We start from the raw sequence: 72,089 nt of genomic DNA, 5'->3' as shown, positions 1-72,089 counted from the left end.
CTGGTCCAAGTATACATTGGCAAGGCAGTATTACTCTTTCATCATCACAGTCTTAAATTCATTCATTATAAATGAATCCAAAGGATTTACTCATCACTGAGGAAATGCTGCCAACTTGATATGACCTCAGTTCTGCTCTGTTCTTTCAGGCCTTTCAAAAGCAATTGGTACATAAGGAATATGTGCAATAGAGCATCCAAGGTTCAGGCTGAACCCTTTGTAACAATACAGTTTTCCTTGATGTATTGCTGCCAAAATGTCAACTCTAACTGCAATCAAGCAAAGGCATCTGTCACTTGAATATTTTTTCCTTTGCAATAGATTACTACTAATATATAGAGGAGTAATAAGGTATTTATTTTACAGTATTAGTATTGGTATTTAGGAATTGATATGTAAAAAATGAACGAACGAAGTGACAACTGCCTAAAATGTATGGCATTGTAAAGTTTTTCCCCACAATTATAATTAGACACTTCTCTCGCTGCACTGTTATGCCGCGTTCACGTTATGTCAGATGGATGGGAAGGATCAGATAGATTCACATGTTAAGGAATTTTGAGCATTCACTCCGTCTGGCAACTCAGGAAAGTTGTATGACAGCTGAGTTGTTAGTATGAGGGTTTACAATACTGTGCATTGACAAAATTACATTGTATCCATAAATTTTGGTTTTATTATGTTTAACGCTTCCATGTTTGTTGTCATTTCCCAGTTGTAATTACGACTTGGCAGTTGATGTGAAGGCTATTTATAAGTCGGAAATTCGTAATTATGGCTACTCTGATATGACATGAACGTGATATTATCTCCTATTAGTGGAGAGGTAAGTTTAGGAGTGTAGAGTATATAGTATCTAAACAGTAGTTTATACAGTGTCTAACCAGTATTCTGTTCACTCAGTGAACAGACAAACAGTCACTCTAGTGCTTTATATAAATGAAAACTGGAAAAAACCATTGATTGATCGGATTGCTTGTGTGAAACTGTCCATTGCATGATGAACCATGATGACAGAACCATAGTATACCCATGCTTGTATTAACAGCATTGCACATTATACTTGACTAATTCTTGTTTTATTTGATGTATACAGTTACAGTTTTATTGACTTTTCTCAACAACAAATTGAATTTACAGACAAGAAATAACTTATGTTGGCTGCCGTCTGTATTAAACTTGACATTGACATTTCTAGAGATTGACATCAATCTCAGCTTTACACTGAAAAAAGTAAAACAACATTCAGTTTTTTTCATGCCTTGCTTCAGTGGTTGATCTCCATTATGATAGACAATAGGAATAAGGCCTACAGCGCAGGAATAGGCCCTATGGCAGAGCTGCTGGGTGATAGATAAAGTAGGGCAGGGGTAATGATGAGGCATCATCGATGTAAATGATACTCAGGGAGGCCTGGCAAGAGGTGTGGGGTGGGGGGCTGGGAGCAGGTGAAAGAGAGAAAAAGAGAGATGTGGGCAGCTGAGAGAGACACCAGCACTCATGAGAGATGGGAGCAGGTGAGAGGGAGGCTGGGAGGAGAGGTGGATGGATGGAGGGAGGGAGAGAGGGAATAGGGATGATGAAGAGGGAGAGGAGAGAGAAACAGAGGTGTTGGGGGTGGTGATGTATGTAGGCCTGTCAGAGAGTGGTCGGGGAAGATGCAGTGTGCTCCTTACACTGGGGAAGCAACACCCCCACCCACTCAACCACACACACACTCACACACACATCACATTTGGCTTCCATCCCACAACCACCCACCACCTCTCCCTAGGTTGGCCTGGATGTAGAGGCTGACTAATAACCTAAAGGTTGTTGGGTTGATCCCCGCCACAGACATGGGGTGTTTTCTGGCTGTGAGCTGGCAGCTGGAGGATGGTGGTATTACTTCTAAAGTTCTCACCAGCGATGCCCTTGAATAAGACACCAGATCCCATGCTGCACTGCAGGTGGCCTCTAGCATCTCTGATGAAATGCAAATGTATAGAGAGAGGCTGTACAGAAGGGGGGGGAATGTGCAGAAAGACTCAGTTACCTGGTTTGCAGTAAATTAGTAATGCAAATTTAAACTGCACCAATCTGACTGGAGAGTCATTGGTACAAAGGCTTGTTGACTGCAAGCATCATTCATATACACATATTTTACATTCTACATACATTGGTTTGGTAAGCGGTTCCTTGGAGTGCTGGAATCTTGGTCAGTCACACTGAAATTCTGCTGCCTCTTATCTCCTGATTGGATAAAGTGGGAACAGTATACCAGAAAATGTATTTTCTGTTTACTGCAGAGGGACTGGGATCCCCATGTTACTGACCAAACACTCTATATCAGTGATGGCTGTTGGAATGTAGAGCTATTTAACAGTTATTTTAACAAAAAAAATATCACTTACAGCACCAGGTTTGATTTGGTTCAGGCATAAACAATGATTTAATGATGGTTATAGGAAGAAGAAGGTTGTTCATCCACCCAAACACTCTGACTTCTTTCTTCTGGAGACTTTGTGGATCTATAATAACATCACACTACTTCCTCCTTTGCTCCTGACAGACAAGAATCATAATTCCTACAGCTGCTGGGGGGCTTCACTTGAATGTAAACATATTTTGGTTTTGATCATTTACTGAAACAACTGATTTCTTTGGAGGACAGTAGTCCAGAGCATGTTACTGTAACATAAAATATCTTTCATATTGAACTACTGAGAAACATGGATGAAATCTTGAAACAGAGATTTTTTTTTGCATTTGTTGTAATAGTGAAGTCATGAAAAATGTCATTTTCACTTACACCTGGAGAACTCTCAGAGAATGAATATGTGATTGGTGCATTCAGTATGGGTTTTATTTTATGTGCATGTGTGGAGAAAAAAAGTAATAGCATGTCTTTTCAAATTTCAAGTTTCAATACTTTAGTGCCATTTCAACACAGTTGATATGAATTTGGTTTGGTGAGCTCACACAGAACAAGAACAACAAGAACCCCACTCACATACAATGAACACCTTAGGACATAAAAGTAATAGTAACAATTATTAATAATTAAAACAACACTCCCATGGGGAAGCTATCAGTACCACAACCAGCTATGGTGTAGACCCTTGTATACATACCCTTACAGTGTGTCATAGACAAGAATAAACAGGCAGTATATTAATGATTTAAGAGTTAAGAGCACACTAAAAAAATCACCTTGTCTCATATGTCTTTTGACTGCACTGCTTTACATCTTAGTCTCCACTTTTTCAACAAAAAGATTTCCTCCCACGTGACTGTTGAGCCACTAAGTTGAAACACTAAGTCTAGAAACATTTGATGCTGTTGATATTTTTTATGTTGAAAAATCTTCTGCTATTAAACTATTGTTGCTGTACTAGTAATATAAATGCTAAGTCAAGTTTTCAAAAATATGTATGGCAATCAGGAAAGTACAACATGAAACAGAAAAATTGACCCAGAAACCAAAGTTATATCTAAAACTTTTTAAAGTTTTAATGGGTTAGGTTAGATTTTTCTCTTAACGACAATTTCGGTTTTAACTTTAAAACCATCATTCTGGTCATTCATTTAAAACTGCAAGAATGCTTATGTCTTTTTTTGGAGTAACTCTACTTTTGTAAGTCTTAAATATCAGTGAATCCACGGTTTTTTTAGTGCATAGAGTACATGGGTCTGCTGTCCATCCTCAATTATTTTTCTTTAAAGGATAGTTTATGAAATCCTTTAGCATTTTTAGAATGTGTGTGTATATACATCTATATGTATGTATGTCCTCAGTACAGTTCGTGTACAGTACATATGCCAGGCATATGACAGTGTGTATAGCAGAAGTAGGTGTTGAGATTAGAAATGTGTGTTTCTGTGTGTGTGTGTGTGTGTGTGTGTGTGTGTGTGTGTGTGTTGGTGTTTCGAGTCGCAGAGTAGAGTAATCCATTCTCTCCACAGTGGTATGGAGAGACACTGTTGTCATGGCGCGTTTCACGCACACACAAACACAGAGACACACTCAAGTACACAAACAGTTGTCATGCTGCGTTACATGGAGCCGTGATCACATTATCCAGCGCTGGACCCTACACACTCATTCACTTATACAGCATTCTCTGTTGATTTCCCTCACACACACACGCATCCACACACAGACAATATAGGAACCAATGGCTCACCTGATGGGCTGGCTGAGATGGAGGGAAGAGAGCAGCACCCACCCACACACACACACACACACACAAACACACAGTAACACATACACGCACAGTGGTCCTGCTGACAAGCTCTTCCACGCCAGATTAATCTGGTTTACAGTCTTATCTGAGCAGAGATAGCACCTCCGCAGGCACACACACACACACACACAGACACACACACACACAAATATAATATCACAAACCACATTTGGACCGGGAGAAGCAATGAACTGTAGACATGCAAACACACTCACACACAGTTACACACTCAGAGGTTTGGTCACAAGAATACAATTGCCTGTTTACCTGCAGGTGGGCCGGTCAGGAGAAAACAGCCAAACAAAACAAACAATAAAAAAAAGAGAGTGAAACAAGAAAAACAACGGCTGAAAAGAGAGAAAGAACTTGAGGGCTGTGAGCAGGTAGGGGGCAGCAGGACAAAGTTTGGATTCGACAAACATCACATTAGTCACAGCGAGGAATCTCCATTCACTCCCCCGCCCTGAAAGAAATATAACCAAAAGAATATTGAGGCAGTAATCCTCCAAACTTCAATGTCCTTTCTGCCTCACAAAGGTCAACTTTCAGTTTGAAACATTCCTGTGCATCTTTCAATTCCTTCCATCATATTGTTGTTCCTTTCACGTCTCCACTGTCTGGCTTGTGGGATTCACAAATGCCAGCTCATTCTGCTTTGCATCCCTAAAAATGTTGATTATGACTGTATTACACATAAAACGATCTATATCGTGTGTCTTTAGCACATTAAGTCAAGTCTTGTTTGCTAGTGAGGAGTGATGCTGTCACTGGTGCTAGAAAAAGAAAAATACTGAGAAATATTTAGCATTTAGTATGATGATGATTTCTCAACCAGTGTTTATCTGCTGTGAAAAGTAAAAAGCTCAAAACAATACATAAGTTCATAGTCAACTGTGTATTGTATTGTATTATAAATATCAGGACAATAAAGATGTAAAAAAAAATAAACATTTCCAGCATTTAGTCTGCCTCTTATGGCAACCCTCCCCTTCACCTTCTCCTCTGCCTCCATCCTTCCTCGCCTCACTTCCACAGAGGAGACTTATTGATTTGGCGTCTCCTTTCCATGCTCAAGATGAAATAATTAGTGAATGTGGAGGAGAGAAAGAGAGAGGGGGAGATGACGGTGGAGAGCAGGAAAAGGAAAAGAAGAAAGAGAATAAATAAAATAAATATATAAATATATAAATAAATAAATAAATAAAGAAAGAAAGAAAGAAAGAAAGAAAGAAAGAAAGAATGAAACAGGAAAGAGGAAAAGAGGACACAGAAATAAAGATTTCTCTGCAGGGAGAGAATCGAGGAGCTAGTAGGATTAAGATGATTTCATTAACTATCCTCTGCGACTTCCCCCTTAAACCCCCAGATTATACACACACACACACACACACACACACACACACACACACACACACACACACACACACACACACACACACACACACACACCCTTTGCTCCCAGTTAAGTTCTTCATTAGTTGTCTGCGCTGACACCAACACATTGAGGGCAAATGTGTGTCAGCCCACTACCAAAAAAATACATGTGAGACACCATTTATTTAACTAAGAACACTTAGTTACATTTCTCACAATGATAGTTAAATGAAAGTGTATATTAATTCTGCAATTCATGTTGTTTTACATTCTTCTGGATTACCTGCCTTTCTACAATATTTCTGTGCTTTATACTTTATGTAATCTTCAGTATTATCTTGCTTTGTGTTACAATGTTTAAAGACACTGATGAAGTATTTACATCCAAATAGATCTGGTTCTTTTTTATGAAGCACATAATAGAAGCTAAACTGCAGGTTGACATGAAACTGTGCTGAAAAATGAAATAATTAAATGTAACTTTTTATTATAGTGTTTATAGACATGAAATTAAAGAGAGAAATATACATTAAATATATACATAAAAGAGGCAAGAGGTCTGGCCTGGCGGCCCAGTGAGTTAAAGCGCTGTGGTAGTTCCCAGCACACACACACATACTCACGCAAATATCATGAACATATTGAAAATGTGAAACAGTAGACATATTTTGTTTTTTAGTGAATTATGGGACTTCACTAAGAAAAAAAATAGATGTGAATGTATTTCGAGTGTTTGAATACATGTTCATCACACACATACACACACAGGCCATAGCACTGTCAGAGGGATGAACCATTTTTCAGCCCTTTCCCTATTTTTTTATTTCATTTTTCTTTCTTCTTCTACTTCTGTTCTTCTTGTACCCTCTTTGCTCTTTCCAGGTCATTTTCTTCTTCTGTTCCTATTATTACTGTAATCTCTCTTCCTCTTTCCCTTACTTGCAGCCTGTAACAGGCATGGAAACAGCCATAAAGGAAAGGAATATATATATATATATATATATATATATATATATATATATATATATATATTACAGTAGTGTGAATGCACAACAACAACAGTGTTGTGTATTATTACAGTGACTGCAGGAAACTAAACTCCGCTGCTCACTCCTCACAGGGAAAACTGAATGAGTGTCAATTCCAATTTCTCACCAATTTCTCTCTTTGCCTCAGTCAAAAACAACGATTTGAGCAAAGCTGAGTTGATAAAAATAAACAGGAACAAACAAAATAAGACACGTCATCATCAGTGCTGTCTCTGCCTTTCTTTCTATACATCAATCATTCCCTCTGTCTTTCTCTTTACCCTTCTCTTTTTTTCTTTTCTACATTTTGCCTACTTTTTCCCCCTCCCATCCTGTCTTCTCTTTCTACTACTGCCTCCTGCGCTCTCACTTGTTTACCCTCTCCCTCGCTTTGTAATGGACAGCTGTCGTCTCTGTGAGTGTCCATATGTGTGTGTGTGTGTGTGTGTGTATGCTGTCTGTCTGTACTGAATGCTGTGAGTGGCCTCTACTGGCTGACTGAAGGGAATTAAAATGATTCATAGAGAAACTGAACACAGCGCTGCGTAATCACACGCATTCACGCACACATAAAGCAAAAGAGGTGCATTGCATGGAAGACTAAAATTTAAAATGCAAAATACCCTCTTTGCATGAGACATTATGCAGCTTGCAGCATAGAACAGAAGGCCACAAAGTTATCTTATTGTATATATCTCCAGTTGTATATACTGTATACAGTTTACCGAAACTGTGTGTGTATGTGTGAGAGAGAAGCTTTGCCGGGGACAGTACAGGGCACAGTAGGCCATAGATTTATTGCTTTCAGGGGAGTAGAAGGCTGCAGGCCCCAGGGGTCTGTCCTCACATCAATATAACAATGACACACATCGACCCAACAACGGCCTGCTTGCTTCATCACTAGGACAAAGTAGCATCAATAGTTACAAAGAGAGTGCCAGAATCTTGGTTAAGAATAGAATAGAATAGAATAGAATAGAATAGAATAGAATAGAATAGAATAGAATAGAATAGATTAGAAATAGAAATAGAATAGAATAAAGTCTACAGAGATAAGAGACAGTAAGTTATACTCATACAGCTTTATTTAATAGGGTATCATTAAGAAATACTGTATATATAGATGTTTTTTTTTGCTCTAAACCGCCACAAAACTCACATGAAACGTGTAGTACAGCAACCAGAAAAAAATATAGTATAATATATAATGTTCAGTTTTTCTTGAGACTCCTTTAGCTGTTTGTGTGTTGACTCGTCTCCTTAGAACATTTCGAGGCTGTACCTTTTGCTGGTGTTGTACTGAAATGCATTTAAAGGTCTTTGTTATATTTAGCCTTTTTAGAAAGAAAGAAAATAAACAATATTCTCACGTTTTGGAAATTATTTGCAATATGACACAATACACACAACAACACAAACTAAAAACCACTGAAGACCACAGACTTTAATCAACACCACTCTGACAAACTGAATATGAAGCTCACAAAGGTCCATTTTCTTATGGGATTACTGTATTGTATTGCATTAAAATGTTCATAGAAGGGTTTATATTTTTCAAGTCACTAGTGCATTGCAGTTGGCAGTGTTAATACTGTATATCTTAAATATTTATCTCATATATTATAATGCTTGAAATGTGAATGTTGTGCTTGTGAATTTTTTTATTATTTGTCTTTACATACTAATATAAAAGTAAACCTTCACTGTAATGTTGTTGCATCTCTTACACCTTTCAGTCTAATAGCACACACACACACACACACACACACACACACACACACACACACACACACACACACACACACACACACACACACACACACACACACACACCCATACAGTCACATACCAACAGCACAGCTGGCTCAGTGATAAATAGACTTATTCTGGGAAAATCAACATTGGTCAACATTGTAATCACCACCTTTGCTCTTTATAGAATTTCTAGAGGACTGCATGATAAATCTAAAATGGGGACATTTGCACTGTGTGTGTGTGTGTGTGTGTGTGTGTGTGTGTGTGTGTGTGGTGGGTGGATAATGTGTAACACGCATTTCATGATGTGGTTGTGTGCTTGTGTCTGTTTGCTAATAAAACCATAACGATCCAGGCCTTTATGCACTTAGCATGTGTTTTATTATAATCGCCATGGCGACATTGTCGTTGCATGACGATGAGGTGTCAACATGCCTGCACACACGCATACAAAACCCACCCACAGACCACATCAACCCATTATTGTAGCCACTCTGTAGGCCTATAGAAACATAAACATTATCACCACCAAAAAACAGTAAATGTACAGCAAGTATATTTCTCTTTCGTACATACAGACATCACATTTTCGTCTGCTTTGTTTTATAATCAAAACCGGAGTTTTCACTGCTGTTTTTATCCCAATGGATAATAAAAGCAGAAAAGGCCTCAATTCCTACATTATCAAAGGCAACCACAAACGGAGGTTAAAAGGTCAGGACCAAGTTCTCGTAGAAGAGACGCAGTTCACATATCAAATAACAATAAATACATTTATTTTCTACTTTTTGCCTTTTTATTCTGACTATTGAATTTTTACTGAACATTTAAATAATACAGCAGTTGAAATATTACATAATCTTAATTTAGCAAGAAGCTGTTTATTTTGATTCCATCCTAGAGAACAAGTCGTAAAATAAGAGGACACAGAAAAAGGGAAGAAAAGTCAGAAAAACAGGGAACAGAAAAACACAAATAAAAATAGAGGAGAAAGACAGAGATGAGGGGAAACAAATGAGGAAGAGGAAGGAGAGAGACAATATGCTGTAACATTGAGTGGAGAGAGTTTGTTGCCATTGAGTGATGAAAAGTCCATATGTTACCGAGCCATCATAAATTATGTCCCACAACGTATGGGAGAGGGGGCACAGGGTTTGGTGTGTATGCGTGTGTGTGTCATCCAGAAATAGGACACCCACTCAGCTAGTCAGACAGCTAGCCAAGGAAACAAATAGCTCTCCTCTCTACCAGGACAGACCTGCTGCACCTATACCTGCCACGCCTAATGCTGCCTACGCACTCACACACACTCACACTGTGGAAACACACACAGTGACACACGCATGTCTGTATGCACTGGCTTCAACTCACATGCTCTCACTCCAGGAAACACATACGTCAGGGTGATAATTTTAGTTTTCATACAACAACAGAACAGTGGATGGAGCATGAAAGAGAGAGAGAGGGTTAATTCTGGATATAAGAACACACAAACGTGTAGTTATTATTTTTTAAAGCCAAACATAAAAAGAAAAGGACAGAGAAGAAGGAAGGCGTGAGTAAAGAGAGAGACAGAAAGAACCAGAGAGAGAAAAGTGAGGCCTGTGTCCTAAAGTGGACAAAAAGGAAAAGAAGCAGTGCTTTGACTTTTTTTTGAATCCTTGTGGGTGTAAATAACATTTAGCAACTATCAGTTTGCCCATCAGCAAGGCACTGACCATGCTCAGAGGCTGACAGAAGAAGACTGCTTGTACATTTACTAGTTATGAATGTATATAACGCAACCAAATTACAGTCAGCTTTTTAATTTCTAAAACGTCATTGTATATGATAATGGATAGAGGATTAGAGAAACCGGATTTTCCCAGTTAGATTTCTAGAGACAGCTGGATTCTCGGCCATGTGTGCATGTAACAGGGACTTCAGACAGAGAAGGTATCGCTGTGACAGCGGGATGAAAGGGAAGATCTTTACATCATTACCAATAAATCTTTGTATTCAAAATAATTGAATTCAAAGTATAACTTAACATGAAACTACCTCAATGTAGCATAGCATACATACAAATATAAGTTTCCACAGCAGAACATTTGACAATTTGCAAACTTCAGACACATTTCTGCTGTGAAGAAAATCTGTACTCTCCCTCTCTACAGACCCTGTCCTCCTACTGTACCAAAACACACCTTAACAGGAAACAGTATCTAGACTTAAAATGAGTATATAATCATCCAAAATAAGGTCTGGGGTAGGGGAGGAATCTGGTCTGATGCATTCATATTTTAGATTTACAGTAACCAAGTTACTAAAGTGCATGTACTGTAAACATGCCTGTTTTCCTGCGTACCTGCATGACTTTCTCAGATCGAGAGGATAAAATGGAAAAATGTATATAGAAAGCAAACAATCTTACTACAGTAGCCTATAGATCACCTACAGCCTGCAAAGTAGACTTTTTGAAGATGCATGGCTTCTCCGGTGTGCTGTAATCTACTCTGATCCAGCAGGACACAGCCAGAGGTGGCGTGTGATCTTGCCTCAGTGTATGATCCCAGACCACAGAATGCAGTGCTGCTACCTGAGTGTCTGTGTCCCTGTTCTGTTTGTGTGTTTACTAATAAATCATCCCATTACACATCATAAGTAGGCCATCATAATTAATTGGCCAGTCGAGAGAAGCTCTGACAACAAGCCCCCAGCGGTGAGCACGCACACACACACACACACACACACACATACTGTACCGTACGTAGAAGCTTACACACAAGCCAGCAATCACTTGTATTATGCAAAAGTATGCATACATAACAGCAAGAAAGTGTGCATAGTTATGCATATGGGCGAGCAGGCAATCACAAATGTGTACTCGAACGTCAATGCTAACAGAGAGTTACTGCTATGCTATATTTGTAGGTAAAAACTTGAAGCACAATTTGCATTGATTCACATTTACAAGCTTACATTAATCACCTTGGATTATCCTTCATTTGAGACAAGAAACATTTTTTTTTCTTCACATAAATACACAACATATGGGACATTATTTTAGCGTGATTATGTAAAGGAAAAAAGATGCAAAGTCAAGAGACTGAGAGTTTTTTTTTTTTTTTTTTTTTTACAGTTTTCTTACCTCCTTCCTATCTCCTCTCTGCCTCTCCACAGTCTGCCATCCACCTTTGTCACCTATTGTTGTTACCACACCAAAGCAAGTTGCATGAAGAGCAATAATGCTTCACATCCTTGCAGTCTATGAGAAGGTCAGGAGGTATTCAGATACATGGAAACACTGGAGGAGATTGAACAATGTCCTTACACACATAATAGAGCTCACAGCAGGGGAGCCGGGATGGCCTCGTCAATGTGTGTGTGTGTGTGTGTCTGTGGGTATGTGACTACCGTGTGTGCATCACTGGTTGAGAGTGTCTATGCATGTGCATATATGCACACAGCTGCTTTGTTTCTTAATGTCCGCGTGCATGCTGATATGTACTAGCATGTGACCAGGACAGCGTCCTATATAGCATTAGTGAAAGAGATAGGGAGTGGAAGCGCGTGAGAGTGTCAGTGCTAAAAGGAAAAGTGGGAAAGGTGACCCTGGATGAAAGAATGAATGACCTCTGATACCCATCTTTAGATCAGAGGAGAAAAAGACACCTGATTGGGCTTTGAATAATTTAAAGGGACATTCCACACAGGCTTGTAACCCCACCTTCTAACACCAAGCTAAAATAAACAAATTTTACTCTTGACTTCAGATGAATGGCTGATTCAAACCATTTGTTGCTTGTGGATTTTCCAACTTTTATTATTTTTTAAGTTATTTATTATTTAATTTGGTTTTTCATACATGAAGGAGTTTTTTTTTTATCTGAACTATAACATATTCAACAGGGTAATCTGTTTTTTTAATCACATCCTTTTTTGGCAGACCTGAAGGTCAAAGGCAGAGGGATGTGTGACAGTGTGAAAAACATAATCTTATGTGCTTGTGTGTTAGAAAAGTAAAGTCTAACTACTGTCACCTTCTCTGGATCATCATAAAAATATAACACCAACACCAAAACTGTAAGAACCACCGAAGCATCTTGGGTATGCAATATAGGAGCCTGAGATTATGTGTGAAGCAATAAAATACAGTGTACGTTCTAGCTGCACTGCCAATTAAAAAATAATTTAACATCTCAGCAGAAACTTTTGAACCAGAAGAAAAGTACCTGTAAAGACATGCAACCAAATCCAACACCAAATTGTGCATGTTTTTTTCTTCTGTGAGCTAACAGAATCAATTCCTGCACAGCAAATACTGACATTACTGATGACTAAATGGCATCCCATTGATGTGCTTCATTTAACATGTCGGCCAGAAGAGTAGCTAAAGACATGCAAAACAAAATGCTAAGTCAACAAAATCAGTAGACCATTCATCAAATTGAACTTACTCACTTACTCGTATAGAAAATGTTGCTCAAGGAGGCAGTATGTGCTTCAAAAACAAGGTAATTAATAACTGCACAGACTTAAAATGTTACAATGCCGCTCAAAAAAAGGAAGTGAACAGAATTTTAGCAACACAATAAAAGAAAAGATATAGATCCATTTGGAAATATTGTTGTGCAGGATAATTAGGTTAATTTCGGGTGTAAACACTACATGTTCAAATACTTAATGAAGAACCAGTGAGAGCCTTACATCAAATTGTTCTGTATGTGAGGTATTTGTGATGGAAAGATGTTTTGTCCCTTAACAGAAATGCAGTGTTGAAACTCACAGTGATTCCTCAGAAGCTCCACACACCTAAACAGATTTATTACCCTAATTTGTTGAACTCTGCACTCATGTATTGTATGTGAGAGGGATAGAGAGAGAGAGAGGGAGGCCAAGGTCAGGTTTAACAGGGTCAAGTTCAGTCCGTCTCTCTGCTGCATTGCATTATGCAGTCAGGTGACTGAATTAGCATGACAACCCGATTTAGTCAACCTCTTTTTCCCAATTCATCACTATAATACATACACACACACACATGCACGCACACACACACACAAGCACACATATGTCATTACAATCAGATCCACAATCGTAATTGTAGATAGATAGATAGACAGATAGACAGATAGATAGATAGATAGATAGATAGATAGATAGATAGATAGATAGATAGATGTTCTGTTGGTTGGCAGCTGCCGAAGTTCATAGTCCAGAGAGACAAAAGAGAGAGACAGAAAGACAGCGAGGGGGTATGAGATATCCTTCTCATTGATCAGAAATTCAATTTAAAGTCTATGAACAGAAATAAATGAGCTATCCTACCAGAAGCCTGTATGTCTTGATGTACTGTACATACATAAGCAGTACATACTTGCACACACATGTATACACACATACATGTACGCACAAACACACAGAAGTCCATACACGATCATAAACATACATATGTCTGAACAAAGAGACCAGCTGGGTGCTACTCAGAAGAGACAACAAAACATCAAATAAAAAGCATCAGTCAGAGTATTCAAATGCCACACACACACACACACACACACACACACAATCCTTTCAATAGGTCGACTCTGCTAGATGTTGCGATATCAGTATCTGTTCTGTAACAGTAAGTGCAATAATCTTGACTTTTTTTTAAATTCAGTGATTTTTACAAAAGCGTTATTTACATAAAAGAAAAATCCCACAAAGCAATTGGCAATGTAAGTCCATTTTTTGGGCCCACTTTCTTGTTTGGTGTATATTCTTATCTTGAAAATGGAATATATGAAATTCCTTTTTTATTTTTATTTTTATTTTAAGTGTTTACACTTTTTTGCTGTTTTTTCAAAAAATTTGTCAATACAACTCAACAAACCTGGGGGTGAGTAATCTGCTTAGATGGTGTGTGCACAGGTGCAGCGGCCCCTCTGGCTCCTGCTAATGGTGCTAGTTTTTGTATTAATGTTTATTGTAATGTCAGGTAAGATACCTGTCTGACTTACGACTGTAAGACCCTTCTAGACATGGGTTCATGGAACAGCAACAAAACCACCAACAAAATCAACAACCCACTACTATTGACAGCGCTGGCGGAGGAGCTACGTAGCCTTGAGTTACTACACAGACAAGGTCTCACCACCACGGTGCCGCCTGACACAGCTGCCCAGGAGAGGGGGCATTGCAAGTGTTGCGAGAGAAGGCGGAAGTCTGCTCTAGGCTAAAAGCTAGCCGACCAGCGCTCCTGTCGGTCCTATTAGCTAACATTCACTCTCTGGACAACAAACTGGACTACCCAAGACTCTAACTAACCACCCAGTCTGAAATGAGGGATTGCTGCGTGCTTATTTTTATGGAAATGTGGCTGCATGACAACATCCCTGACACAGCCATCCAGCTACAGGGACTTACACTGAAATTTGGTGGAAATTCACCACCATTACTGTGGTGGCAGTGTACATTCCCCCCAGCGCTAATGCTAACAAGGCACTGCACGAGCTGCGTAGCGCCATCAGTGAGCAACAAACAGCCCACCTTGATGTTTTTTTCATTCTAGACAGGGGACTTCAACCCTGCTAACCTAAAGACTGTAGTACCCAAGTTCTACCAACATGTGAACTTTGCCACAAATGTTAAATGTCAGATTGTTGGTTTTGGAAAGTTAAAAAAACTGTTGGACACAAATTCTGATGTGAGAAAGGTGTGAGGGGAGGGGGTTTCCGAAGCTGTTCAACAAGCGCTTATGCTTTAATTTACCAGCTCCTTAAGACTGTTCAACTGATGGACGAATGTGGTGGCACAATAGGACAGTAAACACAAATAATAAAAGATGTAGAATTTTGCAACAGGAAGAGACATCAGGGCAAAAGAAAATGAGTCAGTACTGGATGTGACAATGTAGTAGTGACATAACAAACAAAGCAAGATGCATGACTGGCTGGTTTCAAGTCATCTCGTCAGACTATTCATCATATACTGTTTAGCCTTTACACTCAGCTTAAAAATTGACTGGTAACATGTGTAAAGAGCTGGAGCATGACTGAGCTTAAAGACCATGGATTACAAAAGTTAATGTCTACATTGAGCTGAATGGGAGCCACAATGTTGTGCACGTCTCCTGGATATGAGATACTGAGTGAGACAAATCCTTTCTTTTCATCCAACTGCCAGGCAAACTTCATGCAAACTTTTAAAATGTTACAATTAATGTTACAATTAAACACAAACACAATCTCCATCAGTTAGTGTGATGAAATTGTGTCCTTAAAGGCGTCCAAAATATATATGATTTGCAAAAATATCTACATAGCCAGAGATCAGCAAACACAGAGCATAACAGAGATGCATAGAAGGCATCTACAACTACAGAAACATAAACATGGGAATAGACAGTGATCATCCAGCAAGGCAGAGAGAGAGATAGAGAGAAAAAAGGCTAAGTCTAAATTAAGATGTTGGATGCTGGCTTTCCAATAGGACCTTGACACAGCGGTTGACCTACTCATGACAGGATCCCAGTGCCGCGGATTTGGAATTCTATTAGTATTACCAGCTATAGGGGAGGAGGAAAAATGTCATGCAGTCATCAGGAAGAGGCCAATCCATAGCTTCTATCCATCAGCCAATTACTGGTGCTAAAGTGGAATTAGATAGGTATTGACAATGAGAGGAGGTGGAGGGAGATTAGGGAGAGAGATGGAAAGACTAGAGGATGGAGGAGGGAGAAGAGGAGAAGAGAAAAGGAGGTGGGAGAAGAGGGAGAGTTTCCTCCCAAGAAAAACGACAGAATTGGTCGTTTCAGCAAATGCCCCAAAGTGACATACCTTTACGTTCAAGTGACAAAGCCTTCTTGTGGCTGTAGTAATTATGACGGGGGAAATGGAGGAAATCAGGTGACGTTGTTATACAGCCACAAAAGTCCATCCAGAGAGGAGATCGGGGTGGATGGATGGGACAAGAAAACATTGGACTTAAACATGAAAGACCGCTCTTTGTTTCTCGTTTCCAATAAGTTTCTCGTTTCAACGATGGTCCCCTAACCTCATGCTTATTATTAAACCTATGATGACAACTTACGAGTAGATGAGTACTTTATTTAGCTGAGTTTAGTTTTTGTGGCTAAACCTAACCGAACCTTAATTATAGTGTTGTCACATCATGATATGTATTCATTTTTCAACAATGACTTGTAACCGTTTTTGAAAGTACAGACAAATGATTTCGTCCTGCCGATAGCTGCCAATAGGTGCAACAGATCAGAGAACGCTTCTATGTTGCATCTGGATTGCATGGACCATTCGATTTGGAGGACTTGTTGAGAAGAGGAGAGAAGAAGAAAGACATGGGAAATGAGAGAAGTTGAGTAATGGCAGAAAAAGGAGAGAAAATGGAGTAGTAGAAGAGAAGAGAACTGAAAGAAAGAAACAGGAGGGAGGGACAACCTCTCACTCTAAATTGAATTGATGTAGGGTGGCAAGAGGAAAGAAAAGTTGGAGAAAAGCTGAATTGGTGTTTACCATGTGAAATGATGGTTACAGACCTTATAATTATTATTTTTGCAATGTGAAAGATATTTAAGTAAAATCATTTTTGAGGAATTTTTTCATGGATTCACTCATACAGTGACACATAACATCATGGATTCAACTTATTCATGAAATTCATGAAAAGTTTGCTTCATTATTCCTTTACATACTACAAAAAATGAAAATAAAGAAAGAATATAGCTCAAATACCAATGATTGTTTGTTTTCACCTTGAGCTTCATCAATTGTTGGGTGGAATCTTTTTTTGCAACAACATAATTCCAGCACAGACAACAGGGAGTCGATAACCATCACACCTGAAACAGCAGCAAAAACTGCCTCCTGAGTTAAACTGAGGAAGGTTGTGACGGCAGAGAAAAAAAAGAGGAAGACAGTGAAGAAAATATAAAAAAGAGAGGGAGGATGAGAGAGGCATAGAAAAGAGTAAAAGAAGAAAAAAGAGGTAGGAGAAAGAAAGAGAGAGAATATAAACTCAGAGCTATGTAATGAATTTATGCCTGGCTGGCAGATCTTTATAAGTTATTGGAAAAATAGCCGGGGCGGCGTATTGACACAGCTGGGCCTGAGATCAATACATTGAGAATGGGCAATACATTTTAATTTAAAACTGTTCAAACTTTAGCAGCAAATCCATGCGGCTCAGCGCAGCCTCTTGCCCCATCTGAGCACACACATACTTACACATACTCTCACACACATGTGTATGCACACACACATTCACACACTCACAAAGGGTTTGGTTGAGAAAGATAGCAACCCAATCTGCTTGATCACAGTACAAACACACACACGCACACACATTTTTAACAAGATGGTGATGGGAACATCCCATTGGATTATAATCATTTTCTTCAACTCCTCTTCTGATCTTCAACTCAAACTTTAACACTCATGGCAACATATCTAAATTTGAGTGTAATTTTAACTAACTCTAAATTGAAATATCCCATGTTGCACACAAATCTGGAGATGCTATTCAGGACTAAAATGTGAGCCTCCCTATCTTTAGAAATTTTAAACAAGTTCACAGACTTGGATGTATGATTGTGATCCATAATAAAGGATGGTGCAATGACAAACAAGTATAGTATAAATAGTAGGCGCATTGGTGAAGAAAATACTGATAGGGTTATATCTCAATTTGAATATCTTGACACAGTTACTTGGAGCAGAAATACATTGTTTTCATAGCTTTTGTTTGTAGAAAAGTAAGACAATCCCATTGAAAATGTCACAGAAAAAAATAAAGATGACATTTAGACCAGAAGAAAGATCAATCACTACATTAGAGAGTGATAAACTCTTATCATGTGGTCTGCAAAAGTTCTGAGTAAAAATAAAAGTCAAACCAGGTCTGCAGTCATCATGCTCACTACTTGTTGACTGCACTGGCCTTCTCCAAGGAAGGTTCATCCAAAAATGTCAGATTAGTTGTCAACTTGTTGTGTGTCGTGTTCTCGTGTCTGTTTGTGTCAGTGTGAACACGTAAGCATGTTTTCTGGTTTGGGTGCATGTGTCTGTGTTTGACCGTGTCCCTGTGTTTACCAAGTGCAAATATTTGCATGTATTATGAGTTATTTTTAGATAGACCAATAGCATCTGTAATTAAAGGACCAGTTTTACCGTGGGATGAGTAGGAGGGCACTTTCAACATCTGTTTTCATTCTGCTCAATTAGCATAATTAATTAACGTTAATCAATCCAAACAAATTATTTTTTAACACCTAGAATAAATCACAGCACATCTCTTCATTCCTCTGCACTGACTGATCCAGTGCTCCGCAAAGTGTTCATTGATCACCCAGCAAATGAGACAATGCTGGGCGATGAGGCTTATTGTATTGTATTCCTATTGTATTCTGCTGTCTGAATTCTTACATCGTCCATCATTACCCTGCCACACACAGACAGACTGTGATTAGAACTTGGTAAAATAAATAAAGATGAAATGTAGAAATAGCTGGACAGTGAGCAAGGAGACAAAACTTTAGTTATTTAGCATTTTTCATTCCAGGGAAATACAATGTGCTTCAGAGAAAAGCAAAGAACATTAAAACCATAATGAACATAGACAAGTAGACAAAGTGTGCTAACCAATTATCAATTAAATCAGCTAATCAATTAAAACTAAAATTTGAAATGATAGTAACATTGTAATGCATCAAATGAGATCTGGAGTATTTCAGCACATAGGTTTTGCTTTAGATACTAAAAGAAGCTTCAGTATAACTTAAGATTTTTGGAGCAACCAGATGACCAACACTAGAAGACTTTCATTATTATTATTACCAATATTAGTATCAACCTGTGCTCACCTGATTAGTGGGGGTATTTTAATTGAAATCATCTACATCTAAAGTAAAAAAAAAATCATACTGCTATAATAACTTCAACAAATATACCATTAAATAACATTAGATTCATCATACTGACAACAGTTTATAATCAGATGGAAATCATTAATGGATATTTTCTTTCTGAGTGGTAGAGCATGTTTTTGGAAAATTACAAAGTCACTAGACTCTTTTGGGGGTATTAATTTACATATTTCTGTTTAGTCAGCCATCAAAAACTAAACAAAATGTAGAACATATATAGTTACGATAAGCTTATCACAAACATGGACCATGCCAAGGGTTCTTGAAGTCACCTGAAAAGATCTGACATACTTCAATTGAGTGCTAAAGATGGTTAATCGGGTTGAGTTACAGGGGACATATTATGCATATTTCCAGGTCAGTATTTTTAATCTGGGGCTCTACTGGAATATTTTTGCATGATTGACAGTTCAAAAAACTCCTGATTTAACTCAAACTGACCATTTATGCAGCCCCTCAGTTTGGCCTCTGTCTAAAACAGGCCATTTTAACTGCTGTCTCTTTAAGGCCCCTCTCCCGAGGAGCCCACTCTGATCTGATTGGCCAGCTCTCAGAAGCTGCCCCACGAGAGACTTCCGCTGGTTCTGAGGGCTACCTCAACAAACCATTAAACAAACAATAGTAGTAGGAATTCACTACTTTTTCTCATTCTTTACTCAAAATCCTCAAATACATCAGTCAACACATCAGCATCTTTGAGCCGAAATCCGATGTGACTCATGGAGAAACCTTAGCAACAACCTAAGCAACAAAGGCTGTGGAACGGATGGCTGTTTATGGGCATGTGTGGCAAGCTGATGTTAACTTGTCGGCATGGTAGAAAAAAGCGATGCAAACAAAGTGTTCAGAGCAGGTTGAAGCCCTGACTTTTGACTTGCAGGGAACGTTTCTACATACGTTAACCCTTAAGTTTTGGAACTTTGACCATGTTTAACATAAATATCCGCCATCATAACAGTAGATAAATACTAGAAAATCTCAAAAAGCATGATATGTCCCCTTTAAGTACAACTCATTTTCCAGCAAGATATCACAACTTAGAATGTGCTCACTGCTTACTAAAGAGTGGAGAAAGGGTTAAAATTGTGGGATCTTAGTTCCCTTGTATTTAAACCATTATCTGATTGAAAAGAAATTGCGAAACCTATTTATATTTTTTTTATGTCATTTCTGGGCAATATTTAGGAGCACTGATACAGTGAATATGAAGCAGGAAAAAGAGGCTCAACGGTGCACTCACACACACAAGCAGCAACCACACTCATACCTGTAAACACAGCTGTGTACTGTATGTACCCTGAAGGTTTTATGGAAAGACAAAGGCAGTTGCGAAGGGACTACAGATGCCTACACACACACACATACATCCACCTAATATTGTTATATCGCTGTCAGGTTTTCAGTGGTGTGGGTTAATCAGAGAGGCAAGGGGAAGGGTGCTATCTACTCACCACACTGCCACATTTATCGATTCCATTTACACACACACACACACACACACACACACACACACACACACACACACACACACACACACACACACACACACACACACACAAATTGACACCCATTTTCACCACAAGAACAGGCACCCATAACACCCCTTTAACTATTCTATTGGCCCCAAATAGATTTTCCCATTTTACGCTGTAGAGGCAGGGGAAATACTGGAGCAGAACTGAAAGTGATATAAATGTATCAAAAAACAGATGAACAAACATTGGGGGGAAGATTTATTACTGGGGATTTTAATAAAAATTGGAGGCGGATGAATTGATTTTGGTTTAAGGGAGGGTGTTATAAGGAACAATTTATCGGGATGGCCCAGGTAAGATGCATTATTTTCCGATTGTTATCTGGCTGCACTGTTTAAGGGGCTGATTTGTGTTGTGTATTGCATTTTATGGGTAAGAAGGAAAGGGGAACTTTCGATGATTTAGATGGGATGTATTCATCAAAAGCAGCTGGTGTGAACCATAGATCGCCAAGCAAAGGAGGTACAGGTGACAGCTCATTCTGCTAAAGAATGTTTTGGAGCTGCACATCACCGCTTCTCAATTCCCCTTTCTTCTTCGCATTCTTTCTCCACCTCCCTCTTTCTTTCTCTCTTCATCATCTATGCATTTTTCCTCTTCCCTTCCTTTCTTGCTGTCTTTCTATATCCATGCCTCTTCTCCACAGTTCGGTGCACACTTGGTTTTAATTTTATGAGGCTGAGAGTAGCTTTTAACCATCCATGTGGCAAATAAACGGGGGATTAGGAGTATTTAGTGTTTTTCCTCCTCACTAAAAGCCTCCCCAATTCCTTGGTGCTCAGTGACCTTTGTTGCTGCCTCTGACATGTGAAGAGACAAGCCCATCATCATCATCATCATCATCAAGTTTACACATTCACTCTGCTATCAGTTGGTATGGTAACGCCTGTAAATGATGCAGTGTTTGCCTTTGTGCCAACTACTTGGTTTCTGCTCTGTCTATAGCTCATGGTTTAGCTGTCTTTGTTTTGGTCTCTTGGGGTGTTTCAGTTATTGTTTTTGTCTCCATTACTGCCACTGTCTATTTAAAGCGACAGCTTCAACTTTCTTTGTGTCTGTATTGTCATTTCATTTGATTTACTTTGCATCCCTTTTTCAGTTCTGGTTACATTCCTACTGTCTTTGCCTTTCTTTACAATGTATGTTTGAGTCACATTTTTCAGTCACATTTAATCCTTTACAATTGCATTCATTTACTTTACTTTACCTTGACTACTATGGTATTAAAGTCACACTTTTCTTGTGTTTATTTCATACAAATTTACTTATAATAAATACATTAAGATCAAATGTTTTGACAAGCATGGTAAGACAATGAAGACAATGTTATTAAGATAATGAATCTGTTTATTGGACACCTCTAAATCCTCTAATCCACAACAAAAGACACAAGCCGTGGCATACAGGCACGCACACATGCACACACACACACACACACACACAAACACACACACACACACACGTAATGAAAGGCTATTTGGCCAGGCCAGTCACCTGTGGCCAGAGCTGATTTCTGTTGATCTGAAAGTTAGATTGGTTCTGTGATGAATGAGGCTTGTGTATGTGAGTGAGCAGGGTGAGTGTGTGGACTATATGAACTCTATTACAGTAATCAGATTACATTGTGTTCACTTTTACATTTTTCGAGTTAATAATATATAGAGATTGCAATTGACTGTAAAAGTTGTGGGTACTGGTTGCTTTTGGTGTTATATAACTTATGAAATTAAATGTAAAATTAAGTAATGTTGATGGAAAACGGGTTTCTTATTATTTCAGTACCTATTTTACCAGCAAAACACAACAGAAATAACTATAATATGTAATGATTTTGTTATTTTATTTAGAGAAATCCAGTAGACTGCCTTTGCATTTATACAACATGCCTTATGAGAACATTTTAAAGCAGTAGTCCAATCATGGTAATCAGTTAGCTGTGAATGGGAGTGGGAAAACAAATCTATCTGTGGGGTAATGGCCAAAAGGCCAAATGCAGTCAAAGTTCTTTGGACACACACAGTGAACCACAAATTCAAGTGTGTTGATGCGTGTTATAGAGTGGTCACTGGCAACCAGTAAGTACTTCACATTCAAAAACAGCCCGAGTCAAGCACTCTCTGACTGCCAAAGACCACTAAAGTTCACCATATACTGTCTCATATTGTAAATGCTGAAAACAATCCAAAATCAAACTGCCAAGCAAGGATACTTAATTAACATGACATCATTCATATGACACAACCAAAATTCAAGGATTACAACATTTTCAACATTTTTATTTGCTCCTTCACAGCAGGTGATTCACTTCATTAGGTTTATCCCTCTTCATGCATCTTTCTGCACTCATCTCAGTTCTCAGCATCCATCACAGATCACAGCAGAAAGTCATCTTCAATACAGAGCCCCTCATTTAATTTGTGTTCACTACTTTGCACAGAGGAACTCCATCAATGTTGGTTTATGCCTTAGATGTAAGACTGAAAACCTTTCAAGTACCAGCTCACAGCTGGGTTATAAGTGTTAATGGTGTTTATGTCCAGTATGATAAGTTAGCTGCTTTGAGCTTTTTGTGTGGGACTTTGTCAGGTTATGGCCATGTGAAGCATTACGGCCACACATACAACTGACACTGGCTGCACCTGAGCATGCACATTAACACTTAAGAGCAAACATATTATGTTCAGTCCCACATGTGCACATACAACCACCACACCCACACCTACACCCACACACCACAAACAGATAAATGGGATCAGGGGCCTCTGCAGCCCGTGAATCATACATAGAGGCCCATAGGAGCCAAAGGTCAAGGTCTTTATGAGGAGCTGAAAGCCCCCTGCTCTGAAACAGAGAGATGTAATGTACTTTTTGCCCCCTCCTTTTCTCTTTTGTTTCTCTCCCTCTCTCTCTCTCTCTCTCTGGTCATACAAGTAATTCAGGTAGAAAAAAGCTCAATGCATCCATAGGGTGGATAGTTGCTATAGCATTGGTTTTGGTATCAGTTTCGGTTGGGATAGGCTGCCATGGCAAAACAGTCTACAGCTACTTTCAGTTGTCAGTACACCTTAAAAAAATTGGGGTGCGCAACTCCCTTTGTGGTCCTGTAACTGCCAAAAGACAATGAACCTTATCATAGTGGTAGCCAGTATGGTGGGGTGCAGAATATGGACTGGCATATTATCTGATTGAAACCTAATTCCTGGGCACCCATGGAGATGCCTGCATGGTCTTCTATGTGGGACACAGAAGCAGCCACCAAAGTCTATATAAAAAATAACTTTACCACAAGGTGTTTCCTACAGTCTGTGTGGTTAATGTCATCATTGTGGCTTACAACTGGGAGCAGGATCTGCAGATGGTGGCTGCGGTCCTGGAGTCCCCATGGCAGGACTCACGGCCAACCTCTAAAAAGTGTGTAATTGGGCAGGGGGGAGATTCAATGTCTGGGGAACATCCTGGCCCAAAGGCAGGTGCGCCCCCAGCTAGATAAGTCCATTGCCATTACCGCCCGCCTGAGGTCCAGACTTACAAATGACGTGAGGTGGTTCACATGGCTGGCTGGCTATTGGCTGTTGGTACTTCATTATCAAATTTTTGGTGATAACCAGTCCCCAGACTATGGTTAAAGTGTCCCACTGGTGAACCACTGCTGCACACTCCTAACTTCTCTTTCATGTTTTGTCTCTGGACATGTGACAGACTCTGGGATGGGAGCTTTTTCGTCCTGCTCACTTCTAGGGAACAATAACAGTACTTTCACCATTCCCTGGGATGATCCTAGTGAAGCAAGTTATCATGAAAGTGGTTTTGATATGAATCTGGGACAGGAGGCAGAAGGGGCTGCCATGGAGCTGCAGTCGTAAAGTCAATTGGTGCACTGAAGCTGGAGATCTCCTTTCCTTCTTTACACAAAAATGCTCTGTAAACTGGTTCCTTGCTCAAGTTGGCTTCAAAAGGGATGATGTTTGTTAACACAGGAAGTTCAACCCAGTGTTGAAGTTCACAAAGCTACACTGATGTCCCATCCATGCCATGGTCTATCAGGCATTACATGTATAATGATAGAAAACATAGAAGTCAATCTGCCCTGCTTTTATATTGCATCTAAAGTGTATTATACTGTCTACTGTAGCCATACATAAATCCTCTACACCATACAGTATAACATGCACTGATGCTATGCGATTGTTTAAAAAAAAAAAAATCCTCCGGAGGGGCTGAGCACAAGCTAAGCGAGCATGCAAAAAGGAACTTTGACAATTGCAACATATGTTGGTGCAGATGTTCGCACTAGAAGAGATTCAATTAATCATTAAGTCACTCCACATGTCACTGCCTCAACTAAACAAGGTTCAGTGTATCTGAGCCAGAACCACTATACGTTCCTGTGTGTGTGCATGTATGTGAGTGTGTGTGCATGTGTGTGTCCCTGTTTGTGTGTCAGGGCTGATTGCTCTTGACTTCATTAATCTCTGCAGTGTGGTTATGATTAGCTCTCTGAGGCATGCCAGAGGACATCTGACACACACACACACACACGCTCACACACTCACTCTCAGGTCTGGCCACCTCTCCAGCCTGTCTCTCTCACGGTCCAACCAATTAGCTGGAAGCAAAGAGAAATAGACTAGCTCCAGTGGTGGCAGGACATATACACTCACATAGGCACTCTAAAGGTTTGTTCTACTTCACACAGAAGCAACAGAGTGTCTTCTGGACGTCATTGTTGAAGACAAAACAAGTAGGTGCTTTGGAGATGTGCGCAATGTTATGCTCCAGGAATGTAAGATAGTCATTTGTGCTTTAAGTGAAAGGTGAGTGAAGCATGTCTATTTATGAAGATTAAGAATTAGCTGCAGGAGAAGAGAAAGAAAGAAACTCAAACAGACAGAGAAAGAGGTTAATGTCAAAGAAACAGAGTGAATGAGAGACAGAGAGAGACAGTCTTGCGCAAAAAGCTCAAAAGCTCAGGCAGACAAAGATAAAGCTAGTAAGCGATGCAAACCAGACAGACCAGAGCAAGCAAAAGACAGACACGAATCAGAAAAAGAGAGAAAGAGATGAGCGTAATAACAAATGGGTACGGCCAGATGAAAAGAGCAAGTGAAGTGTAAGTGGTGAAGTGCTACAGAGAGGGAGAGGAGGGAGAATCCTCAGATGCGTGCCTACACCCTGCCATGATCAGAGTACAGACTGGATGATTTATTTTCTGTCTCCAAAATTGAGTTCCTGGAAAAAAAATCTACATTCCATTAAACTACTAAGGGTTTTATTTTGAAAGGAGAATATGATTGTGGGTGTGGATGTAAAGGAATGACCAACAGATGTGGCAATCATGCAGCTAAAAATGTCTCCCCTAATCTTTATTCTCCTCTTCTCCTGTTTGATTGCTGTTCTGTTCTTCTTGTCCCTTGTTTCTTTAAAAAGTGTGGTGAATATACCAAAATAATAATAAAATGAAATAAAAACATATAAATTGCTTCCAATTAAGAGAGACAAACTCTTGCAACCACATTCACTAAGCCTTTGTTTCTGTGCCTTGTTTCTGGTGCATCGTGCACCTGTAGACCTACATGTTATTTAACAAACTTGCACAACGGCTGAGAAGCGCTGTTTGTCTTGAGTCAACCATGTATGTCAGGACTGAGGTGCACTTTTCGCAATGTTGCATATACACTTGAGGGAGGATTATACAAAAAACAGGAGGAGACCTCTAAAGTTTGACTGTGGGAAGAGATGGCAAAGGATCACACAATTTGTGAGGGTAGATGTGGGAAGAAAATTCTGCACCATTGAAGAGCAGATGCCAAAAGCAAAGTTGTAATCAGGGAGAGAATATTGGACAATTTCTAAAAAACAGCGGATGGGGAGTTTTTAAATTAGACTTGAATTTGAGCTACACTCTGCTAATTGCAATCTTTTCTTTAAAACAAGTCTTGTTCATTTCCTTAAAAAATATTTGAATAACTCTTACTGGATTAGTTTGACCTTTTTAGAAATGATATCACTGAAATTGTATCAATGGGTCAATAGATGTCTGGAAAATTTCCACACTGAGTTTAGTTGCAACCAAATTGCAGTATAAGTTTTGGATTGTTATGATTTAATTTGATAAATTTGGCATCACTACATTTATTTTTTTCAAATTCAATTCCATGTTTTTAATTCTGGCCTTTACAGAAAACATACTGTCATATGAATCTGTGTGTGTGCATGTGTTTGTCTGTCAACACAGACAACGAAATGACAAATTGTTGAAAAGAAGAATGAGAGGAGTAATGATGGAACAATAATGCCACATGTGTACTGTAGCCTGTGTGTGTGTGTGTGTGTGTGTGTGTGTGTGTGTGTGTGTGTGTGAGACACAGAGACAGAGAGAGAGAGAGAGAGAGTGTGTGTGTGTGTGTGTGGTGATGAATCTCTCATTGTGACAGTGGGGCCGGCAGCAGCGAATGTCCTTCTGGGTGACACACACACACACACACACACACATGCATACACACACTGAGACATGCATACACAGATGGAAACGACCACACTAATGGATCACCCCTGTCTGCATGCAATCCGCCACAAATAATGATGAACCACCCCTGCATTAAACTATTTTACACAATGCTCAATTCATTACTTCTCTCTCTCTCTCTTCCTCTCTCTCTCTGTCTCTCTCTGTGGGAATAGGTGAGCTAATAAAGGTATGATATTTCTCCTCTACCGGCACAATCATAGTTTTTATCCATTAGTAGGATATTAGGATGTGGAATGAGGAAAGGTGGAAGGGAGGGGATGGGATGGAGAGGGAAAAAGAGATGGCTTCAAATTGGTTTAAAAGCATTGCCACTGTAAAAAGTAACAGCAGCCTCAGGCAGAAAATATGAGGGAGTAATTTCCATAGGTTTACTAAGAAGACCACGACCAGCTTCAGGCCTTTACAAGCCTTAGGTGAACTTTTGGTTTGAGGGCCAGCTCCATATCTTAACAAACATTTTAATGTCATACAAATGGCATCAGGTCAGAGTTGTGTGTGTGATGGGAATGCATTACTATGCATTACAAGTGAAGTAAGCAAACATATTTTTAATTTTAATAATAATAAAACTGTGAATATGAAACCTATGTTAAAAAAAATAGTCTGAATTATCCTATAAGGAAGATACAGTAAAACCTGGATGGAAACAGTGTCTGTAGTTTATTAGATACTAAACTCATTTTAGAGAGACAAATATCGTCTCACCAGAAAGCAAACTACAAAAAAGGAGGGCTCAGAAACTTCCCATCATACATCTGAGCTCAACATTTTTTTTTGAACGTTTTTTTTTTTTTTGCTAGGATTTTATCTAATTGTTATAGAAAATGTCATCATGAATCTTTTGTCAGCTACATATGTATTCTTTATTTTATTTAAAACTGTCTTAGACAAAGAAATCTAAAACAAAACATATAGATATAATTTGCCATGTAAATCCTTGGGACAAATATATTAACAAAAGTGCACTATTAAACACAGTAATTTTATTTATTAGAGAAATGTTTCAGGAATAATAGTCACTGTAATATGTTTTGTTTTACACATAACTAAGATGTTGTCTGTTACTATACCTTAAAGGTGTATCAGGCTATTAAAAGATAATGGCAATAGCTGATAGAATGATTTGATAAAAACCTCCCTTTTTGTGTAAAATATATTTGCCAGCTTCACTTTTCTCAGTGTGGGAGAGAAGAGAAGAAAGAGTCATTATGGATTTCAATTAAGTGATCCCTGGGCAGAGAGGGATGCATCAGAGTGGGGGAATTAATGTGCTGCGGACAGATGTTTAATAATAATGGCCGAACTGGCCCTGCCGAGAAACACACATTCCATCCTCTGCACCCTACTGTGGCTGTAGGAACACACATGCACAGACAGACGCACACCGACAGGCCCACATACACAGACACTCACATATAATCACTCATACACTGACACCCACACAATAACGATTCATACACACGCACAGTGCAGAGCAATGTGTGACAGTCTCACACGCATACATTCAAACACAGACACTGGGATCACCATGTAGCGTGTGTGTGTGTTTATGACCAGTGCTGGCCACAGCGCATATGGCCCTCATTTAGGAACAATGGGCATGGAGAATGACTGGTTGGATGAGCTTCCTGACTGTGAGAGGTGACTGGAGGCATGTTAAATGACATGCCCCGTATGGAGAGATAGAGCGTGAGACACAGAGAGGGAGAGAGAGAGGGAATATACGGGTAACACTGGATAATTATTGGCTCACTTCACATTGAACAACAAAAATGTTTTGACTGAAGGCGGACAGAGGATGCAGAGAGCAGAAAACCAGCAGATAAAAGGACAGAAGAAGAAATATGCAAAGAAGAGATGAGAGGGGAGGAACTTGATGAAAAAATGTATTACAAGAGAAGGATGAGACGATGATGGTCTGGTTGGGTCTAGAACTGGGTCATTAGACAGTGTGTAAACAGCGTGTCTTTCCATGAAGTGCACTCACTCTCCTTTTTGTTTCACTCTCTCACCCAGATACACACCTGGTGACACCTAATCAGTGTTGAGGCAGGACAAATGGCTTCTAGCCATCCTTACTGTCTTGTCAAAAACAACACTTCCCTAAAAATCTTTCTCTTTCTCTCTCACTCACATGCGGTGTTCATACTGTCTTGTCACAACAACATTTCTCTGGTAATTACCAGGGTGGCCGCCCTCCTGCCGCCCCTCGATGGATGGGCTGAGCCACCATGGGTTCGCCCCTCTAGCCATAACTCTACCTAGGACATCTGCCTACCGCTCTTCACAACTGTGGTGGCCCTAAGACAGCAAATTGGCCTGAAAGAAAGACAGAGAGACAGAAAAATATACTCAAACAAGCAGGCATGCCGGTACACAGACATGAAAGAGCATGGAGACAGACACACACACACACACACACACACACACTCATTCACTTGCACTATTTGTAGTTTGCCTGTCTCTAAGGAGTAATCTATAATACAGACAGTCTTTTCCTCTGACCGTTGGCCAGACAGATATCTTTCCTTGCACAGATACTGTGCACACACAAACACCCCCCCCCCCCTCGCCGCTGATGTGATCATTTTGACAGGTGAATATGGTTGAAGAGGAATAGAAGAGTGAAGAGGAGGGGAAATACGGAAGGAAGAGAGGGGAGAAATAAACTGATAACTGTATGATGATGGGTGATAACGTCAGGAAAGGAGGGAAATGGATGGAGGGATGGATGCAAGAGGTGAGGCTGGCACTGGCAGATCAATACTCAGATGCACAATCTGCATCCACAGAGCAGGCATTTTTCTGGGATTTTTTTCTCCCTTTCTTATATTATTTACACTGCATTACTGCTTCAGTATAGTAGATAGTGAACAGTGCTAGAAAAGGTGGTGAAAGACATGGAGGAAGAATAAAGAGGATAAACAAGATGGTGTATTTTTTGTTATGTATTAGTGTTGGTGTTTAAAATGTATTATGGAGACTAGTAAATAAGGCTTTTTCTAAGTATTTTAGTTAAAATGTACAATATATGCTGACCCAATTTGTTAAAAACTTTTAAACACATCAGATTAAATTGGTGGTAGATTTGTGCTCTCTTTAAAACATGTGAGAGATGTAGGAGAAAGACAGAGAAGTTTGAAGGGTAAAAGAGAGGTGCTTCAGTGTGATTCTACAGATGAATGGACAGCTACATACCAGAGGGACCCGAATAAAATACTAATCAATGTTTAAATAAATTAAAACAAACAAATAAACTGAGGCTGATTTTGCAAATCATCATTACATGCTGATTGGTAATAGAAGCTATAAACATATGCCTTTGACATCACAGATCATATCAACAGAGACTTCCAGTACATCACCAGAAGGTAGATATTTTTAGAGTGTTGTTTGGTACTATATAGCCTCCTTTTCAGCTGTTTGTCTTGTGGGGAATTCCTACTTCCTACATGTTGTGAACGCATCTCCAGTAACAGCTGTGTTGCCAAGACAACAGTAAACTTATGCCTGACATGGCGGAGTTACTGAAATTAAGAAGTGAAGTTGAAGACTTCCAAAAGGAACATTTCTACAGAAACAGGTATGTATTGTACAGGTGTGAAGGACCATTGTGGCCATTGCTAACCATTAGCTGAATTACTGCCAAACGATAATAGAAATGTCAGCTAATGCTAGCGTTATGCTTTCGCTATTTTACCCATGGATCAATGATTTTAGCTAACTTAACGTTAGCTTTCTGACAGTTAGCATGACATGTTTGTTGTATCTCTTATAACTTAACGCTACGTAACGCTACTAGCAAACAGCCGTTGGTCCTCACTAAACGCTTGTGTTGATGAAGACAATATACAGGTATATTTCTGTGAAGTTTGAGCAGAAACTGTGCTACAGTTGATACCACTGGTCTATAATTTCAGTTTAAAATGTAACATGTAATTAACGTTACTGCAATCCCAGGGGTGCCATAACTAAAGTAATGAAACAAGCAAACAACACATAGCACTCACAGCAAAGCCGGGCTGTGTACTTTGCAAGTACAAATAGACCTATAAATACTATTTCATGCATTACGTTAAAAGGCAACACCAGTGAGATAATGTAGCTACAGACCATTATTAATACAATGTGTGTGTGTGTGCCACAGTCTCGCTGAAGAGAACAGAGAGGGGGACAACCAGGCCGCTACCCAGATTCAGAGCTGGTTCAGAGCCTGCAAGGTGCGGGCTTACCTCAGGTATTACGTATGTGTGTGTGTGTGTGTGTGTGTGTGTGTGTGTGTGTGTTTGTGGGTGTGTGTGTGTGTGTGTGTGTGTGTGTGTTCAATTTGAATCTGTAAACCAGAAAAAGAGACTTTTGGTTCTCCTTCATATGCCACAGGCAAAGAAAGAATACAAGCCTTAATATTTTATGTACCAGTTTGAGGTTTGCTTTTTCCTTCAGGGGTGGAAAAACATTCAGGCAGGACTCTTAAGAGTTAATTTCAAGGGAAACCCTGATACTAGCTCACTCCCATAATTATCCCACTTCTAGAGCTTTGCAAATGGCCTTGAGGAATAAATGTCACTTGTACTCGGTGCTCCTTTCACACAGAGAGAAATGAATGTCTCTATCTCTGTGCCTGTTCGTATGCTATGACCCCAGCGCCATTCTGCAGGGTCAGCAGACAAACTTCCAGACAGTAGGTTAATTCAGATTACTTTAGTTAATTGATCAATGCGTTAAGTGGATAATTAGCAACAATTTTAGCTGCCTAAGTGCAACTCTGGGGTTGTGCTATCCCCACTATAAGCATTGATTTTCTGGGCATATAAATGGCCTTTTGGAAATTGATGGCCTCATTGGAGGCAGAGAATCGCAGTGGACTTGCATTTAGAGTATGTTTGAAGATGAATACAAATATGTGCCACTGACTAAAGGAGGTGAAAGGCTCATCGGACATGATGGAAAAGCCTGGAGGAACAGCAATGTTCTGTGTGTGAGTGTCTTTGTGAGAGTGTGTGTTTGTCAGCTGACCTTTTAACTGAAGTCCTTTACAACCTTTGAACCAACATTTGAAGCACAAAACAAAATCACAATTTTCTTGATTATTTTCCAAAAAATAGGTCACAGTCGATTATAGCAATAGGGATTTTAGTGACTTTCTGTTAAATTAACTTGCATATATTTCATACAGTAATGCATTTCCCTTTTCTTTTAGTGTTTTTACCATGTTAGGTTACCACAGTTAGGTTTTTATCTAATCCTAACCCTAAACCCCAAGAAAATTCTTGCTTTTTAGAGTTTTTGTACTGAATTATATAATTGCAGAACATAAACTAACAAATAGATCCACAATTGCATTTCCATCCATGTGTATATGAATACCTTTTTTCAGTGTTTTCCCTCATTTCAATTACAAAAAAACCAAAAAAAAAAAAAAACAACCTCATCCAATCCTCTCTCCAATATGACTTTATTACAGCCATCTGCACAAGAAGGCAGTCATTATACAGAAGATATGGCGGGGCTTCACAGCAAGGGCGCGTTTCAGACAAATGGTGAAGGTAAGCCAGAAGCTGGAACGGCTATAGATATATTGATTATGTTATGATAGCATGCATTAGAATTCAATTGCTATATGCCTAAGTCCCTGCGTCTGACCTTAAGAAATATAATTCACTCATTACACATTGGGAAATTAGCACTTAGGAAATATGATGCAATATGATAAGGAATTCCATCTATATAGCAACTCCTGGGATGCATATAGAAAGAGTGTGGAGAGGAATAGAGAGAGGGAAAGAGTAGAGGAGTTTGTGTGTGTGTGTGTGTGTGTGTGTGTGTGTGTGTGTGTGTGTGTGTGTGTGTGTGTGTGTGTGTGTATATATGTGTGTGCTTTAGTAAAACAAGGCCCCATTTTCGGCATATTGCCTCCAACTGCTTCTTAATTGAACAGATTGTTGATACCGGATCCAATACCCAGCGCTCTCACGTATAATTTTCCCCTGGATTGAGTTTTGTAAACGTATCACAACAAGCTATTTATCATGCCTGTAAATTGACTGTTTGCTAAAGCATAACTGCCAGCCGCCGTTTGGGAGGCGTTCAAGAAATGGAAAGGGGGTGTGGGGGACGGGGGTGAGGGGTGTTGAAATAAACGATGAAGGATGTGTCACAACACACATATGGGCTAAAAAGAGGCTGTTTGGTCTCATTTGGAAACAGACGAGCACTAATTTGAATCACTCACAATTGCCACAGTGTACTATTTTGAATTAGCCCTGAGAGATTCTATTCCTCCCCTCCTCTTTCTCTCTCTCTCTTCCCTTCTCTTTTCTGGCTTTTTCTCTCTCACTCTTGTGGACCTTATCATGTGTAATGTGACTGGCACAAAGCCTCATCTCAAAACATCAAGCTGAATTTACAAGCTCCTTTCAAGTCTTTGTCTTCTTACCCCTTCCTCTCCTCCCTCTCTTCCCTGTCGTTATTAAAAAAGACGTGTTGAGATATGAATCCCTTTTATGGCCGACTCTCCAGTTTGCTCCTGAAATGTGCCCCCAGTGGTCGGCCGGCATGTTTGGTGTGTGACGGCTCGTCGAGTGCGCCGCTGAATATTCTCTGGCCTTTTGTTAGTCTCTTCTGGCAGTGCTGTCATTGATTATGAAATCCAGAGGAGAGCGTTTGGCCGTCATACATCTCCATTAGCTCACTGCTTGACTACCATAGATTTTCTTGGCCCTTGTCTGTGTTGGTGTATTAAGAGAGTACCGTCCTCCCCTTGATACAAAGTCCCCCTAATCACTCTCTCTCTCTCCCTCCATACCCCCTGACTTTTTCTCTTGTTCCTCTTGTCGCTCATGCTTTCCCTCTCTCCTTTTTTGCCTCCTTCCCTCCTCCCTCCCCTCTACAGTGGCCCTATCTGTGCTGCCTCTGTGCAATGTATTATGTATAAAGAGCTCTTTATCTTTGACGCCTGCTGTGGACAGATCAGAGGGCTGGGAGACAAGATGTAACGCCATCTTTTCCTTTGTGTTCACAGGCGGCATATTTTATCATGAAGATGAATTTCTACGAGGAGATGGCGGTCAGGGTAAATATCACCACAGTGTCTTGTTTTAGCAAATGGAGTGTCGTGGTGGGGGGACACTCTGTGTGCGCTGTGAATGGGAGGCCCCATGAATAGCAGCTTGTAAGCACTTCATCACACCACTTGGTTGCAAAAATTGTCCATCATAGCAACTTCTTTAATCTAACATCTTTTACTTTATTATTTTTCAACATGTGTCATCATGTTGAGGTTTATCTATTTGATTTTATATGCCATTTAGGTATATTAGGAACACGTAAAAACAGAGCATCTGCAGGTCTTGAAAAGTCTTAAAAAGCATTGAATTCAGTTCCCTCAACAAAAGGCCTTAGAAGATATTAAAAAGTCTTAATTTTCATTTACAAAATTCTTAATTATTTTCTCCTTCCTGTTATAGACAGTAACATTAATTACATTAATTACATTAATTTTTTTATTTTTTATTTTTTATTTTTTTGGGATGACGAGAGACATTCTATATCTTTAAACTATGAATGAGATTGGTGTGACAGTGGATTGCACTGCAGGAAGCTGTTAATCTGGTTGTATTAATTTGATTAATTATATTATTGAGAATTATTGTTATATACTGCTCAAATATACTGTGATACAATAATAAATAATTGTAGGCCATGTCATACTTTTATACTTTTGCTGGTATGAATGTAAAAATGGTTAAAGATTGCATTCTGTGTGTTATTGAAAAGGTCTTAAAAAGCCTCAAATTTAACTCAGTGAACCCTTGAGAATCCCCCAAAGCACATAAGAAAAAACGTCTAGCTAATATGCTGTTTTCACTCATTTTAAAATGTCTTGACACTGTTAGTAGGTCCACCTACACTGACAGCATTGTCCACTTGTCACATATAACCTTCAACCTTCATTCTTTAGTTGCAAATTATCCTCTGAATGCAAGCCTATATATTAATATCTAGCTTGTGTCTCAGTTTTAGCTTTTTTTTTTGTCAGTGCTCATACTTATCAAATGTTCCCATTTATCCGGTTAGCAGCTACTACTGTTCAACTCATAAATCATAAATCTGTGGCTGTGACTGATGCTTTGGCATTTTTACACAAGGAATTTGCACAGAAACCTTATCTTTTTACAATTCCATACAGCCTACTCTTTTGGCTAACAGTTTCATTCTGCCGAAACTATTAAAGGATTTTATAGGCCAACAAAAAAATCCACTACTGTTTATTGGAGAGGGTGTGTCAGTGTCCAGCTGGACAGAGATGATTACAATGTACATTGGTGGAAAAGCTTGGAAACTGAGGGCTTCAAATTTTACACTTAATAGAAACCCAAACACATAAAGCTGACCACCCCATCGTTTCAGTAAGTGTCACATTACGGGGAGACATACATCCAGTAGTAGTGTTGGACCCAGCTGTTTTAGGTCATGAGGTGAAAGGTTATGGGTGATGTCACCATGTAGAGTAGAGCAGAAGCTTCTGAAGTTAGAGAAATGAGGCCTTTATTACCCATATAAACTACCCACAGTTTCCTATAGGAAGCAATAGGAATTTTAATGGAAAGGAAAATAAATCCGAATGGGGCAGCAAAGTGGTTCAGTGGTTAGCAATGCAAGAAGGTACACAGAGTTTGAACCCCACAAGGGCCAAATGAGACTTTTCTCTGCAGAGTTTGCATTTTATTTGCTGTGTTTGTGTGTAGTTTCTTTGGATTCTCCAGTTTCCTTCCACCTCAAACGTCCAACATGAAGATATTAGGAACAGTCCTGCTGTTGCCCTTGACCAAGGCACTGGCCATAGAAGTGATGTCAGTCCCTGGACACTGCAATGTGCACTGTCCACCGCCCACTGCTCCTAAAGAGATGTCATGGGGCAAATGCAGAGACAAATTTCCTAAAGTTGATTGATCAAGTGTAACTTAAAGCTTCAAAAGTGAAAATAGATATTAATAATAATAAAATGATTTATAAACCAGTCCCTTTTTACGATGCCACCTGTTGCAAGACATGCCAGCCTTAAAGATAAAGTATGTTAGGATTTCTCAGTTCATTTTTATGCTACAAAATATTGGCAGGTCTGTGAGAACTACACTGTAATCTCCGCAAGAGTGTGTGTACATGCGTATGAAACCAGTGACCCTGTGCAAAAATGAATTACTGAAGGACATCTGTACTCACAGACCCTCCTTTACCAAAGAAATATTCAGTGTGTGAGTGAAAGGGAGAGGGAAAGAGAAAAGGAGAGACACCAAGGGAGAAACAATCATCTCAGAATCCCCCTGTGACACTTCCTTTGAATCAATTTTGATTCTATTCTTTCTTCTCTCCCCTCCCGTTGTCTTTATCATGGCATGGTAGCTAACAGAGGATAATGTATTAGGGCCATAATAGAAACCAGTGTTTACATGCCGCACCTCGGATTTGTATTAGATTCAACAGCATCGATTTCACTAGTCAACAAAGGTCAGCAAGAACTCGGGAGGCGGCAATTACTTTATTTAAAATTATCTATTGACTGGCAGATCAATGCTAATTCTCATTTTGCTCTTTGTTGTTTTTCCCCATCCTCCACTCCTCTTCTCTCCTCTTCATTCTTCTCATAGTGTGATTATTCTTTTACCTGCCATTGTTTTAATCTCTTAATTAGTCTGAAGGACATCCGCCCCCTTGCTTTAAAATGGTCCACTGGTATGTGTGGGTGTGTGTGTGTGCCGGCTAATCTGCAGCCTCCACAATCAATGTGGACTGATACAGTTAAACGTATGGAGCTGTGACAGCTGTCTGTCCCACCTTGGATTGTCCCTCTATCACTTCAGGGGAAAAGAATATATCATTATGTATGGTTGAAGAGTGCTCTCCCATATACTGTTAATAGCATCATATGTGTTATTTTTATGTTTAATGTGTCCATCATGAGTTAAAGTAATAAAAGACTTAGTAATATGCTGGTCGTTTTTCTAATATTGTATGTCGGAAGAGCAGATAAATCAGAAAAATGAATACTTGAAAAGACAGTAACATATTAATGACTGATGAATTGTTTTTGACCTTACCATCTGTGTAAAGCAACCCTCCTTTAGTGTAATCATTTAAACAATTGCAATGTGAAACTAATTATTTATTTCATATTTATTATTAGTTAAGCATCAAAGTTTCCACACTACCAGATTTCCACATTGTACAAATACCTCTAAAGAAAACCTCTGTCATGTCACTTTATAGATTCAGCGAAGATGGAGAGGATTCTTTGTGAGGAAGTATATCCATAACTTTTACGCACGCAAGAGCTATCTGCAAGGACTCTCCATGAAAAACAAACTAGTCAGGTAAAAAATAAAAAAGGAACACAATGCTGGTTGCTGTGTTGTTGCGAGGAAGAGGGCTGACCTTTTGACAACACTGCAGCTGAATTAATGTGTGCTCCTCCTTTTTTACTTTACTTTTTTTAAGTATGGGTGGCCAGATCATTTACAGCAATTACAAGATTTCTTTTTTTGAATATTTCATTCATTCTGTCTCCACTTAACCTTTACAGATTCTCACACATTTGCCTTATTTTCCATCCAAATCAAGTTCTGCTGTTTTTACTAAATTTCTTAGTAATGCAGTTGGGTCAATGACAAGAAGAAGTGTGATGTACATTTTTTTGAAAATGTTGTACATTTAAAAAAAAAAAGAAATACAGAAAGGGAATATTGGTAAATACAATGCATCACTACTTCTCCTTTCTTTTCATTTTTCTCTGCTCTGCCTAACGCTGTCTCTTATTTTAAAACCATTTCCCCATTATGTACTTTGGTAAAATCTATTTCTGCCCAGGGACCACTACAGGACCAGGAATGGACTCAGCTGGTACATTTCAGTCAAGATTAATTCATTTGATTTGTGTAAAAGCAGTTGGTTAAAAGGTGCACTTGTGTATTGATAACTGTGTGTGTGTGTGAGAGAGAGAGAGGGAGAGAGAGGGAGAGAGAGAGAGGGAGAAAAAGAGAGAGGGAGAGAGAGAGAGAGAAAGAGAGAGAGAGAGGGAGAATGTGTTGGTAAGATCTGTACTTTCATAGTTGTTACTTCAGAGGAAAAGTGAGGGAATGAAAGTGACAGAGAGACAAAGAGACAGAGAGGAAAGAAGAGAGAGAGAGAGAAGTCCTCTAAAGCGCTCGAGGCTAAGAGAGAGAAGTGAACGATGTGAAGAAATTAAAAATTAGCCTCTGATTTGAACCGCAGCTCGTGCATTAATAAAACATCCTGTGCTCCAGGGCTTACTGCTAGAGATACGCCATCTTTTATTTTTGACAAAAAAAAAAAAACATCACGCTTAGCTAATAGTCACATTTTTAATGTTGCTAATATATTTTACCGGAAAATATCTTTAGGCCTCTGCTAAAATTAAATGTAAATTTGTTAAAGTGCTCCTTGGATCACTGACTTCTCCCCTCACTTCCCCACCAGCATTCCACCTTTCCTCCACACTCCTTGCCCCTTTTAGAGGTAGGGGGACTAGGCTGTTAAAGTCCATTAAGGAAGTGTTGCTACTTTAGTATTATAACACACAAAGACAATCAGACATACACACAACTTCCTAAAGAATTCTGACAATATACCAGTGATGAAAGATGTAAAACCGGTGAAATTGTACTTATAGTTGTTTATCTTCTGCTATAGGCTTTGTATAAACAGAAAACAGTCTTAGCCACCATATTAATATATAGCATATAAATACTTGACTAAAAAGTACTTAGTACTTAGAATGAGCATTTACATAAGTCAGTGAAAACATGTGAAAAGTATGTGTAATTACTAATATGATAATTTGTAATATGAAAACCAGTGAACTAAGCAACTAATGTTTGTCTCAAACAGGCCATTATTTTTTAAGTCTCAGACTGGATCAAATCAATTCGCATATTGCGGCTTTTCACAGTAACATTTGTATTTTGCAGTATTAATATCCTGCCTGCCTAGACAAACAATAAGGTTAAAATATTGCTATACTGCCATACACATCTTTCCAATCTCTGTCTTGTCCTCTTACACAGTATATTCTGAAAGCAGTCAAATACAAAGAGCAGTGTTAGAACAACTTATAGAAACGTGAAAGTAAATAATTGTAAAACATAATTGAAAGGAGCACAAGGTGTGATGTCATTTGTCATTTTACTGGTTTGGTCGTACATCCTCAGTCTCTTCACACACACACACACACACATACACAGGGCCCCTCCTTCGCAGTGGTTTGGGGTGTTGAGGTCACTTTCTCTCCAGTTAATCACATGTTTATTTAGTGCTGCCGGGGTCACAATCAATTAACGCCGTGCCGGCATTTATTTAAAATATCCTTTCTCTGTTAGCTGCTGAGCCCTCGGATCACACGCTGCCTGATCACTCACCCCGCAAAGGTCCGCTTTTTAATCCACCAGCATGCTCCCTCCCTCTGTAAGTCTGTCTGTCTGTCCAATCCGCTGAATAAATTATTCAAAGTTGGACTAATGGTCTCCATTTAGTACAGGCTGATCGGCTGTGCATGGTAATGATATAGGAGTAATGCATAGACTGCCAAACCTCTCTCTCCTCTCTCCCTTGCTCTGACACTCTGTTTCAGTCAGTCTCTCTTTCTCTCTCATGACAGATCCCCCGCACGAAACCATCTGTATCATTTCATTTGGTACAGCATCCAGCTAATACACACTACTTTCACTAACCTCTTCTATTCCCTGCCCTCTCTGTGTCTCTCCTTCTTCTTTCTCCTTCTCTTTCTCAATCTATTTTCCTCTATATCTCGCTCTCCCTCTCTCTCTGCCACCGATTCACTGTGCTTCAGTGTCCATCCTCATTCATCCTTCCTCTCCTTCTGCATAGCCTAATGAAGTCAGGACCCCGGCACAGTCCCCACTCTGCCACAGTTTTCCTTGGTACCCCAACAATTTATCACTTTGTCAGGGAGACACTTAAAGTTCCTGGGCTTTAATAAGGGCATGCAGTGGGACGATGGGGGCAATTAGGAAAGCGGAGCAAGCCCGCTTTGCATATTTACTAAATGTGCTGGTGTCATCGCTCTCGCCACCAACACGGCCTGTTGACTGCATGAATTATTCCTCTATCTGCAATAAACAGCTGGGTAATTATTACTGCCATAATCATATAAATAAGTCTCCCTGTGATGCTGCAACGACATGGCAAAATCATTTAACTTATCCTAAAGATAACAGAAAAACAAGGCTCAGGGCGAATTTATGGACTTGGTGTCGCTACACTGAGCAGTACTAGTGTTTTTTTTTTAATTCTCTTCTGAAGCTATGCTGTCTCTCTTCTTCTCTCTACTTTTTTCCTGTCTCTCTTTTCTCCAGCCTTCTTCATTCCTCCCTCTCTTGTATCCCTCTCAAGGACATTCATGAAAGGAGAGAGCTGCTATGGTGAAGAGAGTGGGGCCTGCCTGCACGCCTGCCCTGCGATCAGACTCTGCTTCTATGCGTCAGTCTTTCTTTTGCTGCTTCTTTCTGATCCAGTTTGGGTGGGGACAAGTTCACTCCTTCAGTCTGATTGGATTTGTATATGCAGTGTGTGTATGTGTGTGTGCATGTCTGTCTGTCTGTCTGTCTGTCTGTGTGTTGAAGTATAATCTGGATGCTGTGCTCTCCCTGCCTCTTTAGGAAATTACTTTTGAGCGGGAAACAATGGTGGGAAGTATTGAAAATGTGAGAAGGTTATTATCCCTTTGTAAGAAACATTGATTGGGTATAATTTCAACACTGGTATCATTGTGTGCTTCCACACCTTTTCACGGCATCAGTTTTAGTACTTTAGTGAATTTGTTAATCAGTTGTCGGTCACTTAATGTAAACCCTCTGTTTTAAGGGTGTTGAAGGCTCAATACATTGAGCTGTCTAAATTGACTAGCTGACTACCCCCTCCTTGCTAACCTATTGAATCATTTAATTGGAGCAATTAAATAAGCCAATCAGGTCAAACCTCCATTAAATATTTAGGACCTGGCCAATTAGCTGCTCTGGTACTGGCCCGGATGACCGCAGGTGTGGCCGGCTGTCCTACAATGCCTCATTCTCTGATATCCTATCAGCCCTTGACTAACGGTTTTAAACCAAGGTGTAAATTATTAAGGAAGAAGTGAGAATTTTAGCTGTACTATATTAGCCACTTAAATAAGTTAACAGTTCAGGGTGAAACTGTCAGTTAAGGTTTCAGTTATTTGAAAGTACTTCAAGTATGCTTGATTAGCATGTCTAACAGTTCAGCAGCCTTCAAAAGTAATCTGTATTCAGAGTGCTTATACAGCATAATATGACATGCTAAACACATTAAAAGCATCCAATAACCTTTATAATATAATTAAATAATGCTATAATGTGGAAAAATAACTATAACTGTAATCTATATATCAAATGGAAATTTGAACATATCTATGTATAATGTAATGCGCTGACATGATAATTAGAGCACATTTTCAGTGTAATGATACACTTGTCTTCCAATGCAATTACTTGCATGTATAATCATATCAGCTCTAAATATATTTTCCAGTGATTAAAAGTACTTTAAATTACTGTTTTAATTACTTTACAACCCTGTGGTCCGAGTTGTAAAGTAATCATATACAAAAAAAAACCTCCCCAAAGTATTTTCAAAACCAACGTTCATGCTTTTTTGGAGTCAGTTTATCTGATGTACAAAATTTTTAATAAATTGGGGGAAATTCTGGTTTTCCAGTCTAATGATATTAAACATGTCTGAAGGCTAAACAACTTGAAATAAAACCACTAGGGCCATATGATCTTGTTCATTGTAATATTGCTGCTAAAAAAGTTTTCCAAAAAAATTCAAATTGGAATGTTTTGTCTCAAAAAGTGGAAACATTATTACATACTCACGTTTACATTTTGCTTTGCCACCTTTTCATTCCAGGATAATATAATCATGACTTTATCAGAATTTAACCCAATATGGTTAATTAGTATATTGTCTGTATAATAAGTCAATAATTAATGGTAAGAAAAACCTTAAATAGAATAGTAATAGCCTAAATTGTCACTCCAGAAAGATGTTCGATATTTCTATGCTAATCAAAGACTAATAAAAAATGTCTTTTTCAAACCTATGCAATTTTCATACAATTTTTCATGAATGTAAAATTTTTCATAACATATATCAGCTAAGATGATTCCTATCAAAGCATCAACCAAGGTTAATAAACCTTACATATAACAACCTAGAGAAGTTACAAGCCATAATACCAGTATTCTACAACACTCCTTCTTTCTTGCTTTCACTTTCATTCAGTCAAACACATACTCACACACACACACACAAACACACACACACACACACAAAGAGCAAGAGGGCACGTGCAGCGTGCCGAACAGGGCTAATGAGGGTTGTATGTTGTGGCGGCTGGTTGGGTCGACACAGATCGAGGTGCCTTCAGCCGTTACAAATCTGTTTGGCTTTTGTCCACTACACAGCAATTAATAACATTGGGGCTGGGGGCAGGGAAGCAAAGGTCAGCCTGACACACACACACACACACACACACGTGTGCACACATACAGACACACACACACACACACACACACACACACACACACACACACAGGGACACAGACGTGTGGACACACGTACAAGCAAAAGTGTGTGAACACTTTGTATGAACATTGATACACACACACTGATACAGTCACAATGACACACTAGCTAGTCAGGCACACACAGACATGTGAGAACAGGTCCTGATCCCCGAAAGCCTTGCCAGTCAGTTTGTAAATCAGTGTTAATGCGTGAACGAACATAAATACACACATATACTGTAGACACAAACATTCACCAATTGGTTTCTGAACCAGACTGTCCCACAATAAACCAGAACTTTATATTTTACATTAATAAGTAATATCCCTGTTTGCCAGCTCTATAAATAGAGGCCAAGTAACCTCTACATTTACACAGACACATACACACACTAGCACACATAGACATATGGCCTCACATTCATACACAGTCTTAAATTACCGTGCTTCATATTACATAAACACACACATTTATACACACATCTCTCGCGCTCTTTCTCACCACACACACAGAGACACACACACACACACACACACACAGAACCACCCACATACACACAATGCTCTGCATATTTCATTTATTTTGTAATTTAATCTGGTGTTGAGGAAGGAATGAGAGTGCAAAGGCAACAGGAACAGTGTTGTGATTTCTTTTTAAATGTCAGTAGCTGCTGAATGTGTTAACCTCACTTTACAGACACACTATGAATATTCTGATTCCTCTGGAGGTTCGTAATAGAAAACAGGAGTTGGGTATAGAACAGTAAAGAAGGATAAGAAAGAGGAGGTATAGGAAAAGAGACGAAGGATTGTTGATGAGCTATGACTAAACTCTTATTGGTATTGCTCTCGTGGAATTAGATTGGCTTTACCCTTAGCTTTGTGTGCGTGTGTGTGTTTTCACATTACCATGGCGTGTGTGTTTTAGTAATTGTTTCCAATTCCCTCCTTAAGTTATTACCCCCTTGTAACAATAAGGCTGTGTGATTGCGGAATGAAATTGCTGTGTATGGGCTTTTAATGCATCCCATTTAGCCAGCTTCGCTTAACAGATGTCACAGACAGACCTGTCCTGGCTGCGGTGATGAAATATATCCATCATCCTACCACTTATTGCCTTCCGCTCTCTCACTTTGCTTTTTTCCTTCCAAGCAGTCTCATTCTCTTGTTTTTCTCCCACAGCTCCTCTGTCTCTCCACGTCTGTCCCAGTCTCTCTCATCATTAGGAAGTTTTTTATCCATCTGAAGGACACTTCAGGGAATTATGTTATAATGTATGCACAGGCTCACTTGCATGAAGTGTACATTGTGCAAAAGTCTCTCATTTATATAATGTTAAGATATAAGGTCAGCTCGTTGTAACAGGTTAACTTGGTGTTAGTCATCAAGTTTATGTTTGCAGATTCTAAACAGATATCAAAACATTAGTCTCATGTGATCATTATAGCAAGAGATGTAGAATTAGATTAAATTAAATTTAGGCCAGTCAGTTGTTGTCATTTAGAAAACATACATAAGTGTATGAATATGACAAAGTATATGATTTATATTTATTTCACTACATATGATGCCATAAATTTATGTCAAAGATGTTTGTGTAAAATAATGAATAAACTTTATTCTCTAAAGACAAGCTAACGTGAGTTCAAGTCAGTTAAGGCTGATATAATATGCACCCTTGCAATCAGTTACTGGATATCATATAAATTAATGACATAACAAAGGACTGAAATCAGAAATTTAAAAGAACAATATTCTTTTGTATTTATTGTACAATGTATGCAGTTGAATAACTCACATGTTTGACTGTGATCTCTGTTAACTGCTCATCATGTGAATCATTAAGGAAGAAGAAACTTACTAGTTAAGGAAGTTTGGAATTTTAATTACAAAAAAAAAATGCTTATGGGTAAATATGTCCTGTAGGAGAGAGCTGGATGAACTTGAGGAACTCCAGAAGAGAGAGCGATACTGTCAGGAGATGGTAAAAGAGCAGACAGCCAAGGTCTACCAAGCTCACCGGTTACACCACCTCCTCAGTACAAAGCAGGTTGGTCTACAAGAACACAAACACACACAGTGTCACACCGCTGACACAGAAATTACTATGAGAAATGACTATTAGACCAATATCTGACCAGAGGCCGATATTAAATCAAGGTTCCTTGTTTACTACAGCTACATGAAAATAGTTCAGTCAGAAACATTCTTGTCATTATGGCAAATACATCAGACTTGACTGCTTTATTCAAAACAACTTTCATGTTCAGTCAGAAAGCTGTAAATAAGCTGGAAAATAACAAATCAGACATAAAGTATCTCAAGTACATAGCTGCAATTAGCATCAAATAAGTTTTATGTGTTACATGGTATGTGGTCTGATATATAAAGGAGTGAATGGGTAGTGGGTGATACTCTGGGAGATCAGCTGATGATCAGTTAAGTAGTGCAAATGGCAAAGTGCAATTTTTTAGTTTTGTGGAATATAATTATTTAAAGTTTCTCTAAAGCAGTAATTTCAAGTTTGTATCATTTAATTGGCAGGAAGTGATTGAATTTCAAGTTAATCCCTAGTAATCGCTGCTCAGTAGTCGCTGTGCAATGCTTAACCCCAGAATTATATCTGACTATCTATTTTTAATTCTATCACCTAAGAAAAGTCAATAAAACAATCTGCTCTTTACAGTCATGTAGGTACAGTATCTCTGAGACTGATAAATGTGATAATAACACAATTTATGGTTGCAAAGGTTATACATCACTACCAATAGTGGGTTGTTATAATCCTATAATAATTATTAAGTAATATCTCCAATAATTACCATATAGTAATTCTGGTTATTATAGTTACAGTATAATAGTCAGTAGTACTCACTTATAAACTCATGTTCACCTTATAATAATCCAAATGCAGAATAGTGACCTTAACCAAGGTTGCATACATAGATGGGAAGCCATGTCAGATAACACACTGTTAACCCTTTTATACTGACAGCACCTTTGTGGTTATCTGGTGTCACTGTGTCGGTCTGTCATATGACGAAGGATTGTTGATGAGCAACAATCACATACCCAAGACTGTCTGTCTTGGGCATGTTAGTGATTTTTTTTCATGAAAATAATCTCATTTTGGTTGTCAACAAAGGTTCAACAGTACAAAACTGGCTATCAACAACTAATGAGGTGAGATTACTACCATAAGCCTCCAGGAGTTTTTCTAAATCTCACCTGCACAATTTGTTTCTTTTCTTTTGTTGTTGTGTTTATGCTGCTTTGTTTTTACTGTGCAAAAAAAAATAAATCCCAAAATCTCAACTCATTTATGTGTGTATACAACTTCACAGACTCACTAGAAACTTTCTACTTTCAATGAGATAACAGTTACAGATATAGAGTTACTCCAGAAACTGGCAACAGGGAGGAAAACAGAAGAGTCTTCGTTCTTTCCTTCATTAGATAACACAGGCAAGCTGTGTGGACTCGAGTTGAGTGTGTGCACACATGAGTAAGTATGTGTCCTCATGGCTCCTCTGATGTGCTGAGTGGAGTATTTTAGTGCTTCCCTGGCACAGGTGTGTGAGTGTATGTGTAGGTGTGTGTGTATGTGTGTGTGTGTGTGTGTGTGTGTGTGTGTGTGTGTGTGTGGCATGCGCGCATCTTTGTGACTCCCCACTGGGATCATAATGAAGACAAAGCACACTGGTCACTGTTGATTCAGCACCACCACTCGGCATGTCCCATCGCATGTTGACACGACACACACATGCACACAACTTTCAAACACCTCATTATGAAGATGGTCTAAGTTGATATCCATTAGAGTTTGTACTGTCAAATCTTGACTGACTTTCTAAATGCTTTGGATTGGCTGTGTACCCATATATTCATTGTTTATATTATGTATTTTATGAATTAGCATAAAGAATAGAAAGCAAGAAGAAAGTTTGTGTGCTCTACCCGCCCTCTGTCCATCTTTTTCTCTCTATATATCTTTCTCTCTCTTTCTCTGCATATGGCAGGGGACTCTTTCCCTTCGTAGCTCTGACCTTGTCAGCAGTGAATAGATGGCTCTCCCACACAGTTCATCCTTCCTCACTTCTCGGACCCCAGCCCACACACACACACACACACACACACACACACACTCACACACACACACACACACACACACACACACACACACACACACACACACACACAACTTACCAAAGGGCCCCAAGTCCCTCTGACAGAGACAGAGATGGTGTGTTCCTGGGGTCAACATCATTGCTCTTCCCGTAGCTAGGTTGGTACTTTTGGGCTTGCATGTGCGCATGTGTGTGGTTGTGTGTGTTTGTGTGTGTGTGTGTGTGTGTGTGTGTGTGTGTGTGCGCGCGCGCATGTGTGTGTATGTGTGTGTGTGTGTGTGTTAAGGAGTGGCAAGTAATATGTTTGTGTATGTGTTTGTGTGGTGTGTGTGTCCCCAACCTTCTGTCCCTTCCTGTTTAAGTTAGATTTGTAAACTCATCCCTAATGTATTTTTAGGCTTATACTAAACTAAACACAAAAGAAATGGCATCAAATACCCAGAAATTCATTATAGGAAGGATTTTAGGTCAGTTGTTTAATATATATATATATTTAATATATTTAAAGTGACATACAGTTATTAATATATTGCTGAGTGGTTTATTTTCCTAGTTGTGTGTGTAGAGATAAACAATTTTAAGGGTCCATCGTATTGCATTTTAAAATAATGTACATAGGGTTTCATAAAAAAAAACATTTGCTTGTTAGCCATTTTGTTTTTGTGATATTTTTAAAGGATCAGGGCCTTGATAAGAGGCTGTGTGCGATTGTACTAAACACAGGCAAGTGCAATGCTGGTGCAGTGCAGTGCAGTGCAATTTGAAGAAAATAATAGAGCAGGAGTAATATTATACATATGAGGAATGGGGTCAGCTTCTTTTGAATGTTGCATTAAATTAGTCATAATTTGGTGTGTTCATATGCTAATACTTCAAATATTGTGGTCACAGCAATAGTGTGGCCACTTACATAATTGAATAAACTGAAACATTCCCACAATAATTCTGTTGCTGCTGCTGTATGGTGGCTAAGGTCATTCTCTTTTGCGTGTGACTTTATACATTCTGTAAGCAGTTGTAGAAGGCATTGGAAAGAATCACCTGTTAATCTAAACCAATTGTGACTGTACCTTAATCACATAAAAAAAAAAATATTTTGATATATATATTTTTAAATATACACTACATGTGAATGTATATCAAAGTGAAAGAGGCAACTCTCAACATACATGAAAATGTTTTTTTGATGTTGGAGAAGTCTGTATGCTTCTGCTAACTAGAGTCATACAACTCATGGTCAGTGGAGTTGAAGTAATTTCTCTCTATTCATTCTCAAATACTTGACATTAACATCAAAAGAAATTGTGGTATAATAGTAAAACATTTACGAAATTAAACAATCTGCTAATATGTTATTTTAAAAGAGTGGACACACTTTCTCATTCAAGTGAATGAGAAAGTGTGTCCAAAATTTTGACTGGTATTGTAGTTGGAACAATTTCCCACTTTTACCCTTTCGCTCCCCCCTCTCCCTGTTGTCCCAGTCTTTTACTTTGGCCTAAATAGCAAGCGGTGTTATTAGCATATAGAGTAGATACAGAGTCCTCCAACTCAAAGCTTTGGTCTGGTAATTAACACACATGCAAAAGGATCACTGTGATTTGAATAATTATTACTAAGGCCGTCTGTGGCAAATCTCTACCCCACTTCAGAACAGAGGAGGGCAAGTTTTGTGTACACACATGTGTATTTGTGCTTGTGTTTGTGGACAACTAAATTCAAATCTTGTATAATGCCATTTTTGAGACAGACTCAGCTAGGTTTTCCTTCTCTCTCTCTCTCTCTAATAGTAATAATATGATTTATTATCTCCGCCAGGCATAAGCCTGGAGGGCATCATGCATTTGGTCGTGTGTATGTGTCCATGTGTTTATCTGTCCGCAGCTAATCTTGCACACTACTGGACCCATCAGTCTGATATTTTTTGTGCACATTTATGACTGTATGCTTAAGGACCTCTCGTGGTTGTGGTGTTTCACAGTTTTTGAAAAACCTATTTTATACCGCCATTGATTGCTGACTCCTCACTCCTCTTAACTGCCCGGTAGGGGCCGCAGGTGATCAACATCTACTTCAGTTTGGAACCTTGTTGCTGCTAGGGACAACCAATCATAAGATTCCGTATGAGCTGAGACTTTCATCTTTTCAGCAGTCCTTGCCATTTTACAATACAAGTTCCGACATAGCAAAAGGCATTTGTGGCTATTGGCTAGGCTAAAAAAAAGGCTTAACTAGTCTGTTGCAGGCCGCATTTTGGCCTTTTTCGTGGCTCAAAAACTGAAATCCATAGAGAAGTTTGGTCTCATCTTGAACTGGAGCATCTGCAGATTAATTCCATACCTGGTATGTTACCATCCACTAAAGTTGGGCACGATATAAGATGAATAAATCCCCGTTATTGTTATCTTCACTGCCATCTTGACTGTACACACCTGGTGGAGATATGGACATATTTTCAAATGTAGCACTGTAGCACAGTATTTCTACCACTATTTCTATTAATTTTCAGAATAACTTGAGACAGACTCCATCTGCAGTGTGAGGTGCACACACTGAACTACTCCAGCTGAATATTTAACCTGGCAAAAGCCATTTGGTTGGCCAAGAGCCATAGTGTATGCATTTAAGGCAGTGAGGATCAACAGCTGTTGTCAGCTGGGACACAAAGTGGTGAATTTTACAGGAGTATTAGTTTTACAAAGTTTTACAAAGTTTAGGTTAATATGGATAATATGAAGGGCGATAAAATAAAAAGTTAGTTCAAAACTGTATTAAAAAGTTGTTAACAAAACTGATGTTTCAAATTACCTCAGAATATTGCCAGTAATAGTTTAAACGACTAACAGTTGTTAGTTTGATTTTAAGCTGTCCCATGAGGTCCATCATTTGATGCTCTCCCTGATGAATAAGACTACATTTTGGTTTTCCCAAACTCTAAATAGATTATAGTGTTTGGGGAGTAAAACACCCAGGAGGACAACACCCTTGGATTGAATATGGTCGGGGTCCTTTGTTGCATGTCTCCCACTCAGCTCTGTCTATCATATCCCTGATATTTTCTGTTGCATTCTACCATTATTAAAAAAAGAGAAAATTGATAAGGAGAATCGAGTAAGAATAATAACATTGCAGCCATTCTGAAATACATGTACCTGTCTAATCATATCACATTGCTCATTCTGACGCTCTGTGTCTCTCTCACTTGCTCTATAATAGAGGATTAACCTTAATCTCTCTCTCTCTCTCTTTCACTGAACTGATGTTAATATAAGTTTTTTCTTATGGAAAAAAGGGGAAAAAAGAGTGACTTTTGAATTTCCTGTTTGTTCCAGCAAAGTTGGCAATTTATTTTAGTTGGAAAGAAAAAATGGATAGAGGACAGTTGTGTGATTATTTATTAGTTTTCAAGAGTCTAGTTAGAGCACAATTATTGTTAGAATATAATTATTATGTTAAAATGGAGGATTTGAATGCTTTTCAAAGTGTGTGGGATTATGAAGGCATATTTTTTTTCTTCAAAGGACATGGGAATCACTTTTGTAGATGTGTTGCTTTAATTTAATTTAATTTATTTACTTTTGGTTTCCTATTGTAGTCTGTGATTGTCTTTGTTCTAAACTATTGTAATTGTAGCATAACTTTTATCTGAATAAATGATTGTTTAAACATGGGCATCTCTCTCTCTCTCTCTCTCTCTCTCTCTCTCTCTCTCTCTCTCTCTCTCTCTCTCTCTCTCTCTCTCTCTTTTTCTTCAGTGCCCAGGGGTCTTCAACTCTCCATTCAGGCCGGCCCCCCATGAGATGGAGCTACTGCTGAGGCAGGTCAAGTACCAGGCCCCTACCAAGCTGGCCTCCAGGGAAAGGGCTTGTCTCTTGGGCACGCCAGCCTCAACAGCCCCGAGTTTTCCTGGGACTCTTGGATCCCCGTGGATCAAAACTAGAACCCCCTGCTGCCCCAGACCCATACTGCCCCCCATTGCTAACAAGAGACAGCAGGTGAGATGGTAAAAGCTATAAGGTGGAGGCAGACAGAGAAACAGATTGCAAGAATAAAAAAGAGAGTATACAGAAACAGACTGTAAGCAGGAAGAAAGCAAAAAAAAGAATAGAGTCTTTGCAACAGGTGAAAAAGAGTATTAGTTTTACAAAGTGTCATTCTAATAATTAGAGCCCCCCAACATCTCCTTCTCACCCCATGGGCGATGGTTCTTAATGAAAGCAGAGACCTTTTAAAACTCCTTTTTAAATAAGAATGACATCATTAAAACATGGCAGACAGCTCTCCCGGGGCTACTGCAAAGAGCCATTTGGTGTCTGTATCTCAGTGAGTATTGTATGTGTGACTGTGTGGTTGTGTGTTACTATCAAATGTTTGTGTACAACAGTGTTTAAATCATAAGGGTCTTATGGAAGGAAATACTACACAGTAGATTTGCTAGTTATGAATTGAGTTTTTTTAAAATCAAACAATTAATGTCAGCCAATGTTGTGCTCCTTGGCCATGGACAGTAAAACTTAGTTACTACTGAAGGGAGACAAGCTAACAATTTCAGCTTATGTTAAAGTGGATAAAAGCATTGTCTCTCTGCTCGTTTACTACAGCCCCGTGCACACTGCTCTGGCGAGTGGAGAAATCCAAAACAGGCCTCCAATGCTTAGTTATGATTGGACAATTGTGCAGGGAAGGAGTTTAGCAAATTTGAATTAGTGAATTTTTCTTGAATATATTATGTCATTCATTTTTTATATGTTAGGGCACTGAAAGAGGATATCCCATGCTTATAAGGATATGTAAGAGTTCATATCATATATTAAAGCTGCATGAGGACAATTTTGAAAAAGACAAAATCACAGGAACAGTACTATCAGAACTATCATTTTGGGTATTTAGATCAAACATCAAACTGCTCACACATTCAGCAGACACAGAGTGACATGGGCATCTTTTTCTTTCTGGCTACCTGTTGGATGTTAGTCCAATATTCAAGTGAGTCGTTGGTAAAATGAGCAGAATGTGCTGAAAAGATACAAAAAGCTGAAGTAACATCTTGATTCTCAGTGGGATCGGAAGTACGAAAAACACTTTCACAAAAAAAGTAGTGAATTAATTTAGTGTTAAAATAAAACCCCCTTTAAAAAGAGGCTGCAAAGTAAGAGTCCTTCAGGTGCTCTGAAATGAGTATTTATCTTCCAGCAATTCATCAGACTCCAGTTATGTGTCCATTTTTGTTGTGCATTTATCTATGTAGGTATGTGATTTTTGTGCATGTATATGTGTGTATGTTGATGATTTGATGTTGAGTCATTTCATCATTTGTGTTATTTACGCTCTGCAGCTCTTTATGGCAAAGTGCTTTCCCTATTATTAGTTTCTAGTAATGTAAAACATAAGTGAGCAGAAATGAGGCGTGGATTTGTCTCATTTTATTAGTTGCACTTCCCACACATATACTGACACATACACACACACACACACACACACACACACACACACACACATGTTTCCAGCTAGCTGTAGTTAGAATGAGTTCATTAATCGAAAGTCTCTTGGTGCTGACATGGAGAAGAATACATTATTATTATTATATTATTCATCTATATTTATACATATCTGTCTTTCTCTGTCTCCCCATGTTTCTGTGTTTTCTGTGTGTGTATGTGTGTGTGATTAGTGCAGGAAATCCCCCTTTCTTTCTTTCTTTCTTTCTTTCTTTCTTTCTTTCTTTCTTTCTTTCTTTCTTTCTTTCTTTCTTTCTTTTGCACTCACCCCTACACCCCACACCTCCTCCCTCCCTGGTGTGATAACTATCTGGTGGTGATGGATAAGGTTGAGGTGCTGGCTGTGGAAGTGGTCAGGCCAGGCCACCGATCCCGTGGCGATAGGAGCAAGGACAGGGTCCCTGTCCCTCCCTCTATCTCTCCCCCCTCATCCTCCCTCCTTTTTTTAACACCAAACAACAATTGAAGGTCACCTCAAACAAAGCAATAACATTTAACAGCAAGTTAATCTGCACTGCACAAACTTTACACATTACTCTCTGAATCACTCTCACCTCAAGTTACAGAGGTAGCACTCTGTTATTCTTCTTGAGCACATTCGTAGAGGTTTCAGTATATGTTACTCAAAAATGTCTTTGCTTGTAGGTTTGGTTGCCTTTTACGCTAAAACTAATGGATAGTGGCTAAAACTGAAACATTCTCCATATTTTTTGCATATTTTGTAATGTAACATAACAAGCTAATTTACCCTCAGATGAACAAAACTAAAAAGAATCAACACCACTGAGCGTTACACTTCTGTAACACTAAGAAATGCAATATTCTCAGCTGTACTTGAGTAACATACTATATTACTGCTTGCACTTTCAACTGACTGAAAGCTGACTCAGAAAATAAATGCAGACAACTAGGATTTGTTTTTTCTGTGAGAATACTTTTGCATTTACTCGTCGAGACTGAATCTGTTGGACATTTTTCAAATGTTTTTGATGCCTTTAGTACAATAGTACTAACAGTACTAAAGGCATCAAAAAATACTGTGATGACCATGATGAAATCTTAAGAGGATATAAGGGAGAAGTGAGGTTAGACATGGTAGACAGGGAGCAATACAAAAACTTAAAATGACTTTTCTTTGTCTGCAACTTTGATATATCATCAGACATCACAAACCCATCACTCCAGGGAAGGAGCCACAATGTCAAGAAGATGTACAAGGAATAAAATGATGGACAGCTGTTCAAAGTTTAACTGACTTGTTTTTGAGGTTTTGTCCCAAACATCTGTGCATGCTGAGTATCAGTTGGATGAAAACAGAAAACTGCCTACACATTTTATGCGACTATATTTCAAGCACTCTAAGACGAAAGATTTAAAGGTTGATGATGGTGTTCCTTTATCTTTGTATTTTTATCAACAAATTCTCAGAAAACGCCAAATCTATTGAACTGGATGACATATTCCTTAATTTTTGTCTTCTGTGTTGCCTTGTGTTGGCTCCAAAAGATTTTTTTGATGCATTAAGTAAAAAATACTTTTTCTTGTTTTACTAACAATCTTTTTGAATTTAGTTAAGATATTGGTTTCACATATTGATCACAAGGTTAGATGTCAGTCACAATGAAATTGAATTCAGTTCAATTTCTTTTTATGTTCTTTTCTTTATACATTTGGTTTAATTTAATGTAATTTATTTAATTTAATCTGATTAAACCATTAGTGACAGTAGATATGCAGCTCAGTGTGTATATTTTTCATGTCTTTTTACTGTCTTGTTCACTCGTTGGCCCTCCTGTCCCCTTTCTGAGTCCCTCATTCTTACTCTGACAGGCTTGGTCTTACTCTCCCTCCCTTTTCTCTCCTGATATAATTTTCTTCACTCTTTCTCTCTCTCTCTTGGCCTCTTTCTTGGTCTCTGTGTCACAAGAGGAGAGATGAAGAGGATTGGCCTCTGGTTTTAGCAGTAAGCCATCACTACCTGTGGGAGAGGGATCAGAGGAAGAAAGAGGCGAGGGTCTGAAATAGAAAGATGCAGTGATCATTATCTGATTCTTGTGTGTGTGTCTCTGTGTGTGATGGTGGTTGTGGTTATTCCAGGGCCTGTTCAGAGAGCCAGGGGAAGTGTGGGAGCAGCGATTGCGTTTTCCTGAGCTGTCTTTGCATCTGCAGACCTCTTACACACACCTGGAGGAGGCGCAGAATGAGCTACAACAACAGGAGTCTGTAAGACTCCACAGTGGCACACCGTGAGTCATATCTACACACAAAAGTAGACTATGAATGCAGTTTTGTGTAATTACACATAGATGAACATAAACCAGAAGTGTTTCTTTGAAGGCTTTTTCAAATTTTGGGATTCTTTCTGTCATGTACACCAAGGAATATATGCATGTGAACACATAAATGAGTGGACACATGTATACTGTATGCACACATCACAAGCATGTTCATGCAACATTAAGTAGCAAATGGACACATCCTTATTATGAAAGCTAATGTGTGTGTGCCAGGGTATTATTTTAAAACTGTATTAGAGTGCTGCTTTATTTCAAGGCTTGTATTAGTTTTAATTAGGAATTGTGCATGTGTATCTGTGGCTTTGTGTATGTGCATGTGTGTATCTGTGTGTGTGTGTGTCTTTGCTAGAACACTTGACTATAACCTCATTACCACTTACAGGCTAATCTACTCAGTTGTGTGTGTTTCTGTGTGAAGTACTCTTATTAACCCTGTGTTTGATCTGTCTCACACAATAATTTCCCTGACAACAGAACAAAAGACCACCCAGTTTTCTTGCCACTCTAGCCTTCTATATTTTGTCCCACTGTAATCAAAGGACTAAGTAGACATTTTTGTTGTTTCTGAGTTTGCTACATTTACAATTGCTAATCAGTGTTTGACATTTTAGTAAAGACTAACATGAGCTGAAACCTGTATGACCCATAACTTTGTCTTTTTGTTTTTTTCTTGCCATTCACCAACCAGAGGAACAGGAAGGATGCTCCACCATTTCTGTCACAGCAGCAATTCCTTTACTCAGCCAGCCTTTGCCAAGAGCTTCAGATAGGTGAGTTGAAAACTAAACACATACACTGTTGTTATTATTATTATTATTATTATACATTTAGATATCTAGTATAACTACTGCATGTAACTAAATTAAGTCATTGTTAGAGACCACACCAAGCCACCCTGATGATGAATGCTTCCTTACCTGCCTAGCCTCCACACACTGAATCCATCAACATGTAAAGCCTACATGTATACCACCTTAACAAACCTGCATATGACTCATTTATACCAGACTGCTGTCACAGATGGTCAACATTGTTCATCAAAGACTTGGGAAGCAAATACTGCAGTTATACAAGACCATGTATAAATGTAGCTTTCTGCTTAACAAGGCTATTGTCATTTAAAAGTAATTGCTGTAATATTTTTGCTGGAGACAGAACATGATTGTGTGGGCAAAGATTCTTTTTTTTTCTTTAATGGTCACCTCATACTTATGCGACAATCTGCAATCTACAATCAAGAGTCAACAGTCAAGGAAGTTAAGTCTGGAATAGGTTTTCAGCAGGGATGCACGGTATTATTGGCACGTCATCGGTATTGGCCGATAAAAACTCTAAAATGAAATATCGGCATCTGCGAATTCTGCCGATTATGAGAGGCCGATATGTCGCCTTCTCCTCCGCCGCCTGACTGTGCTTCCCTCGACGGACCGTGTCACCCTAACGGTCCTGTCGCTTCCTCCACAGGCTCCACTTCACTCAGCTGCAGAGGAAACACCAGGACTGTCAGGGTGAAACAGTTCGTCGAGGAGCTGCTTTGTTTGGCTGCACAGATAGGAAACACTTCGGCTGACAGGATGTATCACTCTGTTTAGAAAAAAAAACTTCTTCTTTTTAGTTTATACCGGCGGTTGGCAACCAGCGTATTAGGTGCATTACCGCCACCTTCTGCTCCGGAGTGTGGACCAGAGATTAAATCCTACACATTAATCCTGTCTGTCTAATAAACTCAAAGAAAACTCTACTGCTCCATCCACTTGGCAGGTTCATTAAAGTTTTAACGTTGAGCTCCTGAGCTCCAGTCTTCCTAAATTCTTCCTTCATATATTGTCTTTCTTGATCATACTTAGTACAATCTATGCTTGCATGCATAATAGTCTCGTCAGCCAGCTGGAAAAAAATATGTGCATATATCAATCGGCATCGGCAATCAGTCACAATGAGTTGGAAATATCGGCATATCGGATATCTGCAAAAAATACAATATCGTGCATCCCTAGTTTTCAGTAATCCTCTCCTTTTTTCATAGTTATTGTACAGTTATGATGTAAACCCATTCAAGCTGTGTCAGACCTGCGTTAAACCCAAGTCTGGAGCTGGATCATGAAGCCAGGTTAGACAACACCTCTCAGCTCATGCAGACTGATGGCAGTCATGGGTTTATCCTGGGGTTGCTTGGGTTTCGGTCTGAAAGGTATAACAGTATTCTCCCTCTAAAATATGAGAGGAAAAACAGAGAAGCAGTGCAGCCTAACCCTTTCAACTTGAGTTGCACAAATTTGTCAAAAGTGACAGCAATTTAATAAATCGCCGCTCTCCATCACACGCATATGCACACCCACCCACACACATGCACACAATTCCCAGTTATGCCCTCCACTGCCCCCTCTCCATGTATACGTAAATGAGGTGTATGCATGGGTGTGTGTGTGTGTGTGAGTATGTTAGAGAGAGAGTGTGTGTGCGTGGGCCCTGCGGTCTGGTCCAGGCATTAGGTAATTGACTGTGTCTTTGCTCAAGGCCTTTCATGGATCACCGTCCTTTATTAGCTCACTTCCCAGCACACACACATACATGCACACACACACAAAGTTCCCAGCAGCTCCACCCCAACCTCTTACCCCCCCACGAGCACCCAGACCCAATTGCCCGGAAACAAGGAGTGAAACAAGAGAGAGAGAGAGGAGCAAGGGAAGAAGGAGAGAGCAGCGACATGGGAATGAACTAACACGGCCCCAGGAAGTGGAGATAAATAAGAATGGAGAGTGAGTGGGCAGGTGAATGGGGTCTCCTGCAGCTGACAACATGGGCTGGGGGAATAGGATCTGCTTTGCTCAGTGCATCTATGCTGTATTTGTAAAATACAGAATGGACAACTTGTAGAGTATTTGTGTTTGAGCATGTGTGGTAAATGAAGATTTCCTCTGACCACAAATAAAGCAATCGGGGATAATTTAGCTCACCACTCTATTAGAAATATGTTGTCTCACCCTACATGCAGACATTTGCTAAAGCCGAAACGCATTGCAGGACGCAAATCAAAGCATCAGCTGTCACTGAACCCCATTTGCAATAACAAAAACCCCCCCAAAAAAACAACTTAACCTTGCATTGTTGCTTGCCTCTGTTTTGCATAATTTTGCTGTTTTGCTGCTTGCCCACCCTAAAAGAAAATTACATGTTTTTAAAATTTAAGTGGAGTGACAGTTTAACTACTTATTTTATGTGGGATATGACAGGATGATACAATGGTATAGATGTTAACTCTTAACTGTTTCATGTCATTATGTCTCCATGCACAATGGTGTGCATGTGCCTGTTGGTAGAGCATGAAATACAAGCAATATTGGGATCTGTCTGTATTTTCCAAAAACAAAGTCAAGAAAGATGGCAGCATTCCATGGGACAAGAACAGAAAAAGAATCACCCCTTATTTGACCAGTAGTCATACAATCAATAGGTTGACCAATCTGCTTATTTGAGAATAGTGGTATAGAAAGTATATAGAATAAAGACAATAGTGGTGGAACTTTGTCATTCTTGTTTGTTAAGTATCTTTCAGATGTGCTCCAAACATGAGATCCACTTGTACAATTGTTTCAGAAACCAAATACATCCAAATCAACAAAAATCTAACAACAACAAACTTTTCGATTGCTTCACTACAAAGCCCAACCTCTCCATATGAATCAATATTTTTCTTTCCTGACTAAAAGAATATCTATTGTGCGTTTGTGGGCGTCTGTGTGTGTGTGTGTGTGTGTGTGTGTGTGTGTGTGTGTGTGTATGTGTGTGTGTTTGAGCACACAACACAATTCTTTGTCATTTTATGTGTCTCCTTGATGGATGCTGTGAAATGACAGCAACCTACCTGCCAGTTGCCTAGACAATATGTATCTTATACACACTTGCACATGCACACACAAATGCATGTGTTCATGGACACAGTCACCACACACACCCACACAAACACACACACACACACAGCACATATGACGTACACTTACATACATACTGGCTAAACGTGACCTCCCTTTTCTCTGTGATAACATTGCTGCTGTTGCAGGATGTTGTTGAGGAGGATGATGAAGATAGCATTGCCTATCCTCAGCCTAGTCGCGTCATAATGCTGTCACTGAGAGCTCATCAGACCTCAAAATTTCCCCCTGTTCATCTCTCTGTCTGTCGCTTCATCTTTCTGTATCTCTCTCTACCTCTATTTACTCTCTCTCTTCTCTCGCTCTGTGGTAATTAGTGCGTTAGTCCTATCGTTGGCAGCACCCCCAGCTACAGCAGCAGCCAGCAGAGCTTCTTGTCACAGCTCAGAGGGCCAATGGAGTGGACAGCTTACCCTGGTACTCATCATCTTCATACCGTGCCGAGCCAGCCTCCCCCCAGCCACATTATCTAGCTGTGTTATCCAACCAGGCTCCTAATTATTTTCAAATCCTAGCCACAGCCCTATCACCCAGCCTCTGCCACATTACCTTGCCCTGCTTGTAATCATCACCTTAAGCCCTGCTTCAGCCCTCTACACAGCCTGAAGCCTCATCATTAACATAGCCCAGTTTTTCACTAGTTCCAGAGCACAGCTCTCTGGCTTGACCATCACAGCTCTTGGCAGTATGTACACAGCATCCCCAGTCCAAAGCAAGGCCTAGAAATAGCCCATGATGCCTGGACCTTTATTTACCTTAGCCATCTGTGTCACAGCAAGAAAGTCTATCAATGCAAATATGCCAGCCTACACCTCTCCAGGAACTCAATGGCCCCATCTTAGACCAAGGGGGGTTATGTAGTGGCTGCCCTTCTCGAGCTATGTGCCCTTGCCCTCACTGAACAGGTTCCTCACCAAAGATTCGCTTCTTAGACCTCAGACCCTCCTCTGCAGCTCTGTCCTTGATCCATTCACACTTTATTCTGTTGTCTAACTCTCTTGAAGCACCACATTTAAACACCAGCCTGAAATTTTGAACTCTCCTTGAGAATTGCAGCTCTGGCTTTGCTGCTTATGTGTAATACCCTTGTCATACCAACACTGTGATGCTGCTTAAACTTGCATTTGTGGTCAAACTTAATGGGTCATGCGAGTGTCACTGTGCAGTCTGTAGACTGTCTCCAGTTGCTCAGGTAGGGGTCTATCATACAGGTCAGCTGACAGCATGAAGCTTATGGTCCATCAGAGCATTCAGCACCCACATACAGCAGAATGTTCAGCGTTCAAGCAAGCAAAGTCTTCAGCCAGATGTAGCTGGTGGATGCTGCTTTGAATGCGAGTGTATGGCAAACATTGCATATCATTGAGGTTGCATTGGTAGTGTCGAGTGACTTTGTTTATTTGGCCAGATAAACCTAGGGGCCAACACAGCGCAGACATGAGTTGTTACAGCAAGTCTTTGCTGTCTCACTACTCCATCTACAGTTCTTCAATTCAGCAGGAAAGACAGCCATGCAGGCTGTTGTGGAAATAAGGCCAAGTGCCCAAAAGATTTGAGCGAAGAGTCATGAAGGGATAGGAATGAGACAGACTGCTTAAGAACATGTCCAAACCAGTTATTGTTTTAGGTTAAAGGGGCGATGACCAGGGGAGTTGACACTTATCTTGGTGCGAACCTCTATTAGCAGATGTTCCCTATACTCAAATTTGGATATATTTTGTGGGTTGCACTAGATATAAATTTGAGAGTAGTTTTTCCAAAACCATAATTATTTATGCTATTTAATGACATCAAACATGTCATGTCTAGCACAGTGGAAAGAGAAGTCATCTTGACATAAATTATTACTGCTGCAATTAATGTCAAAGATATCAGTGACACACCAAACTGTAGTAAAATCTGCATGCACAAACCTTCCAATACATGAAATTCTGCTATTATCAGAAATATAATTTCCAAAAAGTGGTTTGTGTGTGTTATCAGATATTGTCCTCCTCTTTCACATACACCAATATCCTGTGGGTCACTCTCCATGAATGAAGGGAGGGGGGAGGCGAAAAGGTTAGAGATCTGGTTTAGGGGGAGCAGGGAGAAGTAGACCGTGTGCATTACATCAGACACAGGTGTGAAAAGAGTATGGAAAATCAAAGCTGATGACAGTGTAATGCTTTAGGGTCAAACTAACCATTGTATCAGGAAACACTGGAACTATTCTGGTCATGTAGAAAAAATACTGCTGTTACCTAGCTCAAACTGTTTGTGTGTGGTCTCTGCTGTTTTGTACAAAAGCATTATAATATTGTAGTAACACATACTAAATGGCTGGATCGGACAGTAGAGTCACCATTTGCACTCAAACATGGCAGGACTATGAATTATCTTGTCACGAAAAAAGGCTACTGTTTTGTGAGTGAACAGTGCCTTAAACCTCTGAAAGTTGGAAACTTTAATACAACCAACGATATAATGTTCATCGTAAGATGAAATACTAAAATATTTTTTTAGCTTCTGCACCAATTAAAAGCACCAGCAATGAGTAATTTCAAATGCAGACATGGGAAAGCCCTCTCTGTCTATGCTAATTTTGGCTAATGTTATTAGCCATGTCACCAGCGGTACTGCCTGTAACCATAGAGGATAGCTAATTAGGAGGCTACGTGCTAATCAAGTACACTACAGTGAGTGGTCACGTCTGTGTCTGTCTGCGCTCCAAGCATTTCCTTCCCCTCACATTAGACTGGCACCCATCACAACTTTGAAAAGCTAACGTCTGATCAGAACCAACACACACTGATACACACCAGATCACACTTTTCCACATATATGCATACACATAAATACATGAATATACACAGACCGTTGCCGATAGCCTAACCACATATACACTTAATGTTGCCCCATAATCCTTGTTACCGCCACTTGCCACAACACACGCTCAAACACACACCCCTCTCCCCTACCACCCCCAACAGAGACACACACCATAGTCTCCTCCCAGCTACTCTGCAGTGTGGCTTTATTATTGTCATTATTTTATTGTGGGTGCAAAGCTTCAGGCAACGAGGACAGAAAAAGTCTGTCCACACACACACGCACACACACACTGGCTCGCTCTTAATGGCCTCAGCCATAATGTATCACCATGATGCATACAACTGATGTATGAGGGATCTTTTTAATGGGAACAATATTCATTAGCAATTAATATCTAAACTGAAATAGGCCACAAGTACAGACAATGGAATTAGGTGGGGCAGTAGCAGAGGCAGCATATGCTTGAACTTCTATACGTCCACCTTTTATGTGTGTCTGACTGTGTATGTATTTTCTGTGTTATCATGTCGATCCATCTATCCAATTCTGTTGCATTAGTGTCCAGGTTACTGCGGTGAAAAAGAAGGAACGCTAATTCTCCATAACGATTTTACGGCGTGTATAAAACTCTGCAGCCCCTTCATTTGCACAGCCATAAAACATTCCCCCTGCCACACTCCTTCCTACTCAGGACCTCAGATTTATCAATTAACCCAACACTTCGCTTCCATTATAGTGGCATTTTGCACTGCGAGGCCTGCATACAGAGTAACGATGAGGGCCGAGTGCATGCAGCATGATTTTAAATAGACAGTCTCAATTAAATGATTAGCGATCATATTTTGGCCTGACTTAAGAGAATGAATGACTTTAATATTTATGTTCAAAGCTGTTGGACCCGACTTGACCAGATTAACTCGGGTTAGTTCAGGCCAATTTTTTTAACTTAATTGTATGAATTTGTGTCAAGCTCCTGTTCAAAACTAATAAATAAAATTTGTGTCTGCAATTTATCATTAAAGAATACTCATTATGTCTGGCTTTGTTGTCCATAACCCAACACAATGACTGAAGTACTACAATTCAGCAGGAAATGATGCAGTTTAGAAGTACGATATTAAAGAGTGAGAAAGAAAGAACATTGCAATTATAGTGAAATCTATCTTTACAAAAATCTTTTTTGTCTATTTGTGGTTGACTTAAGACAACCAACAAGACAGCACAACTACTAGCATAGTTATGTGCAGTGTAACAGCTTTAGTATGATGCATTAAAATACAGAGATGACTCTTTCAGGGCTCAAAGAATACTTATTCATTTTTTTTTGCAATGTGCTATCGGTCTGAATGCATGCAGTAAATTGGATTTGTAACATGATTAACACAAATTAATTGTATTGTTAGCATAAATGCGTGGTCATTACAAAAAAGGTATTATTTCTGGAAACAGCAAGAATAAGCCCAATTTAAATGAGATCAATAAGCTATATTTAACTAATACTTACTCAGTATTTGTTAGCGTTAGTTTCAGCCTGACAAAAAAATGAAAATGGAAATACCTAATGTATAAAATGCAGTGTCATCATGATTATTTTGAGGCAAAGTCAGGATTTAGATATTTAGATAGTTTCCTCTCCATGTGTACATGGATGTAAGGAGAAAGCAAGCAGGGAAGCAGGATAAGGATGTCTGCGCTTTAATGGACCGCCTGTCCCTGTGCGGATATGCTCCACTGAACCATACTGTATGTAGTGTGGTATAATCACTGCCTATCTCTATCTCTATCTCCTGCCATCACTCTTTCTTTCCCTTGCTGTCTTGTTTATTTGCACACTTGTTCGTCTCTTTCTCTGTCTTCTTCATCTGCGGTACCTCGATGCAACTTTTTTTCTGACCCCCCACAACCCTCCACCCCTTCTTCACAAAGTATGTGTGGTGGGTGTGTGTATGTGCTATCAAATAGCTGAGTGCACAATACACACACACAGACCTACTTGAGGAACATGACAGCCCTCTCATACAGAAGTATGTTGGTGATAGAAGTCAACCCTGGCTGTGAAATGCAAATGGATTGTGATGAAGCTACCGTGTAGATGCACACACAGAATACAGCAGACAGGATACATAGACTTACATCTTTTTGTTGTCCAGAAAGCTTAAGAATACATTTTCTAATAGCAGGTAGAGGATGTTTTTTGAGTCTCTTATGTTGCCTGTTTCCTCTTACATTTTACGTGTTCTGTTTCTCCTGAGGAATCCTGTTCCATTGTTTTACTCTAAACTGACTTCTCACAGATGAAAGAAAATGGTGGACTTCCAGTAGTCTTTTGGTGTGCATATGTGAAAGCATGTGTCATTGTGTGTGGGAAACTAGTCTTTCCAATGTGTTTGTGTTATATATACTTTGTTTCGTATACTTGGTAAGCAGCCTGGTGTATACAATATGTGAAAGCCACACCTTTTCCTATGCCATTAGATGGTTGATAAATGTGTGTGTGTGTGTGTGTGTGTGTGTGTGTGTGTTTGTGTGTGTCTTATTGCAGGCTCATATGCTCACTAGCCAGCACAGGGAGCGTGTGTGGGGGGTTGGGGTGGCAGTTGAATCTGGAAAGGGAAGCAATCACAAACACTTAAACCTGCAAATGGCCTTGATGTCCTGTGCTAAGCAGCCTGTGTTGACTGATGAGCCTGTTAACCCTGGCTGAAACAACTCCAGCACAGGGGATTAGACAGCCACGCTGGTCCTGGCTGTTCCTGGCCCATTTTGCATGGGAATTGTGCATATTTAATCTAAGGTGTGCCGAGGTGCAAAGACAAGCCCCCCTCTTCTCCGTTTCTCATTATAGATGTGTAATAGCACCCCGAGGCTGGGGGCCTTAATTCACCAGCCCCAGCCCCAGTCTTAATCTCAGCCCCCACCTTCCCCCAGTGCATACTCTCAACCTAAATCAAAGTCCTAGTCTCAGCCCTCTTCCCAAGCTGTGTCTCTCCAAGTCCTTTCCTTCTATATGTCTTATGGCATCAATATGTGTCAACCAAAGTGCTTGACAGTTTGTTGAACAGTGTCCGTAACACCCTCCCTCCTTATGACATCGGAATTACGTGTGACAATTTTTTGAATGGCTGTGAGCAGTCGAACCATGTTGGGTAGGTGCAATAGTTGTAAAAAGTTGTTTACCCTAATGATGTGTTGGAGGTGTGCCGGTTTGCAGAAAACACACTAAGACCATGTCCACACTAAGCTGGCTAAATTTGTAAACACATCTTATTCTCTCCGTTTGGCCCTCTGTCCAGACTAAAACTGCGTTTTTCTCCCCCGAAAATGAAGCTTCTCCAAAACGGCTTCCAGAGTAAATCTGAAAATGCTGGCTTGATGTTGTAGTGTGTACAGGGAAAACATAGCTTTGTAGGAATGCTGTCATATCAGTGACAAAACAGATGGTGGCAGTAGCATGGCGTTTCAATGGAAAAGGAAGAAGAAGAAACACAACGACAATAACAACAATGGCAGACGGCTTCACGCGAGTGTTGTTCTCTTTATTGTCTACTTTGATAGCTATCTAGCATCTTTCTCTCACTGAAATTGTTGTAATCTGTTTTTGCTTGAAAATGGCATTTCAGAACTTAGCCGGCTTAATATTGATGTAGTCTAAGCCAAATTCAGACAGACTTTAGATCTGCGTTAACAAATGCAGCCCTCGCTTTCACTTGAATGGGAGAAGTCCGCTGGCACTGCAGGGGTGCCAACACAGGGGGCTCTGGCAAAACAATGCAGGGTCATCCAGCAGAAAAGCTGAACCAGCCACCAACTTTTGCTGCAACACAACGCAACATCATCCAGCAAAGTGCGGCATTGGCCAATCAAACACATGCAAGCGCACAGTCCTGGTGGATTACTTTATAGTTTGAATGCTGTATTTCTTCTCTTTACATTGAAATCATCTACAAAAGATAAAATAGTTACCATTGTGATCACTTTCCAGACCTGTGAGTATTGCAAACCATTTTGCAGTGTTTTGGTTTCTGATAAGCCTTTAAATGCATTAATCCATTACTCCAACCAGACTCCATACCAACTTCCTGTATCGTATTTCATTGTCTAAGAAAGTTTTTCAAGTTATTTTATTTGATTCAGGTGAGGTCAACATTTTTAATGGCTCATGTGTGAGACTGTTTTCTTCCTTATTACTGAAAAATCCTTTTTGTGACTGTGACCAGACACCAACTGTAGTCGCTTACTCTTTTGGTAGTTTTGTCCTCCAATGGACTTGCTGTTGCTTTGTGTTTAAACGGTTTCTGTCTCTGTTTCTGCATGTTGAATTAGTTGAGAATTCTGCATCCGTTCCCTGATTAATGCGATTGAGTGTCAATGACAAGTGCTCTCTGAAGCATCTATCCATCTAATTTCATCTATCATGCCATCTCTCTCTCTCTCTCTACTCTCATCCCCCTCTAATCTGGCCAACACTTCTATCTGCGGGACAGAACAATTAATGTGTCTTCTCGTTTACTCACTCACACTTACCCTTATCTTTTCCTTTTTCCCTCCTCCTTTCCTTCATATTCCTCTTCAGACGATGCATTTTCTCATGCATTTCTCATGCCTCATATTACTACCTTGTGAGTAAAACGCACGTGTGGAGCGAGTGTCTGTGTGCATGTACATAGTTTCAAGAGGGACCCCATGCTGTGTGTGTAATTTCTTGTTTGTACATGGCTCCAAACATCTTTGGCCACTGCAGAGAGGGGGAGAGATATATAGAGAGGTTGAACAAGACAAAAAAAAGATTGAGAGAAAAGGAAAGAGAGGGGGTAGAGGGGAAAAAACAGGATGATAACAAAAGCAGCTCGGATTTCACAGACGCATATTTCATCAATCATGTGAATAAGTCGTGGTGATTATGCATGGCGGTGGCAGGCAGAGGGGGGGCTGATTACCATACACCATAAAGGCTGCTTTCTTATCTCACACACACTGATTAGTTTCTGTCTGCAGATAGCCTCTCACTCTTCGCTCTTTCTTACACACACACACACAGACACTCATGGGGTGCGTCTGTCGCTGGCATATACACACATGCATTTGTGCACATGCAAACTCATACACATACACACACATTCGCTGCTTACATTCTAGGTAAATGGAACTTACCGGGTGGCAGTAGGCCAACCCCGAGAGCCAGATGAGAATAGTTCACACAGCCTCTTGTAGCTAACTGGTTTTTACTTAATCAAGACTCAGAATAATCAGAATATTCTTCCAAAGACTGGAAAAATCATGGGAACAATTCCCACAAAAATGTACATTAGAAGTGCATTGGAATTCTAAAAGCAGGAAGAGTCAGGGTGGTAAAAACTGCTTGTTGGAATTTGAGCATTTTGTTGTAAGATGTCAAAGTAAGGTCAATATCAACACATTGCTCACATGATTGGATATGTTTCTAGGCCTATGTGCCAGTAAACTGCTGTGGAAACTGGGTAACTAAAAAGGTGAAGCATGGTTTTTACAGTAGGCATTTTACTGTACAACTTGTACATTGTCTACTTCTGCTTTACGTAACTTTTTTGGTGGACTCAGATCAAAAGGAAGTTGAAATAAAAGCGGAATCCTGGCCTTTACATGACACAGAATGAGAGAAAGAGAGACGGGAGGAGGATGAGGAGGTGAGGCTGGGGCAAAATTAGCTACGTATGAAAGGCCTCGCTTTGTGTCTCCACAAGGGAATTAGAAATTACTCTTTTCTCTTGTGCTCCCCTCTCTCTCACGCTCTGATATATAATGTAAACTCATTTGGTAACCAGGCTAGAGCTGCGTTGCGCTGTCTGAGTGCCTGCATGTGAGAAGTGTGCCTGGGACGCATTAGGGCCTCCTGACAGGGGCCTGGGTGAAATAAGTGAAATTAATGGAGCTCCTTTCATGTCGGACAAGGCCGCGGCACCCCTTTCACGCCGCGTACAGTCACAGAAAAGTCAATACTTTTTTATTACTCCTCGCTTGCCCTACATTCCCCGCTACAAGTGCTCTGCTCACTAATTGGTTTCAGTTTGCAGAGAAAGAGAGAGAGAGAAAAGGGAGAGAAAGAGAGGGAGGGGACTCCATCCCAAAGAACACTGAAGCAAATAAATCAATCTCATATTTTTTCTCTTGGCTGTCTTTTTTCATTGAGTAACATCATGGCAGAGAGAGGGAGAGATGAGAGAGAGAAATAGAGGAGAGAGGGAGAGGGTAAATGGTTGGTTAGAGCACGCCTGGTCCCCAGGGAGCATAATGATATCTGAGAGCCTGTTAATGGAGACGAGTGGTTAAAGTGGTCTGGGGCCCTGGCCATGTCACCCCTGGGGGTTTCTAACCAGCAACTTCACCTTTGTTGGCTGCTTACGCTCTGGGCTCAGAGGCACATCACCAAAAGAGGAGCATCTCACCAAAATACAATTTCTGGCAAATGCTTTGATAGAATTGCAGAAAAATGACATTGAGCTCAACTACTTGTGTTTGCAATATGTTGGAATCAACTTCATCAAAGCCTCTTTAGTGACGGTTTGCCCGATGTTACATTTTTCAAGCCTTATTGCACTGATGTCATCTTGTATGTAAAATATTTTCAGAATGTGCTGAATAATTAACACAGCTTTTTTAGCTGAAATAAGAATGTTTTGCAGTCCATGCCCACATTTCTGTGTAGGTCTGCAAATATATGTGTGTATAAGTGTTTGTGCATGTGTGTGTGTGTGTACTGTATGTGTCCTGTCTGCCAGTATGTTGTTCACTGTTGTGCTAAACTTAAGTGGCAGTGGGGTTAGCCTCTTTCAGAAACAGCACAGCCACAAATTGATGTGACACTTTGAACCCCCACCCTCCTCCCCTCCCTCCCCGCCAGCCCACCACCTCCCACAAACACATACACACACACACACACACACACACACACACACACACACACACACACACACACACACACATACACATACACGCACACCAATCAGCCTCCAGTTAAAGGGAGATTCCACCAGTCTCGTTTTCTTTCTGCATCCCAGCTTTCACAGCTTTAGAGTGTGGACTAGGGTAGGTTTGCGGGGGTTACAGCATTGAGTGTGTGCGTATGTGTGTGAAGGAGCTGTCACAGAGGGCTGGCATCACCATCCAGTTTGCCATCTCTTCTTCAGCTTGACAAGTCCCTGCTCCCTACCCTGTGGCTAACACACACAGACACACACAAACGCAAACACACTGTCTCTCTGTCTCTGTCTCTCACTCCTCTGTCACACACGTATTATATGTGAAAACACCGCTCACAGACTTGCATGTACAGTATAAATGCATATAATGAATACATTTATATGCATACATACACACACACACACACACACACACACCTATCCAGACGCACAGACAACCACATGCTGTGTATTACACAATGAATGTGTTGACAAAACACGCAGTGTTCTCTGGACACCCTGACAGTAAAACATCACATCTCATCATTGTTACTGAAAAATGTATCTTTCTATTTAAATTTAAACTAGTATTTACTTCTTTTTTTGTTTTGTGCAAGAGTCTCTATTTGTGTGGCTTCACCGTGTGATGGTGGTCATGTGTGTTTGTGTGCCAGTACATAAGTATGTCCGTGTGTTTGTGTGTGTGTGTGAGTTCTCTTCTCGGCAGTTGTTGGTGTCAGATCGCAGAGGGGTTCTGTTTGTTACAAGGACAGGCTTGTCCCCGCCCCCAGGCGTCGGCAGTACGATGATTGTCATGACGATGGAGTGTGAGTGACAGGCGGGATCACATGTGGTACCCGGGGAGCAGGAAGCCCGAACCGCCCCAGTCCCTGACATTAGTTTGTCCTTCATCAAAACTTTACACTCGTTTATAACTACTCACTCGTTCTGTTGCAAAATCTCTCTCGTTTACGTTTTTTACCATCTGTCTTTCTCATGTACTGATCTCTGTTTCTCTTTTATTTCTGTCTCTGTCTCTATCTCTCTCATTTACATTTCATTTAATACTGTCATATCTCCATTTATGTTTCTCTCCTCGTTTCTCTTTCTCTCATTTACTTCTCAGTCTTTTGCTCACTCTGTTACTCCGGTGCCAAGCTCAAAATATATATATTTTTCTAGGCATCACAGCAATCATTCAGTAGTCTAAGTGTTCTGTTAAGAGGGCCAACTGGAGAACAGGTTGTATTATTTCACACCTACATACACACACACGCACACAGCAGCAACTAACGTATGCCTCGGCAGGTTTTTTTGTTTCGTCAAGATGTATGTGTTGATGCAAGCTTATGCCTGTGTGTATGTTTGTATGTGTGTACACAATTGCATGTGTATGTGTGTGTTTTGGTGAGAGAGCGTGAGCTTTTTGTGCATCACAGCAGAAAAGGAGGTCAGGTTTGCATGGAGACTCGGGCATTCATCATTAGCCTGCTGCCGCTGCCGGTAATGTTGCCCGTTACAGCCGTGATTAAGAGCCCCGCTTAGTTCCAGCAGCCGGTGCAGACACACAAACACACACGCACATGTGTGGTATCAACTACTTCTCCGGTAATCTGTAGTTTTATAGAAAACTCTCTCTCTTACACCATCACCCAGTTCAGTGTGCATTCATGTGAGTGTGTGTGTCTGTTGTTTGGGGGCTGTGCTGTACATGGTCTCTAACTCGAGCAGGCTTCAGGGTCTGGTGAGAAACCTGTCATAGTCACTCATGAAAAGAGCAAGTCACCACTCTCTCTCCACACACACACACACACACACACACACACACACACACACACACCACACACACACACACACACACACACACACACACACACACACACACACACACACACACACAGTGTTTCTTTGAGTCATGATGGATGGATGTACACATTTACCTTCATTTATGAATGTTCTTCTCCCATGAGAACATAAGATGCCATCATACCACACCACATCACATTGCATTCTGACAGTTCTAATTGAAATGGCATCAATCTGTTTGCTGCTTAAATATATATCTGCATTTATGGATGATGTGTAGTGAATGATTTCTCATTTATTATGTATCTAGATGAAATCCAGCAGGTGAGATGCTCAACCACAGACAAAATAAATTCTTGTCAGTAACAGACAGAGTCCACTTTTCCTGTTGCATAGATCATCCCCTAATTGTTTTAGGCTTGTGTTTGGTTTGCACATGAGAAATTTTTTAATTAATCTCAAAAAGGAGTTGACACATTTTGAGTGGGTGACCACTGATGTTTGGTTTTTAACATTTTTTAGAGTTAGAGAACAAATCTTTTAACTTAACCAATGTTAAAAAATGTAATGTCCTGTTTTTTTTTTCATTTTCTCTCCATTCCTCCGCCTCTTTTCCTCCTCTGCCTTGCCTCTCCTCCCCTCCAGCCGTTCAAGACAATGCTCACCACCTGCAACGACTTTGATAAGTTTGCTCGTCTGTACTCCAAGCCAGGCAACATTGTGCAAAACACCTTCCTGGCCTGAGCAAATGAAGAGAAGTACAAATAAAGAAAGATTGCTTTAAATGACTGTGTTGATTGAACTTTTTTTTATTAATTTCAATGCCTGATACGTTCATGTTCACTTTATGCTCTTTTCTTCCTTTGAGTCTGTAAGCTCAGTGTTGTCAGCCAAGTTAGGGTTCACCTCATGTATCTTGCAGCTTTTTGCTCAAAGAAACACTTCTCAGTGCTCTGCTGCCTGATGTGTCAGCTGTGTCGTCCAGAATGTGTGTGACTGAGTGTGCAACCCTATAATCTTACTTGTGGATTTATAGACATGCAAAACATGTTGAGCAGCAGTGAACTATCCTGGTGGTAATTCCAATCTGGTGACCCACTCTAAGAGACAGTCTGTGTGCCTTCAGGTAGTCATAGTGGCAGCAATGCACAACGTTCTGACATGCAATTCACCAACAGCCACCGCATACTGTATATTAACACACATATTACATCACAATGTACAGAATATAATCGGAATGAACTGTTGGCTGCTTGTTGTGTCTCAAATCTGTTGTACCTTGCACAGGAGTAGTTTCAGCTGCATTTTTCAGTTGTCCATCTCATGCACAGGATAGATACGCTTCTATTTTAATCAATACAGCTGCCCATGCAGGCTGCGTGATGGCTCACATTTTACTCATGCTTTACGTGCAGAAAAAAAACTGCCAAAAACACAGTTGACTTACAAAGCAGTACTGTGCCTTAATGCATCTTCTGTAGACACTGATGAAAGACTGAAGCTGCTGCTGCTGCACTTCAATGTTCTGCTTTCACTACACAGTCTGTGTAGACATGGTCTAAGTGTTGATTGTGTTTCGCCATACCCATTTCACATATATAAAGTTTAATAGCAGATGTCTTAAGTCTTTTCCAGCAATAAAAGGCCAAAAACTTTAAAAAAAGCAGCATTGGTACTTAGAGGATACATTGGATGATTTACAACCATTAA

General features: G+C 39.8%; 1 protein-coding gene across 2 annotated transcripts; it reads left to right on the top strand.

The window, feature by feature from the left end:
- Window positions 1–30,785: 30,785 nt before the first annotated feature.
- spata17 (spermatogenesis associated 17) lies at window positions 30,786–71,164 on the top strand. 2 transcript variants are annotated; one of them, XR_006094148.1, is made up of 11 exons: window positions 30,786–30,930; window positions 31,495–31,584; window positions 32,812–32,893; window positions 34,369–34,419; window positions 37,614–37,717; window positions 44,894–45,017; window positions 50,850–51,089; window positions 54,690–54,838; window positions 55,578–55,659; window positions 56,916–56,999; window positions 71,025–71,164. XR_006094148.1 is itself a non-coding variant. In XM_042404275.1 (10 exons), the coding sequence occupies exons 1-9, from the start codon at window positions 30,854–30,856 to the stop codon at window positions 55,657–55,659; spliced, it is 999 nt and encodes a 332-aa protein (XP_042260209.1). In that variant the 5' UTR covers window positions 30,787–30,853; the 3' UTR covers window positions 71,025–71,164. The 2 variants fall into 2 exon arrangements, 1 of the variants encoding a protein (XP_042260209.1); XM_042404275.1 differs by lacking the exon at window positions 56,916–56,999 and having other exon boundaries at window positions 30,787–30,930.
- Window positions 71,165–72,089: the final 925 nt, after the last annotated feature.

The sequence above is a fragment of the Thunnus maccoyii genome, chromosome 1 (genome assembly GCF_910596095.1).
Source record: "Thunnus maccoyii chromosome 1, fThuMac1.1, whole genome shotgun sequence".
Taxonomy (NCBI): Eukaryota; Metazoa; Chordata; class Actinopteri; order Scombriformes; family Scombridae; genus Thunnus; species Thunnus maccoyii.
This window is presented reverse-complemented; position numbering and strand designations above follow the sequence as displayed.

Bases quoted from the DNA above. Each gene is read 5' to 3' on its own strand.
- spata17 (XM_042404275.1), top strand. From the start codon at position 30,854: ATGCCTGACATGGCGGAGTTACTGAAATTAAGAAGTGAAGTTGAAGAC. The intron at 34,420-37,613 runs GTAAATATCACC...GTCACTTTATAG, and splicing joins ACGAGGAGATGGCGGTCAGG to ATTCAGCGAAGATGGAGAGG. The intron at 54,839-55,577 runs GTGAGTCATATC...TTCACCAACCAG, and splicing joins AGACTCCACAGTGGCACACC to AGGAACAGGAAGGATGCTCC.